This window comes from Diadema antillarum, unplaced genomic scaffold (assembly GCF_040938485.1).
Source record: "Diadema antillarum isolate AM-2024a unplaced genomic scaffold, OU_Dant_1.0 seq00000216_RagTag, whole genome shotgun sequence".
Classification (NCBI taxonomy): Eukaryota; Metazoa; Echinodermata; class Echinoidea; order Diadematoida; family Diadematidae; genus Diadema; species Diadema antillarum.
The window spans coordinates 552,358-624,446 of NW_027271271.1; the positions used below are offsets into that span (position 1 = coordinate 552,358).

Genomic DNA, 72,089 nt, shown 5'->3' on the forward strand with positions numbered 1-72,089 from the left:
AGTGAGATACGCTCGAGTAAACTTGAAATTTGATGACGTCATTTTGAAAATTTACTTTTTTTACTTTATTAAGAAATTTGATATCTTTTAATCATTTTTTCAGCATCGCCAACCCATGAAATGACATATACAACTCATCAGCTTTCAGAATATGTAAAGGAAATGGGGGGTCACCGTCCATCCTGACGAGTAAAATCGGATTTAAGATTTGCGGTTTTTTGGCATAGTTGCACTGTCTATCGCCATTGACGCGCGCGCGGAATTTCAACTTTGACGGGCCCGTATGACGTCATATTGAGTCGGATTGACTTGAAACTTGGTAGAAATATTCCTTCACATTTCAGACATCTGATCACAGTGAAAAAAATGGGAAATTTCTATTGCATATGAGCTGTGCGTGCGTATATGCGCGCGCGCGTACGCGTCCGTCCGATTTTTTCATTTTTTCAAAAAATGCTCTAAATGGTCTGAAACGTGTGCAAAAAAATTTTGGGCTTGATTGGAGCATACAAATATTTCAACGCGCGCGTACGCGCACGTTTTAAGAGAAAATATAAATTTTGACAATATGAATAGAATTCGCTTGACTTGAAATATATGTGACGTAAATTTCATTTAAAAATTCCATCCCATTAATGAGATATGATTGAGAATGTGTTTTCACATAATGACGTCATAGTGACGTCACGGTCAACTGATCACAATGATTTTACTTGATCTGTCGTCTTTGGGACACGATACATACATGGTATAAGTTTGAACTTGATAGGCATAGCACTTTCTGAGCTAACCTCTGCACAACTTTTGAGGAGAAATAAAGAAAGAAACAAAGAAAGAAGAACTAGAGATTGTAATTTGTCATCACTGACAAATTAAGGTGATCCGATTTTTTTTATCAATGATTCGAGTCCTGATCGCAATAGGCATGACCATACAAGTTTCATCTCTGTTTAGAGACATTGGCCGTGTGATGTTTGCATTCTCATTTAGAAAAGGGAGTCATATCTGCCATCTTTGGTACCAAATTCTGTATACACTGAATAACGAAGATACAGCAATGAATACATATGACCTTTGACCCACCTTTGCACTCCCAAGATTGCATCTGATGAAATAGTGGTTATTTTGTGAAATGATTCTCGCGACATCGTCTATACGTGTGAAAAATATGGGAAAGATAGGACAGGTATTCACTAAGATACAAGATGAAACATTTATGACCTTTGACCCTAATTTACATACCCAAGATGTTGTCCGATCTAGTAGTTGTTATTTTATGAAATAATGTACGAGACATGAACTAAACATGTGCAAAATATGGGGGTGATAGGGCGTGTTTTTCTTGAGTTATTGCAAAGAAAGTTGCAGAAAGAAAGAAATATCTCAATACATAGAAGATAAGCTTTAATTTCAAGCAATTTTTTATCGTCATCCCGACATCGTATGAAAAAACAAAGGAAACAAAACGATAGCGCAAAGTCTCAGCTACAACATATTAAAATCTGGGAGAAATTCACCGAAGGGTAAGTGAGCTAGTGCTCGATAAAGACAATCATGTCAATTTTCACATTAAAGAAAATTCCCTCCCAGAGAGATAACACGTCATAACGAAGATACAAAAAGAAGTACATATGACCTTTGACCTCAATTTGCACAGACAAGATGGCATCTGAGTAAAAAGTGGTTATTTTGTGAAATGATCCTTGTAACATGGTCTTTGCGTATGCAAAATATGGGAAAGATAGGACATGTATTCACTAAGATACAGGGTGAAACACTTATGACCTTTGACCCTAATTTACATACCCAAGATGGTGTCCGATCAAGTAGTTGTTATTTTATGAAATAATTCACGTGACATGAACTAAACATGTGCAAAATATAGAAGTGATAGAGGCCGTTTTTCTTGAGTTATTGCAAAGAAAGTTGCAGAAAGAAAGAAATATCTCAATACATCGAAGATAAGCCTGAATTTCAACCCAATTTTTTGACGTGATTCTGACATCGTATGAAAAAACAAAGGGCACACTTACGGTAGCGTAAAGTCTCAGCTACAACATGTTAAAATCTGGGAGAAATTTACCGAAGCTTAAGTGAGCTAGTGCTCGATAAAGATAGTCATGTCAATTTTCATTTCCAGAAAAACTGCACTCCCATAGAGATAACACGTAAACTGGTCAAATTTGACAAGATTACTTTTAATCCATTTTTACGAGGTGATACCGTTATCCAATCAAAATATTGTAATTTTATGTTTGAAAGAACATTAAATAAGCTACATCATACTGAAATCTGGGTGAAAATTGACAAAGGACTAGTGAGATATGCTCGAATGAACTTGAAATTTGATGACGTCATTTTGAAAATTTACTTTTTTTACTTTATTAAGAAATTTGATATCTTTTAATCATTTTGTCAGCATTGCCACCCCATGAAATGACATGTACAACTCATCAGCTTTCAAAATATGTACAGAAAATGGGGGGTCACCGTCCATCCTGACGAGTAAAATCGGATTTAAAATTGGCAGTTTTTTGGCATAGTTGCACTGTATATCGCCATTGACGCGCGCGCGGAATTTCAACTTTGACGGGCCCGTATGACGTCATATTGAGTCGGATTGATTTGAAACTTGGTATAAATATTCCTTAACATTTCAGACATCCGATCAAAGTGAAAAAACTGAAAATTTCAATTGCACATGAGCTGTGCGTGCGTATATGCGCGCGCGCGTACGCGTCCGTCCGATTTTTTCAATTTTTCAAAAAATGCTCCAAATGGTCTGAAACGTGTGCAAAAAAATTTTGAGCTCGATTGGAGCATACAAATATTTCAACGCGCGCGTACGCGCACGTTTTAAGAGAAAATATGAATTTTGAGAACATGAGTAGAATGCGCATAATTTGAAATATATGTGACGTAAATTTCATTGAAAAATTTCATTCCATTAATGAGATATGATTGAGAATGTGTTTTCATATTATGACGTCATAGTGACGTCACGGTCCACTGATCACAATGATACATTAGATTTGTCGTTTTTGGGACATGATGCATACATGGTATAATTTTGAAATTGATAGGCAGCGGACTTTCTGAGCTAACCTCTGCACAACTTTTGCGGAGAAATAAAGAAACAAAGAAGAAGAAAGAATCCGTACAGATACAGAAGGTGATCCGAAGGATACTCGGATCACCTAATAAAGAATCAGTACAGATACAGAAGGTGATCCGAGAGGATACTCGGATCACCTAACTAGAGATTGTAATTTGTCATCACTGACAAATTAAGGTGATCCGATCTTTTTTTTAATCAATGATTCGAGTCCTGATACTAAAAAGTCTCAGCAACAACATATTAAAATCTGAGAGAAATTCACCGAAGCATAAGTAAGATAGTGCTCGATAAAGAGAGTCATGTCAATTTTCACATCTAAAAAATTCCCTCCCATAGAGATGATACGTCATAGCGAAGATAGAAAAAGAAGTACATATGACCTTTGACCCCACTTTGCACAGACAAGATGGCATCTGAGCAAAAAGTGGTTATTTTATGAAATGATCCCTGTAACATGGTCTTTACGTGTGCAAAATATGGGAAAGATAGGACATGTATTCACCAAGATACAGGATGAAACATCTATGACCTTTGACCCTAATTTACATACCCAAGATGGCGTCTGATCAAGTAGTTGTAATTTTATGAAATAATTTTCGTGACATGAACTAAACATGTGCAAAATATTGCGGTGATAGGGGCTGTTTTTCTTGAGTAATTGCAAAGAAAGTTGCAAAAAGAAAGAAATATTTCAATACATCGAAGATAAACTTTAATTTCAACCAAGTTTTTTCACGTGATCCCGACAACGTATGAAAAAACGAAGGCACACTTACGATAGCCCTACATCTCAGCTACAACATATTAAAATCTTAGAGAAATTCACCGAAGCATAAGTGAGCTAGTGCTCGATAAAGATAGTCATGTCAATTTTCATTTCCATAAAAATTGCACTCCCATAGAGATTACACGTAAACTGGTCAAATTTGACAAGGTTACCTTCAATCCATTTTTTCGAGGTGATGTCGTCATCAAATCAAAATTGTGTAATTATATTTATGAAAGAACATTTCATAAGCTACAACATATTGAAATTTGGGTGAAAATTGGCAAAGGATTAGTGAGATACGCTCGAGTAAACTTGAAATTTGATGACGTCATTTTGAAAATTTACTTTTTTTACTTTATTAAGAAATTTGAAATCTTTTAATCATTTTATCAGCATAGCCAGCCCATGAAATGACATGTACAACTCATCACCTTTCAGAATATGTAAAGAAAATGGGGGGTCACCGTCCATCCTGACGAGTAAAATCCGATTTAAAATTGGCGGTTTTTTGGCATAGTTGCACTGTGTATCCCCATTGACGCACGCGCGGAATTTTGAATTTGACGGGCCCGTATGACGTCATATTGAGTCGGATCGACTTGAAACTTGGTAGAAATATTCCTTGAAATTTCGGACATCCGATCCGTGTGAAAAAATTGAAAATTTCTATTTCATATTAGCTGTGCGTGCGTATATGTGCGCGCGCGTACGCGTCCGTCCAATTTTTTCAATTTTTCAAAAAATGCTTCAAATGGTCTGAAACGTGTGCAAAAAAAATTTGAGCTGGATTTGAGCATACAAATTTTTCAACGCGCGCGTACGCGCGCGTTTTGAGATAAAAATGAATTTTGAGAATATGAGTAGAATGCGCTTGACTTGAAATATATGTGACGTAAATTTCATTGAAATATTCCATTCCATTAATGAGATATGCATGAAAATGTGTTTTCATATAATGACGTCATAGTGACGTCACGGTCGACTGATCACTATGATTTTACTTGCGCTGTCGTCTTTGCGACATGATACATATATGGTATAAGTCTGACATTGAGAGGCAATGCACTTTCTGAGCTAACCTCTGCACAACTTTTGAGGAGAAATAAAGAAGAAGAAGAAGAACTAGAGATTGTAATTTGTCATCACTGACAAATTAAGGTGATCCGATTTTTTTTTTTATCAATGATTCGAGTCCTGATCGCAATAGGCATGACCATACAAGTTTCATCTGTGTTTAGAGACATTGGCCGTGTGATGTTTGCATTCTCATTTAGAAAAGGGAGTCATATCTGCCATCTTTGGTACCAAATTCTGTATACACTGAATAACGAAGATACAGCAATGAATACATATGACCTTTGACCCACCTTTGCACTCCCAAGATTGCATCTGATGAAATAGTGGTTATTTTGTGAAATGATTCTCGCGATATCGTCTATACGTGTGGAAAATATGGGAAAGATAGGACAGGTATTCACTAAGATACAAGATGAAACATTTATGACCTTTGACCCTAATTTACATACCCAAGATGTTGTCTGATCTAGTAGTTGTTATTTTATGAAATAATGTACGAGACATGAACTAAACATGTGCAAAATATGGGGGTGATAGGGCGCGTTTTTCTTGAGTTATTGCAAAGAGAGTTGCAGAAAGAAAGAAATATCTCATTACATAGAAGATAAGCTTTAATTTCAACCAATTTTTTATCGTAATCCCGACATCGTATGAAAAAACAAAATCAAATTTAACGATAGCGCAAAGTCTCAGCTACAACATATTAAAATCTGGGAGAAATTCACCGAAGGGTAAGTGAGCTAGTGCTCGATAAAGACAATCATGTCAATTTTCACATTAAAGAAAATTCCCTCCCATAGAGATAACACGTCATAACGAAGATACAAAAAGAAGTACATATGACCTTTGACCTCAATTTGCAACGACAAGATGGCATCTGAGTAAAAAGTGGTTATTTTGTGAAATGATCCTTGTAACATGGTCTTTGCGTGTGCAAAATATGGGAAAGATAGGACATGTATTCACTAAGATACAGGGTGAAACACTTATGACCTTTGACCCTACTTTACATACCCAAGATGGTGTCCGATCAAGTAGTTGTTATTTTATGAAATCATGTACGTGACATGAACTAAACATGTGCAAAATATAGAAGTGATAGAGGCCGTTTTTCTTGAGTTATTGCAAAGAAAGTTGCAGAAAGAAAGAAATATCTCAATACATCGAAGATAAGCCTGAATTTCAACCCAATTTTTTGACGTGATTCCGACATCGTATGAAAAAACAAAGGGCACACTTACGGTAGGGTAAAGTCTCAGCTACAACATATTAAAATCTGGGAGAAATTTACCGAAGCTTAAGTGAGCTAGTCCTCGATAAAGATAGTCATGTCAATTTTCATTTCCAGAAAAACTGCACTCCCATAGAGATAACACGTAAACTGGTCAAATTTGACAAGATTACTTTTAATCCATTTTTACGAGGTGATACCGTTATCCAATCAAAATATTGTAATTTTATGTTTGAAAGAACATTAAATAAGCTACATCATACTGAAATCTGGGTGAAAATTGACAAAGTACTAGTGAGATACGCTCGAATGAACTTGAAATTTGATGACGTCATTTTGAAAATTTACTTTTTTTACTTTATTAAGAAATTTGATATCTTTTAATCATTTTGTCAGCATTGCCACCCCATGAAATGACATGTACAACTCATCAGCTTTCAAAATATGTACAGAAAATGGAGGGTCACCGTCCATCCTGACGAGTAAAATCGGATTTAAAATTGACAGTTTTTTGGCATAGTTGTACTGTATATCGCCATTGACGCGCGCGCGGAATTTCAACTTTGACGGGCCCGTATGACCTCATATTGAGTTGGATTGACTTGAAACTTGGTAGAAATATTCCTTGACATTTCAGGAAGCCGATAAGTGTGAAAAAACGGGAAATTTCTATTGCATATGAGCTGTGCGTGCGTATATGAGCGCGCGCGTACGCGTCCGTCCAATTTTTTCAATTTTTCAAAAAATGCTCCAAATGGTCTGAAACGTGTGCAAAAAAAATTTGAGCTCGATTTGAGCATACAAATATTTCAACGCGCGCGTACGCGCACGTTTTAAAATATAGATGAATTTTGAGAATGTGAGTAAAATGCGCTTGACTTGAACTATATGTGACGTAAATTTGATTGAAAAATTCCTTTCCATTAATGAGATATGAATGAAAATGTGTTTTCATATAATGACGTCATAGTGACGTCACGGTCGACTGATCACAATGATTTTACAAGATTTGTCGTCTTTGGGTCACCATACATATATGCTATAAGTTTGACATTGATAGGCAATGCACTTTCTGAGCTAACCTCTGCACAACTTTTGGGGAGAAATAAAGAAAAAAAAGAAGAAAGAATCCGTACAGATACAGAAGGTGATCCGAGAGGATACTCGGATCACCTAAAAACAAAGAATCCGTACAGATACAGAAGGTGATCCGAGAGGATACTCGGATCACCTAACTAGAGATTGTAATTTGTCATTACTGACAAATTAAGGTGATCCGATTTTTTTTTCATCAATGATTCGAGTCCTGATCGCAATAGGCACGACCATACAGGTTTCGTCTGTTGTTAAAAACGTTGGCCGTGTGATGTTTGAATTCTCGTTTAGAAAAGGGAGTCATATCTGCCATCTTTGGTACCAAATTCCGTATACACTAGATAACGAAGATACAACAACAAATACATATGACCTTTGACCCACCTTTACACTCCCAAGATGGCATCTGAGGAAAAAGTGGTTATTTTGTGAAATGATTCTTGCGACATCGTCTATACGTGTGCAAAATATGGAAAAGATAGGACAGGTATTCGCCAAGATACAAGATGAAACATTTATGACCTTTGACCCTAATTTACATACCCAAGATGTTGTCCGATCAAGTAGTTGTTATTTTATGAAATAATATACGTGACATGAACTAAACATGTGCAGAATATGGGGGTGATAGGGCGTGTTTTTCTTGAGTTATTGCAAAGAAAGTTGCAGAAAGAAAGAAATATCTCAATACATAGAAGATAAGCTTTAATTTCAACCAAGTTTTTTATCGTGATCCCGACATCGTATGAAAAAACAAAATCAAAGTTGACGATAGCGCAAAGTCTCAGCTACAACATATTAAAATCTAGGAGAAATTCACCGAAGGATAAGTGAGTTAGTGCTCGATAAAGACAATCATGTCAATTTTCACATTAAAAAATATTCCCTCCCATAGAGATAACACGTCATTACGAAGATACAAAAAGAAGTACATATGACCTTTGACCTCAATTTGCACAGACAAGATGGCATCTGAGTAAAAAGTGGTTATTTTGTGAAATGATCCTTGTAACATGGTCTTTGCGTTTGCAAAATATGGGAAAGATAGGACATGTATTCACTAAGATACAGGCTGAAACACTTATGACCTTTGACCCTAATTTACATACCCAAGATGGTGTCCGATCAAGTAGTTGTTATTTTATGAAATAATGTACGTGACATGAACTAAACATGTGCAAAATATAGAAGTGATAGGGCGTGTTTTTCTTGAGTTATTGCAAAGAAAGTTGCAGAAAGAAAGAAATATCTCAATACATCGAAGATAAGCCTGAATTTCAACCAAAATTTTTGACGTGATCCCGACATCGTATGAAAAAACGAAGGGCACACTTACGGTAGCGTAAAGTCTCAGCTAGAACATATCAAAATCTGGGAGAAATTTACCGAAGGGTAAGTGAGCTAGTGCTCGATAAAGATAGTCATGTCAATTTTCATTTCCACAAAAACTGCACTCCCATAGAGATAACACGTAAACTGGTCAAATTTGACAAGGTTACTTTCAATCCATTTTTACGAGGTGATACCGTTATCCAATCAAAATTTTGTAATTTTATGTTTGAAAGAACATTAAATAATCTACAATATACTGAAATCTGGGTGAAAATTGACAAAGGACTAGTGAGATACGCTCGAATGAACTTGATATTTGATGACGTCATTTTGAAAATTTACTTTTTTTACTTTATTAAGAAATTTGCTATCTTTTGATCATTTTGTCAGCATTGCCACCCCATGAAATGACATGTACAACTCATCAGGTTTTAAAATATGTAAAGAAAATGGGGGGTCACCGTCCATCCTGACGAGTAAAATCGAATTTAAAATTAGCAGTTTTTTGGCATAGTTGCACTGTATATCGCCATTGACGCGCGCGCGGAATTTCAACTTTGACGGGCCCGTATGACGTCATATTGAGTCGCATTGATTTGAAACTTGGTATAAATATTCCTTGACATTTCAGACAGCCGATAAGTGTGAAAAAACGGGAAATTTCTATTGCATATGAGCTGTGCGTGCGTATATGTGCGCGCGCGTACGCGTCCGTTCAATTTTTTCAATTTTTCAAAAAATGCTCCAAATGACCTGAAACGTGTGCAAAAAAAATTTGAGCTCGATTGGAGCATGTCAACATTTTAACGCGCGCGTACGCGCACGGTTTGAGTGTAAACTGAAATGTGAGAAAATGTGTAGAATACGCTTGATTTGAACTATATGTGACGTAAATTTCATGGAAAAATTCCTTTCCATTAATGAGATATTAATGAAAATGTGTTTTCATATAATGACGTCATAGTGACGTCACGGTCCATTGATCACAATGATTTTACAAAATCTGTCGTCTTTGTGACATGATACATATATGGTATAATTTTCAAATTGATAGGCAGAGGACTTTCTGAGTTAATCTCTGCACAACTTTTGTCCAGAAATAAAGAATCAGTACAGATACAATAGGTGATCCGAAGGATACTCGGATCACCTAACTAGAGATTGTAATTTGTCATTACTGACAAATTAAGGTGATCCGATTTTTTTTTTAATCAATGATTCGAATCCTGATGACCATACAGGTTTCATCTGTGTTTAGAGACATTGGCCGTGTGATGTTTGGATTCTCATTTAGAAAAGGAAGTCATATCTGCCATCTTTGGTACCAAATTCTGTATACACTAGATAACGAAGATACAGCAACAAATACACATGACCTTTGACCCACCTTTACACTCCCAAGATGGCATCTGAGGAAAAAGTGGTTATTTTGTGAAATGATTCTTGCGACATCGTCTATACGTGTGCAAAATATGGGAAAGATAGGACAGGTATTCACCAAGATACTAGATAAAAAATGTATGACCTATGACCCTAATTTGCATACCCAAGATGTTGTCAGATCAAATCGTTATTTTATGAAATAATGTACGTGACATGAACTAAACATGTGCCAAAGATAGGGGTGATAGGGCCTGTTTTTTCTTGAGTTATTGCAAAGACAGTTGCAGAAAGAAAGAAATATGAAAATACATCGAAGATAAGCTTTCATTTCCACCAAGTTTTTTGACGTGATGCCGACGTCATATGAAAAAGTGGAGGGCACATGACGATAGCCCAAAGTCTCAGCTACAACATATCAAAATCTGGGAGAAATTCACCGAAGGTTAAGTGAGCTAGGGCTCGATAAAGACAATCACGTCAATTTTCACATCTAGAAAAATTCTCTCCCATAGAGATAGCACGTCATAGCGAAGATACAGAAAGATGTACATATGACCTTTGCCCCCACTTTGCACAGACAAGATGGCATCTGAGCAAAAAGTGGTTATTTTGTGAAATGATCCTTGTAATATGGTCTTTGCGTGTGCAAAATATGGGAAAGATAGGACAGGTATTCACCAAGATACAGGATGAAACATTTATGACCCTTGACCCTAATTTACATACCCAAGATGGTGTCCGATCAAGTAGTTGTAATTTTATGAAATAATGTACGTGACATGAATTAAACGTGTGCCAAAGATGGGGGTGATAGGGCCTGTTTTTCTTGAGTTATTGCAAAGAAAGTTGCAGAAAGAAAGAAATATGAAAATACATCGAAGATAAGCTTTCATTTCCACCAAGTTTTTTACATGATGCCGACATTGTATGAAAAACTGCAGGGCACATAACGATAACCTAAAGTCTCAGCTACAACATATTAAAATCTGGGAGAAATTCACCGAAGGTTAAGTGAGCTAGAGCTCGATAAAGACAATCACGTCAATTTTCACATCTAGAAAAATTCTCTCCCATAGAGATAACACGTCATAGCGAAGATACAGAAAGATGTACATATGACCTTTGCCCCCACTTTGCACAGACAAGATGGCATCTGAGCAAAAAGTGGTTATTTTGTGAAATGATCCTTGTAACATGGTTTTTGCGTGTGCAAAATATGGGAAAGATAGGACATGTATTCACCAAGATACAGGATGAAACATTTATGACCTTTGACCCTAATTTACATACCAAAGATGGTGTCTGCTGAAGTAGTTGTTATTTTATGAAATAATTAACGTGACATGAACTAAACGTGTGCCAAAGATGGGGGTGATAGGGCCTGTTTTTCTTGAGTTATTGCAAAGAAAGTTGCAGAAAGAAAGAAATATCTCAATACATCGAAAGTAAGCTTGAATTTCAACCAAACGTTTTGACGTGATCCCGACATCGTATGAAGAAAGGAAGGGCACACTTACGATAGCGTAAACTCTCAGCTACAAGATATTAAAATCTGGGAGAAATTCACTGAAGGGTAAGTGAGCTAGTGCTCGAGAAAGATAGTCGTGTCAAATTTCATTTCCAGAAAAACTGCACTCCCATAGAGATAACACGTAAACTGGTCAAATTTGACAAGATTACATTCAATCCATTTTTACGAGGTGATGCTGTCATCCAATTAAATTTTTGTAAGTTTATGTTTGAAAGAACATTAAATAAGCTACAACATACTGAAATTTGGGTGAAAATTGACAAAGTATTAATGAGATACGCTTGAATAAAGTTGATATTTGATGACATCATTTTGAAAATTTACTTTTTTTACTTTATTAAGAAATTTGATATCTTTTAATCATTTTGCCAGCATTGCCACCCCATAAAATGACATGTACAACTCATCAGCTTTCAAAATATGTAAAGAAAATGGGGGGTCACCGTCCATCCTGACGAGTAAAATCGGATTTAAAAATGGCGATTTTTGGGCATAGTTGCACTGTATATCACCATTAACGCGCGCGCGGAATTTCAACTTTGACGAGCCCGTATGATGTCATATTGAGACGGATTGACTTGAAACTTGGTAGAAATATTCCTTGACACTTCAGACATCCGATCCGTGTGAAAAAACGGGATATTTTCGTCGCATATGAGCTTTGCACGCGTATATGCGCGCGCGCGTACGCGTCCGTCGATTTTTTCTGAAATACTCCAAATGACCTGAAACGTATGCAAAACAATTTTGAGCTCGATTGGAGCACGTTAAAATTTCAACGCGCGCGTACGCGCTCGTTTACCAGGGTCGCGATGAAATTTTATTAAATATATCGATAGAACTTGACTTGAACTATATGATATGTAAATTTCATTGAGAAATTCCATTTCATCAATGAGATACGAATGTGAACGTGATTTCAGATAATGACGTCATAGTGACGTCATGGTTGACTGATCACAATGATACATTAGATCTGTCGTTCTTATTATTATTATTATTATTACTATTATTTATAGTGCGCTTTTCCCACAAGGCCCAAAGCGCTTACAATCAATTCAAAACATGTACGACAGTATGCACAACCGGACAAATGTCACATATACAGCCACGAACCAGCCGCCACTGAAAAGACGCGTCCTCAAGGCCCCCTTGAACACACCGACCGATGGAGACTGTCCAACGGCAAGTGGCAAACTGCTCCAGCGCCCCGAAGCAGACACAGCAAATGTCCCACCACCGGCCAAGGTGCGAGCAACAGAGCATGTGAGACGAAGCGGATCACCAGATGACCTCAAACCTCTAGTAGGTGTATATAAAGTCAAACAGGCGTCCAAATATTTCGGAGCCCGATCGCTAAGGACCTTATAAACAAACAAAACCAACTTGAAAATTATCCGTTGCTTCAAAGGAAGCCAGTGCAACGACTTCAGAAGTGGCTGAGATGGGTAGTCCCTAGAAACCTGAAACACTAATCGGGCTGCCCAATTTTGAAGTCGCTGCACACGATCCAGTTGAGTTGAAGGAATGGAAGAGAGAAGCCCGCCACAATAATCCACACGGGATAGAACCAAAGAACGCACCGCGTCACGACATGCAGATCGATCAACAAATCTCCCAATCCCAGCAACATCTCTCAAACAAAACGCAACAGTACCACAAATTTGAGAAACACGTTGAGACACCGACACCCGACAATCAAAAACAACACCAAGATTTCTCACTGCCTCTGAGGGGCCAATTAGTGCGCAACCAACATTGAGCTGAATGTTTGAAAGACCGCGCAGATTGTGGGCTGAAGCTGCTACAAAAAACTCAGTCTTCGAATCATTCAGTTTCAACTTATTTGCTACCATCCATTTCTCAATATCCAAAATACACATTTCAAGTTTAGTGATGGCATCAAAAGAAGCCCCCGGAGCCCCCGGGCCACAAGAAATATACAACCGTACATCATCAGCATAAAAATGATAACCAACATCACAATGCTGGGCCATCTCGCCAACCGGAAGAGCACAAATTGAGCACCCCATGGGTCCCACCACTGATCCCCGGGGAAGCCCAAACTCCAACACAGTGGGGCTTGACAAACCACCGGCAATGTCAACTTGAGAAGACCATCCCAAAAGGTATGACTGAAACCAGGACAAAACTGTCGACCTAACACCTGTTCGTTTATATAAACGGGAAAGAAAAATTTGATGACCAATCGTGTCAAACGCGGCCGACAGATCCAAAAGAACAGCAAAAACAACCCCGCCTGAATCAATGGCAAACACAATATCATTCTTCACTTTCACCAAAGCTGACCCAGCACCGCGCAGAGACCTGCAAGCAGACCGAAAAGAATCAAAAAGATTGTTAGACTCAATGTGATAAACTAACTGTTTACAAACTGCTTTCTCAATAAGTTTACCTAGAAATGTTAAATTTGACACTGGTCTATAATTCTTAAATTCGTTTTGGTCCAGGCTGGGTTTCTTCAAAAGTGGTTTTACTATTGCCGAGTGTGCTCCTTTGGGAAAAACACCTGTGGAAAGAGATTGATTGACTATGTTTGTAAGCAATGGTAATACATGATTGAGGTTCTCTTTTAGGAGCCATGTTGGAATGGGATCAAGTTGACAAGATTTAGTAGCAGATGACATAATGATTCTGGATAAATCTGATTGTGTAAGCAACTGAAAATTCTCAAAAAGAGGAATATTTACGTTTACAGTATCACAAAATTGGTTTACAGTGATTCTGTTGCACGCATCTACTTCATCTCTAATTTTTCTTATCTTTCCGACAAAAAACAAAGAAAATTGATTCACTAATATGGATGCAGAATCATACAAGGGGAGATAACTTGCTTTCTTATTCAAAAGTGAGTGGATAATGCGATATACCTCCTTGACAGTGCATGAACTCAACTTGTCTTTCAAAAATTTCTCTTTAGAGACATTAATAAGCCGACATACATCTTTATTTGCTGCAATGAACAGTTTACGATCTGAATCAAGTCTTGTTTTCCGCCATTTTCGTTCTGCTTTACGACGAAGTTGGCGAGCTACAAGTGTGGACTCATTAAACCAAGGCATACGTGATTTCAAAGGGCGAGATTTTGTCTCAGATGGAGCATAGGTATCGAGTACCTTAGTAACTCCAGAAACATACCAATCAAACAAGGACTCGCTATCTAATCCTGCGGGTTGAGACGACACTAATTCCTGCAAAGCATTAGCAAATTGAACTTTATCAATTTTGCGATAATTGCGTAATGAAGAAGTAATAGAAATTAACTCTGATTTCTGTTTAGCCAGTGAGAAACGGATCATATGATGATCAGAGATACATGTTTCAAATATATTACAATCTGATATTACTAAATCATCTCGGGTAAAAACTAAATCTAAGGTGTGACCCAGATTATGAGTTGGACCTTGGACGTGTTGGATAAGCCCAGCAGATGCTGTACTATTATTCATATGAAGCACATCGCTTTTAGACATGTCTTCCCAATGGATATTAAAGTCTCCTAATAACACCAATTTCCCCGGATACAAGGATATCTCACTTACAAATTCATCAAATTCGTTCAGAAACTTAGAAGATGTGAGTCTATTTACTGAAGAGGGTGGTGGTCTATACACAATGAAAAAATTGACCGAACATGACAAATCAGTAATGTGTGCCCACTCAAAAGTGGAAAAAGACAGAACAGAATTTTTCATCATCAACTTAAGAGTAGACTTGTACAATACACCAATTCCACCCCCACGTGTACTTGTATTTCGTGGTGAATTTATAAAAGAATACCCTCTAGGAGTCAACTCCCCAATTATCACATCATCCTGGGGGTTAAGCCACGTTTCTGTGATAAACATGATATCGAAGTCATGTTCGTGAACATATTCAGCAATGCATATTGTTTTGTTTCTAACAGAATGTACATTCCATAAACAGACATTACAATTGAACTCTACAAAAGAATTACTTAAATTTGGCACGACTTTAAGATTGTCGACGTTCATCCCTCTCAGTTTCTTGTAGGTCAGTTTCCTACATGATGAGGTGATCACTGGTATATGTGACAATGAAGGGGCACTTAGTATTGTGCTCACTCGTGTCCGTGTCTTAACATTCTTCCGACGTCCCCATCTCTTCCCTCGAAGATGTGTCTGAACACCTAGCTCTTTGATTCTTCTCCATACATTCTCATTGAGCATGCCCCTGTTCTTGCCTGTTCTATGAAGAAAATTGGGCAAATCATTAGTCACTGTCTCCAGACTCAAATGTCTCCATGCAGGGTTGCACAGCAGTAGAATCTCCCTGTTGTATACAATGCGTTCCCCAGTACCAAGTCTATTGTAGGATGTAGAATGTATCGGAGTGCGACAGCTCAAGTGAGAATACTCAGCTGTTGGTCCTGGGTTAGGGGCGACATCTCCGGCTTTCAGTAAATTGAGCTGAAATGTTGCAGAGGAATTCCTGTAGTATGGCAGCCGGTATTTAAAGTATTTACAATGAAGAAAGGGCTCTCTATTCCCTGAATACCCTTGTACACGTACATGATAGTTTGTGGTTGAGACTTGACAAACAGATACAATGTGAATGATGAGCCAAAGTCTCAATAGATCCATTATACTACCAGAGTAACAATGACTTAGAGTATGGCGGGCACTCTGTTAGAGTTGAGCGAACATGAATAAGGCGCAGATGAAAGTGAAGTGCATAGTCACTGTGTACACAAAATGGTTTACAAATTCAGTGTAGCTCAAATCAGAACTTGTAAGAAAATAATGCATAAAATATCTCACCAAATACAGCAAAATACAGTTCCAGATTTGGCCACCTGTATCCATGTACGTTACAAAATAGGATGATACAATCGAAAATCCAATATTTCACAGAAATACAGTGAAAATAACACAAAATGTCAGAGCACAAAATAAGAGCATGTCAACCACGCAGGGCGACTTACAGTCACATCTTATGACGTGATACATATATGGTATAAGTTTAAAAGTGATAGGTGAATGACTTTTTGAGTTAATCGCTGCACAACATTTGAGGAGAAAGAAATAAAGAAGAAAGATTCAGTACAGATACAATAGGTGATCCGAGAGGATACTCGGATCACCTAACTAGAGATTGTAATTTGTCATCACTGACAAATTAAGGTGATCCGATTTTTTTTTATCAATGATTCGAGTCCTGATCGCAATAGACATGACCATACAAGTTTCATCTGTGTTTAGAGACATTGGCCGTGTGATGTTTGCATTCTCATTTAGCAAAGGGAGTCATATCTGCCATGTTAGGTACCAAATTCTGTATACACTATAACGAAGAAACAGCAACAAGTACATATGACCTTTGACCCACCTTTGCACTCCCAAGATTGCATCTGATGAAAAAGTGGTTATTTTGTGAAATGATTCTCGCGACATCGTCTATACGTGTGAAAAATATGGGAAAGATAGGACAGGTATTCACTAAGATACAAGATGAAACATTTATGACCTTTGACCCTGATTTACATACCCAAGATGTTGTCCGATCTAGTAGTTGTTATTTTATGAAATAATGTACGAGCCATGAACTAAACATGTGCAAAATATGGGGGTGATAGGGCGTGTTTTTCTTGAGTTATTGCAAAGAAAGTTGCAGAAAGAAAGAAATATCTCAATACATAGAAGACAAGCTTTAATTTCAACCAAGTTTTTTTATCGTAATTCCGACATCGTATGAAAAAAACGAAGGGCACATAACGATAGCGCAAAGTCTCAGCTACAACATATTAAAATCTGGGAGAACTTCACCGAAGGGTAAGTGAGCTAGTGCTCGATAAAGACAATCATGTTAATTTTCACATTTAAAAAAATTCCCTCCCATAGAGATAACACGTCATAACGAAGATACAAAAAGAAGTACATATGACCTTTGACCTCAATTTGCACAGACAAGATGGCATCTGAGTAAAAAGTGGTTATTTTGTGAAATGATCCTTGTAACATGGTCTTTGCGTGTGCAAAATATGGGAAAGATAGGACATGTATTCACTAAGATACAGGGTGAAACACTTATGACCTTTGACCCTAATTTACATACCCAAGATGGTGTCCGATCAAGTAGTTGTTATTTTATGAAATAATTCACGTGACATGAACTAAACATGTGCAAAATATGGATGTGATAGAGGCCGTTTTTCTTGAGTTATTGCAAAGAAAGTTGCAGAAAGAAAGAAATATCTCAATACATCGAAGATAAGCCTGAATTTCAACCCAATTTTTTGACGTGATTCTGACATCTTATGAAAAAACGAAGGGCACACTTACGGTAGCGTAAAGTCTCAGCTACAACATATTAAAATCTGGGAGAAATTTACCGAAGCTTAAGTGAGCTAGTGCTCGATAAAGATAGTCATGTCAATTTTCATTTCCAGAAAAACTGCACTCCCATAGAGATAACACGTAAACTGGTCAAATTTGACAAGATTACTTTCAATCCATTTTTACGAGGTGATACCGTTATCCAATCAAAATTTTATAATTTTATGTTTGAAAGAACATTAGATAAGCTACATCATACTGAAATCTGGGTGAAAATTGACAAAGGACTAGTGAGATACGCTCGAATGAACTTGAAATTTGATGACGTCATTTTGAAAATTTACTTTTTTTACTTCATTAAGAAATTTGATATCTTTTAATCATTTTGTCAGCATTGCCACCCCATGAAATGACATGTACAACTCATCAGCTTTCAAAATATGTACAGAAAATGGGGGGTCACCGTCCATCCTGACGAGTAAAATCGGATTTAAAATTGGCAGTTTTTTGGCATAGTTGTACTGTATATCGCCATTGACGCGCGCGCGGAATTTCAACTTTGACGGGCCCGTATGACGTCATATTGAGTCGGATTGACTTGAAACTTGGTAGAAATATTCCTTGACATTTCAGGCAGCCGATAAGTGTGAAAAAACTGGAAATTTCTATTGCATATGAGCTGTGCGTGCGTATATGCGCGCGCGCGTACGCGTCCGTCGATTTTTTCTGAAATACTCCAAATGACCTGAAACGTGTACAAAACAATTTTGAGCTCGATTGGAACATATTAAAATTTCAACGCGCGCGTACGCGCTCGTTTACCAGGGTCGTGATGAAATTTTATTAAATATATCAATAGAACTTGACTTAAACTATATTATATGTAAATGTCATTGAGAAATTCCATTTCATTAATGAGATACGAATGTGAACGTGATTTCAGATAATGACGTCATAGTGACGTCATGGTTGACTGATCACAAAGATACATTAGATCTGTCGTTCTTATGACGTGATACATATATGGTATAAGTTTAAAAGTCATAGGTGAATGACTTTTTGAGTTAATCGCTGCACAACATTTGAGGAGAAAGAAATAAAGAAGAAAGATTCAGTACAGATACAATAGGTGATCCGAGAGGATACTCGGATCACCTAACTAGAGATTGTAATTTGTCATCACTGACAAATTAAGGTGATCCGATTTTTTTTTATCAATGATTCGAGTCCTGATCGCAATAGGCATGACCATACAAGTTTCATCTGTGTTTAGAGACATTGGCCGTGTGATGTTTGCATTCTCATTTAGAAAAGGGAGTCATATCTGCCATCTTTGGTACCAAATTCTGTATACACTGAATAACGAAGATACAGCAATGAATACATATGACCTTTGACCCACCTTTGCACTCCCAAGATTGCATCTGATGAAATAGTGGTTATTTTGTGAAATGATTCTCGCGACATCGTCTATACGTGTGAAAAATATGGGAAAGATAGAACAGGTATTCACTAAGATACAAGATGAAACCTTTATGACCTTTGACCCTAATTTACATACCCAAGATGTTGTCCGATCTAGTAGTTGTTATTTTATGAAATAATGTACGTGACATGAACTAAACATGTGCAAAATATGGGGGTGATAAGGCGTGTTTTTCTTGAGTTATTGCAAAGAAAGTTGCAGAAAGAAAGAAATATCTCAATACATAGAAGATAAGCTTTAATTTTAACCAATTTTTCATCGTAATCCCGACATTGTATGAAAAAACGAAGGAAACAAAACGATAGCGCAAAGTCTCAGCTACAACATATTAAAATCTGGGAGAAATTCACCGAAGGGTAAGTAAGCTAGTGTTCGATAAAGACAATCATGCCAATTTTCACATTAAAGAAAATTCCCTCCCATAGAGATAACACGTCATAACGAAGATACAAAAAGAAGTACATATGACCTTTGACCTCAATTTGCACAGACAAGATGGCATCTGAGTAAAAAGTGGTTATTTTGTGAAATGATCCTTGTAACATGGCCTTTGCGTGTGCAAAATATGGGAAAGATACAACATATATTCACTAAGATACAAGGTGAAGCACTTATGACCTTTGACCCTAATTTACATACCCAAGATGGTGTTCGATCAAGTAGTTGTTATTTTATGAAATAATGTTCGTGATATGAACTAAACATGTGCAAAATAATGTGGTGATAGGGTATGTTTTTCTTGGGTTATTGCACATAAAGTTGCAAAAAGAAAGAAATATTTCAATACATGGAAGATAAACATTAATTTCAAGTAAGATTTTTGACATGATCCCGACATCGTTAGAAAAAACGGAGGGCACACTTACGATAGCCCAAAATCTCAGCTACAATATATTAAAATCTGGGAGAAATTCACCGAAGCATAAGTGAGCTAGTGCTCGATAAAGATAGGAATGTCAATTTTCATTTCCATAAAAACTGCACTCCCATAGAGATTACACGTAAACTGGTCAAATTTGACAAGGTTACTTTCAATCCATTTTTACGAGGTGATGCCGTCATCCAATCAAAATTATGTTTCCACAATTATGAAAGAACAATTCATAAGCTACAACATACTGAAATTTGGGTGAAAATTGGCAAAGGATAAGTGAGATACGCTTGAGTAAACTTGAAATTTGATGACGTCATTTTGAAAATTAACTTTTTTTACTTTATTAAGAAATTTGATATCTTTTAATCATTTTGTCAGCATAGCCAACCCATGAAATGATATGTAAAACTCATCAGCTTTCAGAATATGTCAAGAAATTGGGGGGTCACCGTCCATCCTGACGAGTAAAATCCGATTTAAAATTGGCGGTTTTTTGGCATAGTTGCACTGTGTATCCCCATTGACGCACGCGCGGAATTTTGATTTTGACGGGCCCGTATGACGTCATATTGAGTCGGATCGACTTGAAACTTGGTAGAAATATTCCTTGACATTTTGGACATTCGATCCGTGTGAAAAAACTGAAAATTTCTATTGCATATGAGCTGTGCATGCGAATATGTGCGCGCGCGTACGCGTCCGTCCAATTTTTTCAATTTTTCAAAAAATGCTCCAAATGGTCTGAAACGTGTGCAAAAAAATTTTGAGCTCGATTTGAGCATACAAATATTTCAACGCGCGCGTACGCGCGCGTTTTTGAGATAAAAATGAATTTTGAGAATATGAGTACAATTCACTTGACTTGAAATATATGTGACGTAAATTTCATTGAAATATTCCATTCCATTAATGAGATATGCATGAAAATGTGTTTTCATATAATGACGTCATAGTGACGTCACGGTCGACTGATCACTTTGATTTTACTTGCGCTGTCGTCTTTGTGACATGATACATATATGGTATAAGTTTGACATTGAGAGGCAATGCACTTTCTGAGCTAATCGATGCACAAATTTTGAGGAGATAGAAATAAAGAAAGAATCCGTACAGAAACAATAGGTGATCCGAGAGGATACTCGGATCACCTAACTAGAGATTGTAATTTGTCATCACTGACAAATTAAGGTGATCCGATTTTTTTGATCAATGATTCGAGTCCTGATCGCAATAGGCATGACCATACAAGTTTCATCTCTGTTTAGAGACATTGTCCGTGTGATGTTTGCATTCTCATTTAGAAAAGGGAGTCATATCTGCCATCTTTGGTACCAAATTCTGTATACACTGAATAACGAAGATACAGCAATGAATACATATGACCTTTGACCCACCTTTGCACTCCCAAGATTGCATCTGATGAAATAGTGGTTATTTTGTGAAATGATTCTCGCGACATCGTCTATACGTGTGAAACATATGGGAAAGATAGGACAGGTATTCACTAAGATACAAGATGAAACATTTATGACCTTTGACCCTAATTTACATACCCAAGATGTTGTCCGATCTAGTAGTTGTTATTTTATGAAATAATGTACGAGACATGAACTAAACATGTGCAAAATATGGGGGTGATAGGGCGTGTTTTTCTTGAGTTATTGCAAAGAAAGTTGCAGAAAGAAAGAAATATCTCAATACATAGAAGATAAGCTTTAATTTCAACCAATTTTTTATCGTCATCCCGACATCGCATGAAAAAACAAAGGAAACAAAACGATAGCGCAAAGTCTCAGCTACAACATATTAAAATCTGGGAGAAATTCACCGAAGGGTAAGTGAGCTAGTGCTCGATAAAGACAATCATGTCAATTTTCACATTAAAGAAAATTCCCTCCCATAGAGATAACACGTCATAACGAAGATACAAAAAGAAGTACATATGACCTTTGACCTCAATTTGTACAGACAAGATGGCATCTGAGTAAAAAGTGGTTATTTTGTGAAATGATCCTTGTAACATGGTCTTTGCGTATGCAAAATATGGGAAAGATAGGACATGTATTCACTAAGATACAGGGTGAAACACTTATGACCTTTGACCCTAATTTACATACCCAAGATGGTGTCCGATCAAGTAGTTGTTATTTTATGAAATAATTCACGTGACATGAACTAAACATGTGCAAAATATAGAAGTGATAGAGGCCGTTTTTCTTGAGTTATTGCAAAGAAAGTTGCAGAAAGAAAGAAATATCTCAATACATCGAAGATAAGCCTGAATTTCAACCCAATTTTTTGACGTGATTCTGACATCGTATGAAAAAACAAAGGGCACACTTACGGTAGCGTAAAGTCTCAGCTACAACATATTAAAATCTGGGAGAAATTTACCGAAGCTTAAGTGAGCTAGTGCTCGATAAAGATAGTCATGTCAATTTTCATTTCCAGAAAAACTGCACTCCCATAGAGATAACACGTAAACTGGTCAAATTTGACAAGATTACTTTTAATCCATTTTTACGAGGTGATACCGTTATCCAATCAAAATATTGTAATTTTATGTTTGAAAGAACATTAAATAAGCTACATCATACTGAAATCTGGGTGAAAATTGACTAAGGACTAGTGAGATATGCTCGAATGAACTTGAAATTTGATGACGTCATTTTGAAAATTTACTTTTTTTACTTTATTAAGAAATTTGATATCTTTTAATCATTTTGTCAGCATTGCCACCCCATGAAATGACATGTACAACTCATCAGCTTTCAAAATATGTACAGAAAATGGGGGGTCACCGTCCATCCTGACGAGTAAAATCGGATTTAAAATTGGCAGTTTTTTGGCATAGTTGCACTGTATATCGCCATTGACGCGCGCGCGGAATTTCAACTTTGACGGGCCCGTATGACGTCATATTGAGTCGGATTGATTTGAAACTTGGTATAAATATTCCTTAACATTTCAGACATCCGATCAAAGTGAAAAAACTGGAAATTTCAATTGCACATGAGCTGTGCGTGCGTATATGCGCGCGCGCGTACGCGTCCGTCCGATTTTTTCAATTTTTCAAAAAATGCTCCAAATGGTCTGAAACGTGTGCAAAAAAATTTTGAGCTCGATTGGAGCATACAAATATTTCAACGCGCGCGTACGCGCACGTTTTAAGAGAAAATATGAATTTTGAGAACATGAGTAGAATGCGCATAATTTGAAATATATGTGACGTAAATTTCATTGAAAAATTTCATTCCATTAATGAGATATGATTGAGAATGTGTTTTCATATAATGACGTCATAGTGACGTCACGGTCCACTGATCACAATGATACATTAGATTTGTCGTCTTTGGGACATGATGCATACATGGTATAATTTTGAAATTGATAGGCAGCGGACTTTCTGAGCTAACCTCTGCACAACTTTTGCGGAGAAATAAAGAAACAAAGAAGAACGTAATTTGTCATCACTGACAAATTAAGGTGATCCGATTTTTTTTTATCAATGATTCGAGTCCTGATCGCAATAGGCATGACCATACAAGTTTCATCTGTGTTTAGAGACATTGGTCGTGTGATGTTTGCATTCTCATTTAGAAAAGGGAGTCATATCTGCCATCTTTGGTACCAAATTCTGTATACACTGAATAACGAAGATACAGCAATGAATACATATGACCTTTGACCCACCTTTGCACTCCCAGATTGCATCTGATGAAATAGTGGTTATTTTGTGAAATGATTCTCGCGACATCGTCTATACGTGTGAAAAATAAGGGAAAGATAGGACAGGTATTCACTCAGATACAAGATGAAACATTTATGACCTTTGACCCTAATTTACATACCCAAGATGTTGTCCGATCTAGTAGTTGTTATTTTATGAAATAATGTACGAGACATGAACTAAACATGTGCAAAATATGGGGGTGATAGGGCGTGTTTTTCTTGAGTTATTGCAAAGAAAGTTGCAGAAAGAAAGAAATATCTCAATACATAGAAGATAAGCTTTAAATTCAACCAATTTTTTATCGTAATCCCGACATCGTATGAAAAAACGAAGGCAACAAAACGATAGCGCAAAGTCTCAGCTACAACATATTAAAATCTGGGAGAAATTCACGGAAGGGTAAGCGAGCTAGTGCTCGATAAAGACAATCATGTCAATTTTCATATTAAAGAAAATTCCCTCCCATAGAGATAACACGTCATCACGAAGATACAAAAAGAAGTACATATAACCTTTGACCTCAATTTGCACAGACAAGATGGCATCTGAGTAAAAAGTAGTTATTTTGTGAAATGATCCTTGTAACATGGTCTTTGCATGTGCAAAATATGGGACAGATAGGACATGTATTTACTAAGATACAGGATGAAACACTTATGACCTTTGACCCTAATTTACATACCCAAGATGGTGTCTGATCAAGTAGTTGTTATTTTATGAAATAATTCACGTGACATGAACTAAACATGTGCAAAATATAGAAGTGATAGAGGCTGTTTTTCTTGAGTTATTGCAAAGAAAGTTGCAGAAAGAAAGAAATATCTCAATACATCGAAGATAAGCCTGAATTTCAACCCAATTTTTTGACGTGATTCTGACATCGTATGAAAAAACAAAGGGCACACTTACGGTAGCGTAAAGTCTCAGCTACAACATATTAAAATCTGGGAGAAATTTACCGAAGCTTAAGTGAGCTAGTGCTCGATAAAGATAGTCATGTCAATTTTCATTTCCAGAAAAACTGCACTCCCATAGAGATAACACGTAAACTGGTCAAATTTGACAAGATTACTTTCAATCCATTTTTACGAGGTGATACCGTTATCCAATCAAATTATTGTAATTTCATGTTTCAAAGAACATTAAATAAGCTACCTCATACTGAAATCTGGGTGAAAATTGACAAAGGACTAGTGAGATACGCTCGAATGAACTTGAAATTTGATGACGTCATTTTGAAAATTTACTTTTTTTACTTTATTAAGAAATTTGATATCTTTTAATCATTTTGTCAGCATTGCCACCCCATGAAATGACATGTACAACTCATCAGCTTTCAAAATATGTACAGAAAATGGGGGGTCACCGTCCATCCTGACGAGTAAAATCGGATTTAAGATTGTCATTTTTTTGGCATAGTTGCACTGTATATCGCCATTGACGCGCGCGCGGAATTTCAACTTTGACAGCCCCGTATGACGTCATATTGAGTCGGATTTACTTGAAACCTGGTAGACATATTCCTTGACATTTCAGGCAGCCGATAAGTGTGAAAAAACGGGAAATTTCTATTGCATATGAGCTGTGCGTGCGTATATGAGCGCGCGCGTACGCGTCCGTCCAAATTTTTCAATTTTTCAAAAAATGCTCCAAATGGTCTGAAACGTGTGCAAAAAAAATTTGAGCTCGATTTGAGCATACAAATATTTCAACGCGCGCGTACGCGCACGTTTTAAGGTATAGATGAATTTTGAGAATATGAGTAGAATGCACCTGACCTGAAATATATGTGACGTAAATTTCATTGAAAAAATCCATTCCATTAATGAGATATGATTGAGAATGTGTTTTCATATAATGACGTCATAGTGACGTCACGGTCGACTGATCACCATGATTTTAGTTCGATTGCCGTCTTTGGGAGACGATACATATATGGTATAAGTTTGACATTGAAAGGCAATGCACTTTCTGAGCTAACCTCTGCACAAATTTTGTCCAGAAACAAAGAAAGAAAGATTCCGTACAGATACAGAAGGTGATCCGAGAGGATACTCGGATCACCTAAAAAGAAAGAAAGAAAGAATCCGTACAGATACAATAGGTGATCCGAGAGGATTCTCGGATCACCTAACTAGAGATTGTAATTTGTCATTACTGACAAATTAAGGTGATCCGATTTTTTTTTTCAATGATTCGAGTCCTGATCGCAATAGGCATGACCATACAGGTTTCGTCTGTTGTTAAAAACGTTGGCCGTGTGATGTTTGAATTCTCGTTTAGAAAAGGGAGTCATATCTGCCATCTTTGGTACCAAATTTCGTATACACTAGATAACGAAGATACAACAACAAATACATATGACCTTTGACCCACCTTTACACTCCCAAGATGACATCTGAGGAAAAAGTGGCTATTTTGTGAAATGATTCTTGCGACATCGTCTATACGTGTGCAAAATATGGGAAAGATAGGACAGGTATTCGCCAAGATACAAGATGAAACATTTATGACCTTTGACCCTAATTTACATACCCAAGATGTTGTCCGATCTAGTAGTTGTTATGTTATGAAATAATGTACGAGACATGAACTAAACATGTGCAACATATGGGGGTGATAGGGCGTGTTTTTCTTGAGTTATTGCAAAGAAAGTTGCAGAAAGAAAGAAATATCTCAATACATAGAAGATAAGCTTTAATTTCAAACAAGTTTTTTATCGTGATCCCGACATCGTATGAAAAAACGAAATCAAACTTAACGATAGCGCGAAGTCTCAGCTACATCATATTAAAATCTAGGAGAAATTCACCGAAGGATAAGTGAGCTAGTGCTCGATAAAGACAATCATGTCAATTTTCACATTAAAAAAAATTCCCTCCCATAGAGATAACACGTCATAACGAAGATACAAAAAGAAGTACATATGACCTTTGACCTCAATTTGCACAGACAAGATGGCATCTGAGTAAAAAGTGGTTATCTTGTGAAATGATTCTTGTAACATGGTCTTTGCGTTTGCAAAATATGGGAAAGATAGGACATGTATTCACTAAGATACAGGATGAAACACTTATGACCTTTGACCCTACTTTACATACCCAAGATGGTGTCCGATCAAGTAGTTGTTATTTTATGAAATAATTCACGTGACATGAACTAAACATGTGCAAAATATGGAAGTGATAGGGCGTGTTTTTCTTGAGTTATTGCAAAGAAAGTTGCAGAAAGAAAGAAATATCTCAATACATCGAAGATAAGCCTGAATTTCAACCAAAATTTTTGACGTGATTCTGACATCGTATGAAAAAACGAAGGGCACACTTACGGTAGCGTAAAGTCTCAGCTACAACATATCAAAATCTGGGAGAAATTTACCGAAGGGTAAGTGAGCTAGTGCTCGATAAAGATAGTCATGTCAATTTTCATTTCCAGAAAAACTGCACTCCCATAGAGATAACACGTAAACTGGTCAAATTTGACAAGGTTACTTTCAATCCATTTTTACGAGGTGATACCGTTATCCAATCAAAATTTAACAATCTTATGTTTGAAAGAACATTAAATAAGCTACAACATACTGAAATCTGGGTGAAAATTGACAAAGGACTAGTGAGATACGCTCGAATGAACTTGATATTTGATGACGTCATTTTGAAAATTTACTTTTTTTACTTTATTAAGAAATTTGATATCTTTTAATCATTTTGTCAGCATTGCCACCCCATGAAATGACATGTACAACTCATAAGCTATCAAAATATGTACAGAAAATGGGGGGTCACCGTCCATCCTGACGAGTAAAATCGGATTTAAATTTGGCGGTTTTTTGGCATAGTTGCACTGTATATCGCCATTGACGCGCGCGCGGAATTTCAACTTTGACGGGCCCGTATGACGTCATATTGAGTCGGATTGACTTGAAACTTCGTAGAAATATTCCTTGACATTTCAGGCAGCCGATAAGTGTGAAAAAACGGGAAATTTCTATTGCATATGAGCTGTGCGTGCGTATATGTGCGCGCGCGTACGCGTCCGTCCAATTTTTTCAATTTTTCAAAAAATGCTCCAAATGGTCTGAAACGTGTGCAAAAAAAATTTGAGCTCGATTAGAGCATGTCAACATTTTAACGTGCGCGTACGCGCACGGTTTGAGAGTAAACTGAAATGTGAGAGAATGTGTAGAATACGCTTGATTTGAACTATATGTGACGTAAATTTCATTGAAAAATTCCTTTCCATTAATGAGATATTAATGAAAATGTGTTTTCATATAATGACGTCATAGTGACGTCACGGTCCATTGATCACAATGATTTTACAAAATCTGTCGTCTTTGTGACATGATACATATATGGTATAATTTTGAAATTGATAGGCAGAGGACTTTCTGAGTTAATCTCTGCACAACTTTTGTCCAGAAACTAGAGATTGTAATTTGTCATCACTGACAAATTAAGGTGATCCGATTTTTTTTATATCAATGATTCTAGTCCTGATCGCAATAGGCATGACCATACAAGTTTCATCTGTGTTTAGAGACATTGGCCGTGTGATGTTTGCATTCTCATTTAGAAAAGGGAGTCATATCTGCCATCTTTGGTACCAAATTCTGTATACACTGAATAACGAAGATACAGCAATGAATACATATGACCTTTGACCCACCTTTGCACTCCCAAGATTGCATCTGATGAAATAGTGGTTATTTTGTGAAATGATTCTCGCGACATCGTCTATACGTGTGGAAAATATGGGAAAGATAGGACAGGTATTCACTAAGATACAAGATGAAACATTTATGACCTTTGACCCTAATTTACATACCCAAGATGTTGTCTGATCTAGAAGTTGTTATTTTATGAAATAATGTACGAGACATGAACTAAACATGTGCAAAATATGGGGGTGATAGGGCGTGTTTTTCTTGAGTTATTGCAAAGAGAGTTGCAGAAAGAAAGAAATATCTCAATACATAGAAGATAAGCTTTAATTTCAACCAATTTTTTATCGTAATCCCGACATCGTATGAACAAACAAATGAAATAAAACGATAGCGCAAAGTCTCAGCTACAACATATTAAAATCTGGGAGAAATTCACCGAAGGGTAAGTGAGCTAGTGCTCGATAAAGACAATCATGTCAATTTTCACATTAAAGAAAATTCCCTCCCATAGAGATAACACGTCATAACGAAGATACAAAAAGAAGTACATATGACCTTTGACCTCAATTTGCAACGACAAGATGGCATCTGAGTAAAAAGTGGTTATTTTGTGAAATAATTCTTGTAACATGGTCTTTGCGTGTGCAAAATATGGGAAAGAAAGGACATGTATTCACTAAGATACAGGGTGAAACACTTATGACCTTTGACCCTACTTTACATACCCAAGATGGTGTCCGATCAAGTAGTTGTTATTTTATGAAATAATGTACGTGACATGAACTAAACATGTGCAAAATATGGAAGTGATAGAGGCCGTTTTTCTTGAGTTATTGCAAAGAAATTTGCAGAAAGAAAGAAATATCTCAATACATCGAAGATAAGCCTGAATTTCAACCCAATTTTTTGACGTGATTCCGACATCGTATGAAAAAACAAAGGGCACACTTACGGTAGCGTAAAGTCTCAGCTACAACATATTAAAATCTGGGAGAAATTTACCGAAGCTTAAGTGAGCTAGTGCTCGATAAAGATAGTCATGTCAATTTTCATTTCCAGAAAAACTGCACTCCCATAGAGATAACACGTAAACTGGTCAAATTTGACAAGATTACTTTTAATCCATTTTTACGAGGTGATACCGTTATCCAATCAAAATATTGTAATTTTATGTTTGAAAGAACATTAAATAAGCTACATCATACTGAAATCTGGGTGAAAATTGACAAAGGACTAGTGAGATACGCTCGAATGAACTTGAAATTTGATGACGTCATTTTGAAAATTTACTTTTTTTACTTTATTAAGAAATTTGATATCTTTTCATCATTTTGTCAGCATTGCCACCCCATGAAATGACATGTACAACTCATCAGCTTTCAAAATATGTACAGAAAATGGAGGGTCACCGTCCATCCTGACGAGTAAAATCGGATTTAAAATTGACAGTTTTTTGGCATAGTTGTACTGTATATCGCCATTGACGCGCGCGCGGAATTTCAACTTTGACGGGCCCGTATGACGTCATATTGAGTCGGATTGACTTGAAACTTGGTAGAAATATTCGTTGACATTTCAGGCATCCGATAAGTGTAAAAAAACGGGAAATTTCTATTGCATATGAGCTGTGCGTGCGTATATGTGCGCGCGCGTACGCGTCCGTCCAATTTTTTTAATTTTTCAAAAAATGCTCCAAATGGTCTGAAACGTATGCAAAATAATTTGGAGTTCGATTGGAGCATACAAATATTTCTACGCGCGCGTACGCGCACGTTTTAACAATGCGATGAATTTTGAAAACATGAGTAGAATTCCCTTGAATTGAAATTTACGTGACGTAAATTTCATTGAAAAATTCCTTTCCATTAATGAGATATGATTGAAAATGTGTTTTCATATAATGACGTCATAGTGACGTCACGGTCGACTGATCACTACGATTTTACTTGACCCGTCGTCTTTGGGACATGATACATATATGGTATAATTTTGACATTGATAGGCAATGCACTTTCTGAGCTAACCTCTGCACAACTTTTGAGGAGAAATAAAGAAAGAATCAGTACAGATACAGAAGGTGATCCGAAGGATACTCGGATCACCTAATAAAGAATCAGTACAGATACAATAGGTGATCCGAAGGATACTCGGATCACCTAACAAAGAATCCGTACAGATACAGAAGGTGATCCGAGAGGATACTCGGATCACCTAATAAAGAATCAGTACAGATACAGAAGGTGATCCGAGAGGATACTCGGATCACCTAATAAATAGTCCGTATTCGAGTGCGAATGTCTCAACACCAAGAGTGATCTATAAATCACTAATAATGGCCGACTATTTCATTTGAATCAGACAGAACGCCAACATCACCAACTGCCGTCTGTGTTTGCTTAACAATAAGAGGTCAACAAATAGTTCACTAGGGACCACGCACTCGTTCACATGTCCTATCAATAGATCATAATTCGAGTTGAATAGCAGTTGCAATTGTTCTGATTGTATGAAAGAGAGAGATCGTTGACGACCTTTGTACCCTTCGCCTTTTTATCGAATAACGGTCCCCCGCGCGTGTGAGAAACATTGGCCCCTTTTCCACTATCTGCATCAACTCGGCACCTTTGCCGGGTGTTCAGTGTTATTGAATTCCACATTATTTTCATTCATTTGCCTCTCAGAATTCTTCTGTAAGCCTATACGTCTCATTTGATCATGAAGCTAGAACACATTTTTTTTTTGCACCTAATGCAGAGAGACGATCAAATCAATGTGAAGGGCAGGTATATAAATATATGCTCAGATCAACAGGAAAATCAGCGATGGCGAAGAATCAGAAATCTCATGGTAATGTGATTTGTTGCTTTACTAGAGGTAAACGTATGTCACTGCAGGGCGACAGGGCAATGTATGTCGACCCAGATAACACATTGTAGCTCACGTGGCTTTCATGTATCAGCTGCAGACTTCTTACCTTTCATACATCATTAAAAAGTGCATTTATTTCAGTCGTCTGCAAGTGTAGGATTATTTTTTTTTATACTATACAAGTTTTTCTTTCAACGGTGTGCATCTTCCTACTGCTCGTCACCCTCTATTTAATTTGACGGACTTATACGCTGTTTATAACATAAAATATGTCAAATACATCATCATTACTTCATTCACCTTTCTCATCATGTTTCCCCACTACATGTACAGCTCATAATATCCAACGGAAAAAACTGTATCATTCAAAACATGAACTGGTCGCTCCATTGTAATGGGGATTTCCCGGAGCACGTGAACTGATGTATTGATATGATTGGCTGGTAGCTCACTCAGGGCTGAGCGACGCATGATTGATTGACATCCTGTACCTCACCGCGGAGATTTGAAATATACGAGAGCAGTTCGGCCATACGCTGTGAACAGGCTCGTATCCTGGCGAGATTCACTGAGTAATTTGTTTGAAATTCATCGAGGTTTTCCTCTTCAAAATCAACGATGGGGAGAAATGTCGTGGCAGTTTTCTTGGTTGTTTTATTCATTCTGGCAGTGTTAGATGATCACAGCGGGCAATGCATGCCAACGCAAAGGACACAGACCGAAGCTTCGTGCGAGGCCACATGTACGTATTTAGAGGCGTACCGACAAGCAGACTGTGAGGACAGAAAGCTAAGTGAGGTACCCACGGAGTGTAATGCTGCTTCTTACTTGTCGTTACGTCACAATCAGATCGAGAGGATCGAACCGGGAACCTTCGAAAGCTTTTCTGAACTTCAAGTTCTCATCTTGTCAAATAATAGAATCAGACGGGTAAGACAACGTCTACAACTGCATCTGTAACATAAACAGTACTTACCTGCACTGTATAGTTCATTAGAGATGACGGTATAATTCATCATACAACTTCTCACCCTGTGGTTTGCTAATCCAAATTCATTATTCTCTCTCTTTTTTTTTTTTGGCGTTTTTTCTTTTTTAAGGTGGAGACACATTAGATGGTCACTTTGACTTTTAACTAAAAAGCTTACCAGCATACTGAATTATAAATTAATGAATTTCTTTTAGAGGAAAGCGTTTGGATCAACTATAGAAGAGGAAAAGAGTTACCAATTATCTTGAATGGCCTTCAAACTCTGAAGATCTACTGCTGTATGTCAAGGATCATCCTCTTTTTCAGTTGCATGAGAAAAGGAAATGAAAGAGGGTCGATATTTTTTAGGCTCAATTTCAATTTAAGGACATAGTTTGAACAGAAATAACACAGCACCTATATCCACTGATCATAATAATTCTTGTTGTTTTCTTTTTGTTGTGTGTATGTATTATACAGGTGGGAGAAAACGCCTTTCACCACTTGAAGCGTCTGAAACGGCTCGACCTGAGTTTTAACAAACTAAAGGCACTACCAGGCGGCCTGCTTAAAGACTTGATATCTCTAACCTACTTAGACCTATCCGCAAACGCTCTTACTGTTTTAGCGCCCGAAGTTTTCACGCACCTGAGTCAACTTCAAGTACTCATCCTTTATCACAATCAGTTGATTTCTACTGGAAGAGTGCTCCTCCTTCCGCGAATCACAACTCTCGACATATGCAATAATAACTTAACAACACTGGAGAATGCAACGGAGGAGAAACTGAAGAGCCTTCATACATTATATCTCGAGGGCAACCCTTTGGATTGTGATTGTCCACTAGAAAACCTGCGTCGATGGCTCTCTGAGCAACACTCACAGGCTGAACAGGGAACATTCGTCGATAGGCCCACCTGTACTACGCCACCTTCTCTCGCGAAGCAGCCGATACACGCAATACGTGAGGGATTTTGCAAAAATGTAGACTTGAACTTTACCACTGACTCACCAAGGAGCCCAGCAGGATCACTGGATGAAAATAGTAGCATATCATCTAACACAACTGAGCAGAAATTCCGAAGTAATATTAAAGTGAAAGTAATCATTCCAGTGATAATGATAAGTTTGTTTCTATGCGCAGTTGCCGTAGTGTATGAATTATACGCAAAGGAACGAAGATGTTCCTCGAACTCTGAACATGGTTCGACAACATACTATCAAGAAGTTACGGAACCTGAAGACTGTACTCCATCGCCTCCAGAAAGCGTCATTGAGCAAGGAACCAGTGAGACTAATGCTGAGAAAAACTCGGTTGAAAGTAGATCTACTACTGGAACTGCAGAGAAAGTAAAAGAGCTACTACAAATTGAGACTACTCCGCGTAGAAATAAGCTTGACACATCAACTCCAGAAAATGTACCCTCAAGGCCCGAGAAAAATCAACCTGGTTCACACCACAAAATATCAAGCAAAACTTGCAGAAATTTATTTCGACAAAAGAGCCGTATGGCTCGTGAATGACATCGAAGAAACCCTTCGGAAATGGCAATCTGAACCTTTCTCTAACACCATTGCCGTTCTTTTTTTTTTTTACTGATCCACAATACATGTACAATTGTATGCACTGTGTTTTTTGTATATGTATGCTCTGTGGCATGTGTCAAATTTGTACTGCTGATACTAGATGATGTGTTATTTGTTTGTAACATTCTTTTTTTCACAAATTTAGGACGCTGAAACTTCTATGCAATCTGTAAAAAAGAGATGGTTGAAAAGAAAAATAAGTTGTAACTTACGTTTTCTACTCTTCTCATACTTTTGATCTAAAGACTGATAGAAAATCATGAATTAAGTATTTATGTTTGCAGTAGAATAAACATAGACTTTTTTTCGTGGAAGAGGTTCATCTGACTGGTAATTCTCTAATTAAGGCGGAATTTCGTTTGTACACAACCAGATAAAACTATTTACCTTGCGTTAGGTTTCGCCTACTGTCTGTAGGCTTCATCAGACTGGCGTTGACTCGCCGTAGATGGGGTGTCGGCAGTCTCTAGAAAGCTCTGCTCTTGGACTGTAAGACTGCTGACACCCCATCCGGGTTCAGGGTTCCATGAGATAACAAGCAAAAGAAATAATCAAAGTGGGGGGGGGGCGGGGTGAGTGGTGATACCCTATATATTCCTATATATGGGTAAAAAAAAAAAAATGTGTGTGTGTGTGGGGGGGGGGGGGGGGGGAGGGCCCCGAGCCTCCCCCCCCCCCCTTGACTCATGTGACTCATGTAAGATACACATCCAAAAAAAAAAAATAATAATAATGATAATCTTCTTTCAACGTGGAAAACTGTCAGTGCTCTTACTGGAAAGACAGTTAAAGAAATTACCAACTTGTCATCATTGACAATAAGGAAATTACTGATTTTACCACAATTGCCAACTCATTTGATGAACATTTTACAGATATTGGTCCTAGTCTAGCATCTAATATAAATTTATGTAATTCGCATTTTACTGATTATTTACCCAATCCTTGTGAAAGTTCATTATTTCTCACGTCTACCAATGATCATGAAATAATCGATGTAGTGAAAAATCTTAAAACAACTAAATCAAGTGGGCATGATGGTCTTAGTGTTCATTTATTGAAACAAATAATTTTTTACATTGCAAACCCCCTAACTCATGTACTTAATATGTTTCTTTCAACAGGCATTTTTCCGAACTTTTTCAAACTTTCTATTTATTCCTTTTTATAAAAAAAAAAGATGATTCTAAATCATTGAGTAATTATAGGCCAATATCATTATTACCAAGTGTATCTAAAGTTCTTGAAAAAAAAATGTGTATGAAAGGTTACATCGGTTTTTACAAACCAATGATATATATTTTTTAATGATATCCAATCAATTTAGATTTAGAAGCGGATATTCAACTGATTATGCGTACTCTGGAAGTTAAAAGATATTTTATCAGAACGATCCCTGACTATCTTATATAATTCTTTAATTTTAATCTCAAGTTGATTTTCACCGTCAAAGATCTTGCTTCGTCGCTCTTTGTCACTTTTCCTTCTGAAAAATCGAGTTTCTTGCCATCGATAAGTGTGTGGCAATGTCTGTAGCACCTGTATGCGGATTATCAGTATCTGAAAATAAGTATTGCTTGTAAATATCATATATATTTTGTCTCTTCAAACAAAGGACTCACAACACTTCTAAAAACCAAAACTAATACTCTATCGACCTGCTGGAAAATATAATAAATTCTTTTTTATGCTTGAATTTATACATAGTGTATCAAGCAATGTATCTGTTGAGTGTCTTTTTTTTTTGCATGCATGTGTGCTTTTACCATATAACATGAAGGGTACATGTTGGCCTACATGTGCTACAGTAATTGTGTGGTTGCTAACCAAGAACGTTATTATAGTATGACGCTAGACATGTTAATGACAATGATAACAATGACATTCTGCTTTCCATAAATTAACTGTTTTAGAATAAGTTGTACAACTTTAAACAGTTGAATGCATTTTTTTCCAACTCGTAGACTGACAGAAAATCTTGGATTACATATTTATGCTTATAGAGGAAAGATTATGGATATAGGGATGAAAGTGTGATCACTTACCAATGGGTATTTGTGTAATCCCCACTGTACTCCACACTTTTTTGAACTTCTTTCTTACATAATAATTATTTGTGTTTTATACCTCTTGCACAGACACTTCTTTGATCCTCATGAAAGATATATCCAGCTCCTCATGCAACTCAACGTGTAAACATCACAGTGCATCATCCATCCGTTTCTCTTGTCGTCATCCAATAGCTTCCCAGAATAATCCACACATCTTCTTGATCCCTGCTATTCATAATATGTCAGCTTCATCGTGTGTGTTCAGTTTTATCTGAAGCACATTCTTCCTCGCCAACCACTTAGTCTGTTCATCTGTTCATCTGACGTGAATCCTTCTTTTAGTCATTATCATCCATATCCATACCTAGCTGTCATGTAGATCATCTTTTGACTCTTCCTGAGTTTTTTTACGATATCCTTTTTGTCCAAACGCGTATTCCGTTACCACCTTCAGCTTTCCATCATCTCCTGACTATCCCCAAAAAAGGGAGAAGTGTTTAAAGTAGAATAATTACTATGATTAAATATAATAATGAAATATATTACAATTTCATTCCCGATTTCCACTCAAATTTAGAATAAAGTGTATACTATGTTCATACCTTTGTTTAATTACATTTTCCAAGCTTTACTTTGCATGATGTATAATGAAATGTCAAAAGACATGGTTGTACGCAATCAAATAAACGATTAATTGATGGAAACAAATCAAACACTGAGCTCCTAATTTTCAAAGATCTTATGTCGAAAAGGGGAGCGTGTGTTGAAAAGAAAGAGAAAAGCACGGAGATTTACAAAGCGAGAGAGTGAAATTATGTATGGAAATGAATAATTGGATTGAATTCAATTGAACTACAAACTGATATATTGATATTGAATATTCTTACGACAAAATGAACATTCCTCATGCATCTGGTATATAACGCATGATTATTTCATCATCATAATTTGAGATGGAGCGGTGGGAGTAGTGTAATGAGAGAGAGAGAGAGAGTGGGAATGAGACGAGAAATCAAGATGCACAGAACTAAGATATCTATGTTCAAAAAATATATATGTATATATATCTATACATGTATATACATATATATATATATATATTTATATATATATATATATATATATATATATATATATGTGTGTGTGTGTGTGTGTGTGTGTGTGTGTGTATTTGTACATGCCCTTGTTGGCTACACAAGTAAAAATAACCCATCTGGGCCTTTTTATGATTGATGTCATGCTATTACCTGTACTAAAATTCTCGTTTGTTTTGATTGAGTTCAGTCATGTGACTCAAGTTGAATGTGAACTGAATGCAGAGGTACGCATCTTTTCAACCTGAAAAGGGAAACATTAAAATTCACTCTCATTTATAAGAATAGAATATGTGTAGTGGGTTGTATATGTGTACATACGTGTGTATGTCGTATGTTGGCATGCATATAGTTTTTGTGAGAATTGGAGACGAAACAGATACTAAGTAGTCAAGCGTCGAAAAACACACCATGAACCAAAACAGTAAATTTCCAGTAATTCTTAAAAGTCCTGTTTACCTTTGGGAGCAATGATTTAGAAAATGTTCAAGGTATCACATTGGATCCATATGTGTGGGTCTGTCGCATTACAAAACATCCTATTTTGACCACATAAAATGTTGGCAATAAAGCCCAAAATATAAGGAGATATCAGTATTTGTCTCAATAAACCATACAGGAACTGTATACAGTTTTGTTTGGAAACATTTCTATTAAAACTACTGTTCACATTTTGTGTATTTAAAAATACTTAACATCGATTATTCGGATTCAAATTCTTACAGTGATTGCTTCTTTCCCTAATTCACATTTAAGAACTATTTTAAAGCACTAATGCTGGGTTTTTGTTTTATCTGCAAATGGTAAAGTATGCCCTAAAGTGGCCATCTTTTCCTGGTGATTTTTTTTTTCAAAGTCCGGAATGATCCCTTTTGTTCACAAGTTTCAGGCAAAAATAATCATGCATGGCTCCATCTCATTGGTTGATTGTTCCACCAGAAAGAGAGAGAGAGAGAGACTGCTGCAACATGGGTCAGCAGAGGTGACTTTTACAGAAATGTGACCTAAATTCTCTGAAAGCAGAGAGTAGATCGAAGAGTTTAGAATAATACGATATCAGTTAGTAGTGAGTTTACAGCACATACTTATCACCAGTGCTTATGGCAATGATTTCCGCACTTTAACTCGGGTGTGATGTGGCCTTCTTAAAAGTGTTTAATAAGAAATGTAGTAACCAATTCAAGTCTGGATAGATATGTTGTAGGCCCACAATAGTAACTAGAACCGGAATTTGTCAAAACTGACAAATTAGGTGATCCGATCTCTTCGAAAATCAATGATTTGAGTCCTGATCCAAATATTCATGACCATACAGGTTTCATCTGTGTTGACGGGACATTGGCCGTGTGATGTTTGGATTCTCATTTAGAAAAGGGAGTGAGACCTGGCATCTTTGGTACCGAATTCCGTATACACTAACGGAAATACAGAATGAAGTATATTTGACCTTTGACCTCACTTTGCACACCCAAGATGGCGTCTAAGCAAAAAGTGATTATTTTATGAAATGATTCTTGTAACATGGTCTTTGCGTGTGCAAAATATGGGAAAGATGGGACATGTATTCACCAAGATACAGGATGAAACATTTATGACCTTTGACCCTAATTTACATACCCAAGATGGTGTCCGATCAAGTAGTTGTTATTTTATGAAATAATGTACCTGACATGTACTAAACATGTGTAAATTATGGGATTGATAGCCATTGTTGTTGTTCATCTATTGCACAGAAAGTAGTAGAAAGAAAGAAAAATAAAGAAAAATTATGCTATTTTATAGAAATTTGAATGAGAAGCATAAAAAAATCAGAAAAAGATAAAGTAAGGAAAGGGAGATTAAGATTAGCTAAAGAAAAAGAAGAAAAAAGTGTTTAAAAAATTTAAAAAAATATTGGCAGGAGTGAGCCTCGAACCAGGGACCTTAGGATTACGAGTCGGATGCGCTACGCAATGACCTATTTCATTCTCCATAGGCCCTATGTATTAAGCAAAATGACGCTGCATCGAAGCCTCGTGCCATTTTCAACCAAGTTTTTCGACGTGATGCCGACATCGTATGAAAAAATGAAGGGCACACTTACGATAGCCCAAGTCTCAGCTACAACATACTAAAATCTGGGAGAAATTCACCGAAGCATAAGTGAGCTAGAGCTCGAAAAAGACAGTCATGTCAATTTTCACTGCCAGAAAAACTGCTCTCCCATAGAGATAACACGTAAACCGGTCAAATTTGACAATATTACTTTCAATCCATTTTTACGAGGTGATGCCGTCCTCCAATGAAAATGTTGTAAATATATTAATGAAAGATAATTTAATAAGCTACAATATACTGAAATTTGAGTGTAAATTGGCAAAGGATAGGTGAGATACGCTCGAGTGAACTTGAAATTTGATGACGTCATTTTGAAAATTTACTTTTTTTACTTTATTAAGAAATTTGATATCTTTTAATCATTTTGCCAGCATTGCCAACCCATGAAATAACATATCCAACTCATCAGCTTTCAGAATATGTAAAGAAAATGGGAGGTTACCGTCCATCCTGACGAGTAAAATAGAAAATTTAAATGAGAACTTACCTGTTTGAAATTTAAATTGTATTTTATGAGGAAGGCGAAGGAAGAGACTACGATGCATAAAGAGTAATAATAGGAGAGCCCGCACGCGCGTCCAGCAATATTAGTAGCTCCGAAAAATGTGAATACCAATACCAGCAGTCATCCTACTGCTATTGAGAACTACCCGAGATTATGAAGAAGGGTGGGAGAGGAGGGACTGTAGTCTCTTCCTTCGCCTTCCTCATAAAATACAATTTAAATTTCAAACAGGTAAGTTCTCATTTAAATTTTCTATTTTATTTCGGAAGTCTCGAAAGAGACTACGATGCATAAAGAGTAATAATAGGAGACTTTGAAGCTGGTAGTCACATTTTTTGGCCACACAGAACTGTGCCAATGACCATAATTACCACAAGGGGTACAATGTATGGCTTTACCTTTTACGATAATACTGCATGGCTGAAAACCCTATTCTCATTCCTGAGGGGTTTCGCGTAATATGTTTGAAATGTCTTCTCGTTACTCCAGCCTGCCTGTGCCAAAATCTCATGTACAGGCAGATCTTTCCTCTGGGCAGCAGACGCTGAGGCTGCTCTCGTGGAGTGTGCCGAGAACATGCTGGTGTCAATCCCAGCTTCTGTCATAACTGTCTTAATCCATCGTGACAAAGTTTGGGTAGAAACCCTGTGATACGGTTTACAAAAACTTATTAACAGATACTTTTGGTCCTTCCTAATGATCTGAGTCCTTCTCAGATACTCTCGAAGGTATCGTACAATGCAAACTCGTCTGTCTGGAGGGTACGCTCTTAGGTTAACGACTTGGCCTGTATTACCAGGTCTGTGGTGCTTTAACAAGTCATCAATGACGAAATTGACAGAGTTGTCTTTGAATGTCATCTTGTCTATTCTCAAAGCATTCAATGTCTGCACCCGCTGTGCTGAGAGAAGCGCTAATAACATTGTCACTTTCAACGTTAGCTCTTTCAAACCCAATTCGCCTGCAGGTGATTTCCTCCTCAGATAGTTGAGGACAGTTCTAACGTCCCACACCTCCGTGTAGCGTGGTCTGGGGGGTCGTAAGTGAAAGACTCCCTTCACAAATCTAGTTATTAGAGGATGAGTGCTTATGGAAAACGAACTGTCTGTGAGTGTCAGAAAAGAAGCCAGTGCACTTCTAGCAGAGTTTATAGTACCGTAGCTGGCTCCCTTAGGGAACAAGTCGGAAAGAAATTCTAGAGCCCATTCCGATGAGGTCTGGAGATAGTTAATGTTGTTGGCAGTGCAGAAAACTTTCCATTTGCTGATGAAGCTATGATATTGCTGTCGTGTAGATTTCCTCCAAGAAGCTACGATGACCTTGACGGTCCCTGCACTCAATCCCTGCGACCTGAAGGGTTGGCTGAAAGCCTGCAACAGAGCAAATCCAAATGTTTGAGTAAGGGGTGGGGCATAAAAGACACAGGTTGAACAAGAAGTTGTGCATGTCTACATAGGACAAGTGGTTTTTCAGTCAGCATGTCCTGAAGTGCTGGGAACCATAATTGTGTAGGCCAGTTTGGTACTATTAACAACCCTGTGGCTTTATCTGCCCTTATCTTTTGCAGACATTTAGGGATAAGGCAGAAGGGAGGGAAAGCATAGAACCATAATGGACCCCAATCCACTGTAAATGCATCTACATTCTCTGCCGAAGGATCAGGCTGCCAAGTGATATACCTGGGTAGCTGTGCATTAAGTCTGGAAGCGAAAAGATCGATTTCAGGGAGGCCGAAATGTTCTACCACTTCAGTAAATTGGGCTTTGTTAAGCATCCACTCTGTTCGATTATTAAACTTCCTTGACATGAAGTCTGCTGTGGTATTGAGCCGTCCTGGCAAGTAGGCGGCTGTGATCCAAATCTGTCTTTCAATACACCATTCCCAAATATCATGTGCCAAATTGTTGCATTCCTGGGATCTGAAGCCCCCCATATTGTTGATATATGAGACTGCAGTTGTATTATCCATTCTAATGAGAACATGAACATTTCTCAGGTTAGAGCAAAAGGACTTCAATGCCAATCCTGCTGCAAGGGTTTCTAGATAATTTATCTCATTGTTAACAGCCTTTTCTCTTTCCACTTCATTCCATCGTCCCCCTATGTTTGTGCACATGTCTGTTGCTCCCCAACCAGACCCACTCGCATCAGTGCGCAATTCTATTGTATGCCTGGGTCTGTCGATAGGATTACAGGTGTACTGTATGTGATCAATCCACCACTTAAGTTCCTGTTTGGCTCTACTAGACAAGCTCATTTTCCTATCAAAATGACCTTTATTGGCCTTCAATGCCAAAATCTTCTCTTTTTCCAAGATTTTGTAGTAGAGGGGCCCATATTGGGCTGCAGGAAAGGTAGCAATCAGTTTCCCTATTACTCTAGCCACTTCTCGGATAGAGGATTCTGTGGCATGCAACAGACTTGTGCACTCAGCAGTGATATCTTCCTTCTTAGATTCAGGAAGAGTAACTGTCATGTTCACAGAGTTAAGGACAAATCCCAAAAAGGTGATTTCTTTAGTGGGTTTTAACACTGATTTAGTCTGATGGACAAGAAACACCAAGTCTTCGAGGAGATCAGTCGTAGCATCGACTGCTCTTTGAGTGCTAGCCTCACTCTTCCCAATAATGATAGTATCATCAAGGTATCCCACTACCATGTGACCTGCTCTTCTCAGATGAGCAAAAACTGGTTTGAGAAGCTTTGTGAACAAACGCGGTGCTGTACTAAGCCCGTTTGGCAGTGCGCAATATTGCCAAAGTTTGCCCTGCCACACAAATCGCAGGTATTTCCTATCCTGCGGATCAACTGGTACTGAATAGTAAGCATCCTGAAGGTCGACTGAGGCTAGCAAGCAATCTGGTGTAATAAATTGCGTTGCTGTATGGATGGAATCCATTTTGAAATGCTGATAGACTAGGCTTTTGTTCAACTCTGAGAGGTCAAGAATGACCCGAAGGCTGCCATTCTTCTTAGGGCGGGTAAAAATGTTCGAGATGAACTCCCCCACTTCATGTGAACAAGGTTCAATAACATTCTTGGCTGCCAGTGAATCAATTTCAGCTTGGATATTGGCCAAATCTTCATTCTTTACTTTGAACTGAACCAAAGGATTAACCCTTTCAGGTGGAAAACATTCAGGCTTGAATTCAAGTTTATAGCCATTCACAGCTTGTAGTACTGTGGGATCTGAAGTTAACTTCTCCCAATTACATGCATGAAGCCTCAGTCGACCTCCAACTGGATGGTCATTTACACATGAAGTGGTAGGTCTAGATTCTATAGATCTAGTAAATTGAGGAGTAGATCTAGAATACCGTTCTTCTAGATAAGGTAGAAATGCATCATGGTCAGTTACTGACATGTCAAATGAGCAATATGTTGAATCTATATCTCCTACCTCTTCAGAGGCGGGCTGTTGGGTTACTTGTTGTGGGGAGTCTTGCTTCTGGCCTGTGGATGAGCTCTGCTCTGTGGCCGTTGCTGTGGGGGAGGTCGCGACTTCCCCTGGTAGCGCTGGTCTAAAAAAGGACGATTTGCCGTTCCATGCACGAAGCGTGAGGCTGCAGCGCTACGCGAGCCCGTCCAGCCCGCATCGCGAGCCTGCCGGCGAGCTCCGCTGTTGAAGGGCCGTCTGTACGGATGGAAAGAGCCGCTCGGACGAGAAGTATGTTTCTGCTGGGTCCTCATGACCCCAGCAGAGGCCTTCTGTTGTTCTTTTAGATCTTTCATCTGTCTTGTGAGATCATCACCAAACAACAGCTGCGTGACTGGTGTAGAAGGCTTACAGAGATGCACGTATTCCGAGTTGATGTCCGGCTTAATCAGCTCCTTTCGCACGCAATTCAGTTCAAAGTGCGCATTACTCAATAGAGCAAGTGCGTCTTGCTGAGACTCGGAGATATCTCGCGCGTCGAGAGAGCGAAGAAGAGCCCCAATACCGCGAGTCAGACATTTCTGCACTCTCTGTAGTTTCAAATCACGATTACGCGTGACGGACTGCAAGTGTTCCCAAATGGGAGCGTTCACTTTAGGTGTATCGAGGTGGGGGCAGTTGCTCGGTGGGGGTATTTTTCAACCGTTTCCTCAATGGCTTTATCTTCTAGTTTGTTGCCAATAAAGTAGTTCACCGATTTTGCGATTTCCTCGTCAACTGCCTCCCCAATCCCGAGGGGGATAGCATACTTGGCTGCCAACTGTGGTAGCTGTGCAGCAGGGGGAACCTCTTCCACCCCTTCGTCAAAATCGAACGGTCCATCACGCTCTGCGTCTTCAGACGTAGACGTATCAAAATCGTCCCCAACAAAATGGCGGACGTTAGTAGGCAAGCGGGAAAATTCCTCCGCTGTAGATTTCGATGTAGACGCGCCTGTATGTACCACAGCAGCACGGCTAGTGGTTTTATCATGCGATTGGGGAAGGTGTTTCACCACTTCGGCGAGGAGATTTTCAAGTTTGTCTAGACGAGAACTAACGTCCCCGGAGGTAGACGCCCGATCCTCGGAAGGGGCTTTTGATACCGTATGAGGAGCTTTTTTGGGAATTTTCTTCATCGTCTTCTTCCCTGAATCTTGAGCCTTTCCGATGCTCACATTCTTCTGTACGTGCGCCGTACCGGCATCGCCGGAGGGAGGCGCTGGTGGTGGTAACTCTGACTTCGTGGCACAGACCTCCTGTCCACGTGTAGCACGTAAAGCGAAGGATGGATCGTGCTGCTCTTTCGAGCTCATATTTATCGAACCACCGTAACGTTTAGGCTCGAAAGATGCGTCAAAACACTTCTCAGTAGGTTCCGGATGACCGGCGAAGCAAAATTTCTCGCGAGAAGGAAAATTCCGGCGATGAATTTATGGAAAAATTTCAAACCGCGGAGCTATGCAGGAGAACCTCCTGTCGGCTGGAACGAACGCGAACGTATTGCTGGACGCGCGTGCGGGCTCTCCTATTATTACTCTTTATGCATCGTAGTCTCTTTCGAGACTTCCGAAATAAAATCGGATTTAAAATTGGCGTTTTTTTGGCATCGTTGCACTGTATATCGCCATTGACGCGCGCGCGGAATTTCAACTTTGACGGGCCCGTATGACGTCATATTGAGTCGGATTGACTTGAAACTTGGTAGAAATATTCCTTGACATTTTAGGCATCCGATAAGTGTAAAAAAGCGGGAAATTTTCTTTGCATATGAGCTGTGTGTGCGTATATGTGCGCGCGCGTACGCGTCCGTCCAATTTTTTCAATTTTTCAAAAAATGCTCTAAATGGTCTGAAACGTGTGCAAAAAAAAATTGAGCTCGATTTGAGCATACAAATATTTCAACGCGCGCGTACGCGCACGTTTCAAGAGAAAATATGAATTTCGAGAATATGAGTAAAATGCGCATAACTTGAAATGTATGTGACGTAAATTTCATTGCAAAATTCCATTCCATTAATGAGATATGAATGAAAATGTGTTTTCATATAATGACGTCATAGTGACGTCACGGTCGACTGATCACTATGATTTTACTTGATCTGTCGTCTTTGGGACATGATACATATATGGTATAAGTTTGACATTGAAAGGCAATGCACTTTCTGAGCTAACCGCTGCACAAATTTTGCCCAGAAATAAAGAAGAACTAGACCCGGAATTTGTCAAGACTGACAAATTAGGTGATCCGATTTTTTTTAAATCAATGATTCGAGTTTTCACCTGAGATTAGGGACATTGATCGTGTGATGTTTGGATTCTCATTTTGAAAAGGGAGTTAGACCTGCCATCTTGGGTACCGAATTCCGCATACACTATCAAAGATGCAGAATGAAGTATATTTGACCTTTGACCCCACTTTGCACCCCGAAGATGGCATCTGAGCAAAAAGTGGTTATTTTGTGAAATGATTCTTGTAACATGGTCTTTGCGTGTGCAAAATATGGGAAAGATAAGACATGTATTCACCAAGATACAGGATGAAACATTTATGACCTTTGACCCTAATTTACATACCCAAGATGGTGTCTGATCAAGTAGTTGTTATTTTATGAAATAATGTACGTAACATTAAATAAACATGTGCAAAATATGGGGTTGATAGGGGCTATTTTTCTTGAGTTATTGCAAAGAAAATTGGAAAAAGAAAGAAATATGAAAATACATCGAAGATAACCTTTAATTTCAACCACGTTTTTGGACGTGATTCCGACACCATATGAAAAACAAAGGGAACACGTACGATAGCGCAAAGTCTCAGCTACAACATAATATTAAAATCTGGGAGAAATTCACCGAAGGGTAAGTGAGCTAGTGCTCGATAAAGACAATCATGTCAATTTTCACATCTAGAAAATTCCCTCCCATAGAGGTAGCACGTCATAACGAAGATAAAGGAAGAAGTACATATGACCTTTGACCCCGATCTGCACAGACAAGATGTCATCTGAGCAAAAAGTGATTATTTTGTGAAATGATCCTTGTTATACGGTCTTTACGTGTGCAAAATATGGGGAAGATAGAACATGTATTCACCAAGATACAGGATGAAACATTTATGACCTTTGACCCTAATTTACATACCCAAGATGGCGTCTGATGAAGTAGTTGTTATTTTATGAAATAATGTACGTGACATGAACTAAACATGTGCAAAATATGGTGGTGATAAAGTATGTTTTTCTTGAGTTATTGCAAAGAAAGTTGGAAAAATAAAGAAATATGGATATACATCGAAGATAGGCTTTGATTTCAACCAAGTTTTTGGACGTGATCCCGATACCGTATGAAAACATGAAGGTGCACGATAGCCCAAAGTCTCAGCTACAACATATTAAAATCTTAGAGAAATTCACCGAAGCATAGGTGAGCTAGTGCTCGAAAAAGATAGTCATGTCAATTTTCATGTCCAGAAAAACCGCACTCCCATTAAGATAACACGTAAACTGGTCAAATTTGACAAGATTACTTTCAATCCAATATTACGAGGTGATGCCGTCACCTAATCAAAATGTTGTTATCATATTAATGAAAGAACATTTAGTAAGCTACAACATACTGAAATCTGGGTGAAAATGGGCAGAGGATAAGTGAGATACGCTCGAGTGAACTTGTAATTTGATGACGTCATTTTGAAAATTTACTTTTTTTACTTTATTAAGAAATTTGATATCTTATAATCATTTTTCCAGCATCGTCAACCCATGAAATGACATGTACAACTCATCAGCTTTCAGAATATGTAAAGAAAATGAAGGGCCACCGTCCATCCTGACGAGTAAAATCGGATTTAAAATTGGCGGTTTTTCGGCATTGTTGCACTGTATATCGCCATTGACGCGCGCGCGGAATTTCAACTTTGACGGGCCCGTATGACGTCATATTGAGTCGGATTGACTTGAAACTTGGTAGACGTATTCCCTGACATTTCAGGCAGGCGATAAGTGTGAAAAAACGGGAAATTTCTATTGCATATGAGCTGTGCGTGCGTATATGCGCTCGCGCGTACGCGTCCGTAAAATTTTTTCAATTTTTCAAAAAATGCTCTAAATGGTCTGAAACGTGTGCAAAAAAAAATTTGAGCTCGATTTGAGCATACAAATATTTCAACGCGCGCGTACGCGCACGTTTTAAGATATAGATGAATTTTGAGAATATGAGTAGAATGCGCTTGACTTGAAATATATGTGACGTAAATTTCATTGAAAAATTCCATTCCATTAATGAGATATGATTGAGAATGTGTTTTCATATAATAACGTCATAGTGACTTCACGGTCGACTGATCACTTTGATTTTAGTTTGATTGCCGTCTTTGGGAGACGATACATATATGGTATAAGTTTGAAAGTGATAGAAAGAGGACTTTCGGAACTAATCGATGCACAACTTTTGGGGAGAAATAAGAAGAAAAAGAAGAAGAAGAAGAAGAAGAAGAAAGAATCCGTACAAAAACAGAAGGTGATCCGAGAGGATACTCGGATCACCTAATAAAAGCAGTAAACTTCGAAGCGCTCCCAAGCCCTTCTACATTTAATTATTCATGTGTAAAGGTAGTGCCAGGGCACTCCGGTGGTCTAGTGGTTATGACGCTGGTCTAGTAATCCAGAGGTCGTTGGTTCGAATCCCGCTTGGGCTGCCTGTGATTTTTTTTTTCCCAGCAGCCTACAAACTGCACACTGCAGTTGCGTGCGTTACTACGGATGGAGACAAATTAATAATCTATTATTTTAATATACAATGTTTGACATCCTTTTTGCAATCACTTTCTTTAATTGTAAATTTAGAGACATAATGAATTATTATTAAAAGAAATCATATTTCTGTATTCTGTTGTGAGTTTGCATGGGAACATACACGTATCATAATTTACAGTTTTAGTTGAATAAAGAACATCTTATAACAGAACTGTCTAGTGATGGTTGAATAATTATGTCAATTTGTTATAAGTCCTATCAGTTACATGGATTGCATGTTCCCATGTTTATAAGAATCATACGTGACACATTCAGAGTGGGTTGAAGACAACAAAATAATAAATAAAAGAATAAAGGAGAATAGAACTTAATCGGATTACAGCATCATCTAATATTGCCAATGTGCACTTAGAAATCTATCAAGATTTATCACAAGGTTATGATTACCACACAAAACCTTCAAGATTTATTATCATGAAATACATACCAATGAACACTTAAAAAAATCTAACATTCCATATCCACGTGAAGCTTTCCTTGATATAAATGTCTCTCTGTAGTGTTATCAAAGTGTAGCAAAATTGTAATTACGACATCACAGAATGGAAGGCATTGTTTTCACCTTCAATCATAGAATCTCCTTTCATGTTTCCACTTTACAATCACATTTCACTGTAGATATACCGTCCTTATGTTGTCGCCCTTCATCCCAATTTCTCCCTTCTATCCTATCTGTAGATTGTCCTCTTTCCTAAGCCATTGTATTCACATTTCTTGATGATCAGCACGATGCTGTACTTTTTTTTTCTTCTCTGAAACAGTCCAGCTCTTCGCTACTGCATGGCATCAGTCATCTGAAAGAAAAGACAGAAATTAAAAACTTTCGATTAAAATCAAACATCATGATACAAGATACAACTTTCATTTTGAGAAAAAGAAATCAGCCAACTAAACTGTAGTTGTAATTATTTTGCTCTATTTATATCAAACATAAAACAAAATGGTATACAGGATCAAAGAATGTCAAAAAAATATTGCTGTTCGTCTTTGATGCATATTCAAATTGTCTCGCCTTTTACATATTTCAATGATGCAAGATCTTATGTCCAGCACTTAGTAAGTCTCATGTAGAAATTAAATTATTATTCACATGAATAAATCTACATGTCCTTGTAAACAAGGCATTGCTTTGAAAAAGCTGAATATTACTAACTGCATTTGGGAAACAGTCTACGACAATCAAACTTGGTTATTATCAAACTTTAACGTCTTAATTAGACCTAGACTCTACATTACCATTGTATTCACATCTGTTGATGATGTACACAACCTTGTACTTTTCCTTTTCTTTTCTGAGACAGTCCAGTTCTTCGCTACTACATGGCACCAGTCATCTGAAAGAAAAGAAAGAAATTAAGAACTTTTGATTAAAATCAAACATCATGGTACAAGATACAACTTTAATTTTGAGAAGGAAAAAAAAATCAGCCAACAAAACTGAAGTTGAAATTATTTTGCTCTATTTATATCAAACATAAAACAAAATGGTAGGCCTATGCAGGATCAAAGAATGTCAAAAAATGCTGCTGTTCTTCTTTGATGCATATAAATTCAAATTGTCTCGTCATTTACACATTTTACTGATGCAAGATATTATGTTTAGCACTTAGTAAGTCTCATGTAGAAATTGAATTATCATTCACATGAATATAAATCTACATGTACTTGTAAACAAGGCATTGCATTGAAATAGCTGAATATTACTACATGTACCTGCGTTTGGGAAACAGTCTATGACAATCAAACCTGTTTTCCTATCAGAGACTGTAACATCTTAATTAGACCTAGACTCTACATTATCATTCAGCTTTTAAGGTATTAACCATTCACCTATAAAACACTGGCATTGTCATGTGCATCATATTTCTTTGATACTGCACATATTTTCATGAAGTCTGTGCAAGAATGCACATGAAACACGTCTGCTGTTTGGTATTTATGAAAAAAAAAAATCACCAACCCGGAATTCCTTGGCCTTAGGAATAACACGTGGCGAGTTAGTAGGAATTGACGTTAAAATAGAATAAGAATAGATCTACTAAATAGGCCTTTGCCTCATGAATGTCTGGTCTAATTATAGACTAAGTGAAGTCTAGACCTTTCACTTTTAAGTTACACAGAATTCATATTACTTAGATCTAGACTACATCTAGATCTAGACATCTAATACTATTAGATCTTGGCAACTTTAGTCTTTGTGACACGAAATTAACACGTCACGGATGATATTGCGGCGATATCCAACAGGATGACAGTACCACTATTACCGAATCAGTAAGTTCAGTTCAGTTCAGTTCAGTTCAGTTTTTATTTCTGCATTTCAAAATCAATACAAATCAACAAATCAACAAGATACTTACATAGTCATTTACACAGCTAATATTCGTAACGTTTGGATCTTACATACATTTTCTTTTTTTTTTTCAAGAACGAATATCATATATGAAAGGAAGCAATAGGAAATGATAAAAATGAAATGCAGGGGACCATCATCATAAGCTAAGCTTGACGAGGATGATGGCCCCAGGTAAAGAGATACATAAAGAAAATCTTGCCACTCACTGAGTGGGGGGTAATTGTGCAATGGGCTCAACGAAGAGATACATAAAGAAAATCTTGCCACTCACTGAGTGGGAAGTAATTGTGCGAAGGGCGTGCGGTGCAGTGCGGTGTGCATTGTGTTGGGATGAATCTTGGTTTGTACGTTGAGTGTTATTTTGTGTATCAGTGTGATGAGGTGAATGTTACTTCAGTTATGGCCGTGAACTCATTGTTTAGGGTGTTTGTTGACCAGGTGGTATGAATATTTATGTGTCAGAAGTATACTGGATTATGAGGGTGTTTTTTAGTTCTCGTTTGAAAATGTTCAACGACGTACGTTGTTTTAAATTAGGGGGTAAAGAATTCCAAATATCTGGTCCATTGTGCTTTAATGATTTTTGAGCTAAAATGATTCTGGGGTTTTCGAGATGGTAATCGGACGACTGACGTGTTGGATATGAATGAACGGTGAAATTTGGAGTGAAGAAGCCATCAAAAATTTTTGGAAGACAATTAAATGTATATTTATACATAAAAACAGCAGTTTGAAAGGTGTGAAGATCCTCAATTTTCAATGTTTTTAGTTGACGAAATAGGGGATTGGATGGGGATAAGTAACGGGAATTGGTAATCAAACGTACAGCACGTTTTTGGAGAGTAAAAATTGGATTAATTTTAGTTGAGCCACAGTTTCCCCAAGCGATATTGCAGTATGTGATATGTGGTAAGATCAATGCATTGTATAGAATAGTCAGGGAATTTTGAGAAATGAAGTTTTTCAGTCGATATAAAATTCCTACAGTTCTTGAGACAGACGTGTGGATATTATGAATGTGATCGTTCCAAGTTAAACTCGAGTCAATTGTGATTCCTAAGAATTTAGTAAATCTTACTTCAGTTAAAGATAATCCATCAATATTGATATTATAACTGCTGTTAATGTTCTGTGAAGCAGTAGGTTTGAAACGTATAAAATTTGTTTTAGAGACATTAAGGGATAATTTATTACATATAAACCATCGGGAGACTTTGTCTATTTCCGTGTTCAGAGTATTAAACAGTGTTTCAAGGTTCTCATGGGAGTAAAAAATATTAGTATCATCCGCAAAAAGTATAAATTTAAGAGTTTTTGATGTATTTATTATATCATTAATATATACAAGGAACAGTAGGGGGCCAAGAATTGATCCCTGGGGAACACCACATACAATATTAGAATTCGGAGATTTAGATGACTTAAATAGTACATATTGCTTTCTGTTGGATAAATAATCAATAATCCAAGAAAGTGCTAAACCACGAATACCATATCTTTTTAATTTGTAAATTAATATATCATGATCTATGGTATCAAAAGCCTTTGATAAATCCATGAAAATTCCTATAAAATGTTTTTTATTTGCAAAAGATTCAGTAATCTTATCTAACAATTGAATTATAGCTAAATCGGTGGAATGGCCCTTTCTAAATCCAAACTGATTAGGTATAAGTAGGTCATTTACATGAAGAAAAATGTACAGGCGTTTATGAATAATTTTTTCCAGAATTTTAGAAATACTAGGTAATAACGATATTGGTCTATAATTTGTTAAAAGAGAAGGGTCGTCTTTTCTTTTGAAAATTGGAACTACTTTCGCAATTTTTAATGAGTTTGGGCATATTCCAGAAGACAGTGAAAGATTGAAAATGTAAGATAAAGGTGTGGTTATTTGTTTGATGATTTTCTTCAGTATATAAACACTTATTTCATCATGGCCACTAGATCTACTTGGCTTTAATCTGTTAACAATCTCCAGTATTTCTTCCTCATCTGTTGGGGTAAAGAAAAGGGATTTGTCGCAGTTTGGTGGAAGAAATTCAGTAAAGTTTGAATGAACATGTTTGTTTTTTATTTTTGAAGCTAATTGGGGACCAATATTTACGAAGTATGAGTTAAAAGCATCAGATATTTCATCAGGGTTTATGAGTTCTTTGTTGTCATTATAAAAAACGGACGATGTTTCCTTATTATTTTTACCTGTTATTTCATATATAGTTTCCCATAAACCATTTACGTTATCCTTTTGATTATCAAACTTATCAGAATAATACATTTTACGAGAAATACGAATCAAATTACTGAGTATATTTCTATACTTTTTGTAATCTGTAAAATGTTTTGTATTGTGGGTAGTAATCGCCAGTTTATACAATTTATTACGGGTTTTTATTGAATTGATGATTCCCTTTGTAATCCAGGGATGTTTGTTCTTTCTGCGTGTTTTTTTCTTAACTAAAGGAATGTTTTTTCGATAATAATATAAAAGTTTATCTAGGAAAATATCATAAGCTTTATCGGCGTTATTTTGAAGATACACTTCTTGCCATTCTTCCTTCACTAAATCAAGATTAAGTAATTCAATATTCTCGTCTGATTCTTTTCTGTACATTATCGGCCTGGGTTTTGAAATACTTTTGACATTTTCAGAATAACGAAGAATAATGAATATCGGTAAATGATCAGATATATCATAATATAAAATACCATTAATGAATTTATTTACAGAAAAGTTATTAGAAAAAATATTATCCAACAAGGTTTTAGATGTTTGGGATATTCTTGTTGGGTTATCAATATGGGAATGGAAAGCATATGAAAAAAGAATAGTTTTTAATTTTACCGCTAAAGTATCTATTTTCGTCATATCAATATTATAGTCGCCCATAATATAAATTTCCTTATTTTCTTGTGTAATCGTGTTGAGGCATTCATCAAAATTTTCTAAAAACATTTCGGTTTTATGATTTGGTGGCCTGTATATAACACCAATTATCTTATTTTTCATTTTATCATTAATGATTTCCACAAACAGGCTTTCACAACCTTCAATATCAATATCAGTTCTTATTTTTACTCGCAATTCGTTATATATATATATAGGGCTACCCCTCCCCCTCTACCTCTCTTACGATCAGAGCGAAATATTTTATATCTATCAAGGCTAAACAAATTTGGAGACGTGTGCCCTAGCCAAGTTTCAGTTATACCGATTGCGGAAAAGGGAAAATTTTGTAAAGAAAGAAGAAGTAGTTCAAATGAATCAAAATTTTTGTTTAAGCTTCTAGCATTCCAGTGGAATAAGCTAAAATCTTTAATGGGGTTATAATTAGTGTCATCATTCCTATTTGTGGAATTACTACGGGAATTATTAACATGACTTGCAGTGGAATCAAGTGAAGATTTGAACATATTATTGAAATCCGAAATAGTGTAGTATTTACTGTGATTACTTATGATACCCTGGTCAGGATGATCGTTGTTATGAGTCATGAGGATTTGAGTGCAAAGTTGAGAATGGTTGTTCTGGGGCCATGTATTTTGTGTAGTACGTTGCAATGTCTGTGCGTGAATGTAAATGTGAGTGTGTGCATGTGTGGGGGTGTGCAGTGCATGTGCGTTGATAATAACAATAATGATACCGATACATTTTTACGTTATACAATAGAACAAATGTTACATCATATAGTCTCGCTAAATTTATGTCTACAAAAGTAAATGGAATCCTCCTACACTTAACGTTGGTGAGGTAAATTCGTATGCGTAATATGAAATAACAATGATTATAAAAGAAGACAAGGCGCTTCTATGGTAATAACAGAAATATAATAACTCCAATAATAGCATACGAACGAGGTGTTCTAACAGTTAAGGTAAAAAAATTAGATTGGTTGTTTTACAGAGTCATACTGACAAGCCCCTTCGAACGTCTATGCATTTACGTAGAGATAGTTTGTGAAGGTGAGACATGAAAGAGGAATGTACATCTGGAGAAAAATTCTTGTGTCAAACTACAATGAAAGGGTTCACAAGTTTACAAGAGTGCAAACGGAACATTCTTGAGTGATTTATAACTGTGCACGGACACAGTCTTGACAAAAATAAAAAAATTTTATGTTATACAATAGAATAAATTTTACATCATATAATCTCGCTAAATTTATGTCTACAAAAGTAAATGGAATCCTCCTACACTTAACGTTGGTGAGGTAAATTCGTATGCGTAATATGAAATAACAATGATTATAAAAGAAGACAAGGCGCTTATATGGTAATAACAGAAATATAATTACTCCAATAATAGCATACGAACGAGGTGTTCTAACAGTTAAGGTAAAAAAATTGATTGGTTGTTTAACAGAGTCATGCTGACAAGCCCCTTCGAACGTCTATGCATTTACGTATTAGAGATAGTTTGTGAAGGTGAGACATGAAGGAGGAATGTACATCTGGAGGAAAATTCTTGTGTCAAACTACAATGAAAGGGTTCACAAGTTTACAAGAGTGCAAACGGGACATTCTTGAGTGATTTATAACTGTGCACGGACACTGTCTTGACAAAAATAAAAAAATTCATTCTGTATACATTATCTACTGGTAGCTTAGGAAAATCCAGACCAATTGAATTTGTCCCGATCGTCAAAAACATCAGCCGTTTGTTTATCTTATACAAAATTTTTAGAATCTGATTTAAATGTACAGCTGTTAGCTGGTATGTTGTTTGATTCGTCAGAAGCGGAAATAAATGATACTCTGCTGATCAATAGTGCTCTATGGGGAAGAAGTTCAGTTTAAACAAAAAAACAAACAAACAAACAAACAAACAAACCAAGATGCGGCCAACTGATGTCATTGTCAATATCAAGGTTGAAAGGTAAGTGCAGTTTAGGTATAATCAGATATGCACGTAAATAGAAAGTCTTTCCGGTAATGCAGCGGCGCCGGCAGGGCCCGGCATTCGGACGAAAGGGTCATAAGAAGATAAAAAAAAAGAATATCTCAGTTGCTATTACTGAGTCATGCTGCTTAACCCCTGCTAACGACTGTGCACTAGCGGAGAGAAACTTTGTGCAAAGTCCATGCATTCTAAGTAGTAATATGACAATAATAAAATTATATTTCATTAAATCCAAATGGAATGATGTGGTGGGTGTAAATCCACGAAGACCTCTTTAAGAAAGAGAAAAGAAATGTGTTAATTTTGGTTTAGCCACTTTGACTTTGATTTGTTTTACGGGGGGGGGGAACAAAGCAACGATAGAAGAAAGCTCTTCCACATAATAAAGACATTCGTCGTGGATTTGTGCTCAAACATGCGACAAATGATATAAAACGTTGTTCGTTGTACATGATTTTCTGCGTATTTCGTTGGTATACTGTACTCCCTTTGGCTATGTCATTTTAATGGCATTCCAAGATATAAGTGCATAATGTATCTATATAAATATACACAATAAGATTTGTATTTTATTGGTACATTGCTGGAGAACACAGTAAGATTTGTTTGTGTTTATATATTGCAGATGTATCAACATGATTACAACGTCATACTGTGTTGGGGAGGTCAATAAATTAATGTATACGGCAATTTTGAGTGTATACCTCGCTTTTTAACAGTATTGAGTACAGGCATAATCATACAGTAATCTACAAGAGTTACAGGGAGTTCTGCCACAATAACAAAAAAAAAGCAGTATGCACGTTTAGACAAAATGGGTCCTATGTATTGGGCAGGACAATAGCATCCTTTAGAATAATATCATTGTCTATTAAGGTAAAGTTTATCACATCAATTGACCAGATCATGCAGTACGATCTAATTTAAAGTCATTACAGCATTTTGGTAACTATACACAATGATCTATACATATGTTGAGCTTTTTTTATCGTAGTGAAATTGTAGGGTGTGTTAGTTGTCTTATATAAATGCACATTTAAATAATAATTACGATTGTTTTCAGTCTTCGGTCTTATATCACGAAAATACATCGTAGTATAGGCATATATGAATGTCACAAGTGAATGTATCAATTGCAGTTTGAAACTAATGCATTATTGGGTTTCAATAAAGAGTTTACTACAAGTACTATCAATCTGTATACATCAAACAAATCAATCTGTATATGTATTATGTCAAACAGTAAATAATGTCATAAATTTCCACTGACCATGTTCACTCGATGATCAGGGAGTGAATGAGGGAACATGTGTAACTACTCACTTGAAGTTGAAGGGAATGCCTCCATGTTGGCGCCATTTCCCGGCATAAAAACTCAGTTTGGTCCCTTTTTTGTACATTTCTTGGACTTGATCCCTCCATTTTCGCTTTTCCTCCAGGTCACTCTGGGTGAGGTCGTCGACGACGAAGCATCGCTCATCCTTTAAGGCCTCCCGGGCACGACGCATCACATCTACCTTTTCTCGGTATGAGAGAAATCTAACTAGGATGTGCCTTGGACGGCCTTCAACCTTACGACCATCACGATGGGCTCGTTCCAGTTTCGTTTCCATCTCGAACTTGGATCGAAGTAAGCCTTCAACAGCTTCAACGCAATCTTCCCTCTGGTCCTGTGGTGGTTCCGGGACTCCAACGATGCGAACGTTGTTCCGCCTGGAGATTCTTTCGCTTTTGTTCGCCGCAATTTTATTTTTCATTACCTCAGAACGGAGCTCGGCGACTTCCTTTTCCATCATTTTCATTTTGCTTTCCATCAACTTTTGATTTTCCTCAATAGCGTCGACACGCTTCCTTTCGAATTGTATGGAGGCATCAACACTGGATTCCAATGTGGTCAGCTTCTCAAGACATTGGTCCACTGCTTTCTGGATCATAGAGTGGAAACGATCTGTTGCCTGCTTGAAGTATATATCCAAGTATCCTGGTGTAAGGATATGGGTAGGTGTTGAGGCCATGGCATTGCCTTCCTTCTCGTGGGGAACGGCGTGTTGCGTGTTCTCTTCATCTACCGATGTGGATCCGGCGGCCATATTTGTGACGTCATCAGGTACTAGTTCCACTGATTCCGCATCGCTGGTTGTTGCCTGACCGTCTAATGACTCTCGCTGCACGGCGGCCGGAGTCAGTGGCGTGGGGCTGGCAACCTTCGCGTTGGGATTTGGCGGGCTTTTTGAATGTACCTGGGTAGTGATTTTTCTCGATGCAGGACCATAGTTTTTCGGCTTTGTAGCGGCCACCCGCTGTGGACGAGCAGACTTCAGTGGTTCCATCTTGCACAGTAGTTATTAATCCGTCGTTTGGTGAAGTTGTGTGATTCACATAAAACAGGAGGATATCCAAAATAAGTGAAATTTAGTCAGTTTTGCGAGACTTACGAGAGGTAGTGTGCAACTCAGTCCATAGCGCCCTCTATAATCATAGACATAGATAACTAACATCAACTTGTTAACATCAACTTGTTAACGTACATTAGAGATGGCACCATATACAATAACCGGTGACACTGACACTGACAGATCTAACGACTACGTTTAGACTAACGTTAAAGAGTTAGACTCGCCATCTCAGTAAGTCGGCCAAAGACAAAGTCAATACCGGTACAGGGCTAAGTCAGTGTTACTGTTATGTTAGGCCTAACAAACGTTAACGGTTACTCGGTTGGGTTAGGTTTACCAGGACTCAAGAGTCCTGGTTAAATCAGTCGAGGGACATTTCTTAGAAGTCCTTCGATTCCAAGAATAAAAAGGGTGAAAGAACAGAGGGAAAAAAGGAAAGAAGAAAGGACAAAAGATTATGTATGGCTGCTGTGGAAATCGACAGCGCTACTGTATCACTATCAATCACGCGTAAATATGTAAACGCCATTTGGTTGGGCCGCATTCACAAGTTTTAGGGGAAAAAAGCCCCACCGCTGTGCTTCAAAGGTACTCCACTCGAACTAACGTTAGACATAATGTCACATATCTACACACAGTACGGTAACTACTAGGGCTGAATTCACAAGTATACTATAACACTGCACTGTACAGGAAAGCCACCTAACCTGTAGAGTACTCGTAGTGTTTAGGTAGTATCACTAGACCACATACTGTCATAGATGACATCTACACCAACGCTGCACACTGGCACTGGTCCGACGGTCCCTGACCAGAAAAAATCACTGTTGGACACTGACCAGTAACTTTTTCAGGAATGGACCAGTAAAAATTGGGGGAAAAATGGGAGGACTCTACCTACTATTACCACTAGTCTAGATGTAGATCTAGTAGAGCTAGACTATAGACTCTGTGTTAATTTGACTTGGTCTTGGACTTCAGCTGATCTTAGTTTTAGTAACTGGTATTACAAGTAAAGTCTTAACTTAGACTTAATAGTTAGACTTGAAAGTTAAAGTCTAACATGTCTACCTTTATTCTTTACTCTTCCTTTGAGTTTTACTTTAAGACTTTTTACTTTTTTATAGTTTAGTAGGCCTACTTTGTCAATCTCATGATTTCATTTTCAACTCAAGTCAAGGCTTAGCCATGAGTGTCTTCGAGACTTATCTGTATCTGTATCTGTATGGTTTAGTCAGCAAAATGTCCAGGAAGACACATCCACGCTAACTTGTAGAGAAGCACTACGTGTGGATAGAGCGCGACTATTGAAATTGCATCAAATTTTGCTTGAACAGGGACAATGATGGGCATTGAACCACTGCGTTGGGGAGTTGGTTCCAGTCTTTAACAGTCGTTATGAAGAAGGAATCCCGGAAAACTGTAGTTCTGTGTCGTTGTTGAATAAATTTTTGATTATTGCCTCTGGTGTCACGTGCGTTGGGTTGAACGTAATTATACAGGGGGACGTTGACTAAACCGTTTTTCATTTTGTACAACATGCAAAGCCTCTGATGCTTTCTCCTTGTCTGGAGCGATTCCCAGCCCAACTCGGATAATGCCCTTGTAACAGATCCCTCTTCCCTGGTATAGGTGTTCGTGCAGAATCTGGCTGCCTGCCGTTGGATTCGCTCGAGAGAATTAATGGAGTGTTTAGTGGTAGGGTCCCAGACGGATGATGCGTATTCGAGTATGGGTCTCACTAGGGCCAGATATGTAGCAGATTTCACTTTCGTATCACAGTTCCATAGGTTTCTGCGGATGACATTCTGCACATTTTGGGCTTTCTTAAGAACTTGCTGAACATGGGGGTTCCAGTTTAAGGTGTTGGATAAGGTGATGCCCAGATAGGGGTGGGACGAAACACTCTTCAATTCGGAATTACAAAATTGGTATGTGTTGACATCTTGCATGTCTTGCACACAGACTTCTTCTTCTTCTTCTTCTTCTTCTTCTTCTTCGTGTATACTGTCCAACACCCCTTAGTAGGGGCCAACCGGACAGGGGGTGCGCTGGTGTTAAAGTTGCGCGGAGAGAGAAGTGTGGGGTTTAGTTGCTTTGCTCCTGGATGTATTGTAGGGTACGGGTTGCTGCTTTAAAAGAGTCCTTGCTTGCGATGTTGGAAACTGTTGATGGGAGTGAGTTCCAGTCTATGATTGTTCTTGGAATGAACGAGTATTTATAACAGTTTTTGTTCGTGGCGATTGGGATGAAGCTTGTAGTGGATGATTTCCGGAGAACCCTTCGGACCGGACGCAGGGCTTTTCGAACTGGGATGGATAGGCGACCCGCAAGCGCTTCGCGGAATGTGGTGATGCGGCCTACTCTGCGTCGATGTTTCAGCAGCTCCCAGCCCAGCTCACGCTTCATTTTAGTAACACTACTGTGTCTACAGTAATCACCTCTAACAAAACGCGCTGCTCTGCTCTGCACTGCTTCCAGTCTGTCTACCAGAGTCTGAGTGTGGGAGTCCCAGACTGTAGAACAATAATCTAGTAGTGGTCTTACAAGAGTCTTATATGTCGTATCTTTAATTCTCTTGTTACAGTCATGAAGGTTTCGCCTTAGAAATCCTACAACTCTGTTGGCTTTAGCACATGTTCTGTCGACGTGCGCATTCCATGATAAATCTGATGATATATCAACCCCCAGGTATCTGTGACACTTTGTCTCTATCAATGTGCTGTTGTTTAATGAGTACTGGTATTTAACCGGGTTTTTTGCATGTGTGATGTGTAAGACATGACTTTTTTGGGCATTGAAGTCCATCTGCCACTTATCCTGCCACTCAGTTAGAGTGTCTAGGTCTCTCTGTAGGTTTTGTGCATCTTCTACGCTCGAGACCTGTTTGCAGATGATGCAGTCATCAGCGAATAATCGACAAGTGGAGTTTAAGTCATTAGGCAAGTCATTGATACATAATAGAAAGTAGAGTGGACCTGTGACCGTACCTTGTGGGACTCCTGAGTCTACGGTGACCCATTCTGATCTTTCTCCTTCCACCACCACCCTCTGTTTCCTGTGGGTTAAAAATTCCTTAATCCATCTGTGAGTCTTTCTTGTTATACCATACGATTGCAGTTTTGTTAGCAGTCTGTGACTACAGTACTCAGTAGTCTCAGAAGTAACGACATAAGTTGAAAAGAAACTATAAATAATATGATTTGGGATCTAATTTGAAATTGGATGGCGTTTACAGACAAGGCTTCATAATCATCACGCGATTGAATACATGGGACTACGCTCTACCGCAATTAATGGTTATGGTAGTCCAACTACAACTGTTTTTTTTAGCATGATTTTAATAGGATTATAGCTTACCATTCACTTCACTCGTGGACAGTGGGCTGGCTTAGGCCGTCATTCATCTTTCAGAAGGTTTGGTTCTCACTCTGAGATCTGGATTAGGGCCAAAACCTAATTCTGGGCCAGTAAGTTGAACAAAGCTCAAAATAATGCAACCGCGACGGTTCATTTCACGAACCGGCGTATCTTTACTGCGTCGGTTCGTGAAACCCCTTTTTCTCAATTTCTCGATATTTCGGGTATCCATACCGTCGTTTTTTTCTTTCTTTGATAAAATTAAGAATAATTAATTTTGTGATCTAAAATTTGGGGATTTGGTAGAGTTTTGAAAGCACTTTCATTTGGTACCAATATCTCGATTTTGAAAATTTTGACCAAAATCGAAATAGCGTCGGTTCGTGAAAACACCGACGATATTATAATAATGATAATGATAATTATAATAATAAGAAAAAAAGGGTCTTATTTGCCCAGGGTAGCCTCTTCAGTGTTGTCACTGCTCTACCAGAGGGCCCTGCCATTATTATTACCCCAGCGTTGCCAGGTACCGTACCCATTTATACACCTGGGTCGAGAAGGACATCGTGGGTAAAAAAAATCTTGTCCAAGGATGTAAGCACTAGGCGGGATTCGAACCCGGGTCCTCGGTTCGGGAGTCGGAGCCACTATGCCACAGCCCCCCACATGACATTTCATTATACGTATTCTGACATTAAGTAATAAGAGAACATTATTCTAAACCACTGCTATAAAAGTCAACCTGTAGTAAATGGGAATCTCTGAATGGAAATTGGGAGTTGTGAAAGTTCGACTCCAGTTGGAGGCACCAGACGCAATGGAGGATGTTGGACTACCAACATCATCGTCACGTGATCATCAGAAGGAAGTACACTTTTTAGGGGAATCTTGAATGAGTGACATCAGGAGTACTTGGTGGTTACTTCGGCTTCCTTCTTTTTGGGGCCATTTTCACAGTCACAACTAACTAAAAAAAGAAGATCACTCCAAAATCTTCGAGTGATCCCTGAGGTCGCTCCAAAATTAGTGAAAATGAACATTTTCACTCCAAAGTCACTCCAGTTTCACTCGAAACTCACTCTTTTTTGTTATTTACTCCTTCATGAGTGAACAATTTCACTCTTCTTTTTTTTTAGAGAGACAACATTACTTGACACTGTCACTGCTCAAAATGATTTGGTAAAGTGTGCGTCATCCGAGATCCGTCACGTAATTGCCGCAGTATCGCTCTGCATTATGTTGGGCATTCGCTGCTCATTCGCTTTGTCCACTCAGCATCCGTTGGATGGACTGTACGCATTCGCTTTCATTCGTTACTTTATCCGCTCGTTACACGGTCAGCATATGCTCATCATTCGTCAGGCGAACGTTCGAAAACCACATTTTGCTCGCGAATTCGAGCGGATACGAGCGTATCTGGACTTTGCCAAATTTTGCCCATCCGCTAGGCATTCGCTGATTTATACGCTGTAGTGTGACGGGGCCTTTAGTTCTCTACTCTCGTATAAAATCAAGGCCTGTTCCTACGACGCTTCATTCCTGCTTCGATAACGCTGTTGGCCGCTTTAGCTAAGCTGTTCCTACGCTTTCCCAGACTCAATTATGCATGCAATTATGCGATACGCTGGAAAATGTTTGCCAGAACAGCAAAACTGATGATGATCAGGAGGACGCGTTGTCGTTGTCGCGAAAATGAAGACGAAGGAGCGCATATAAGAAGAGATGCAAACAATAAAGAGAACAAAACAAAACACTTTGGAGCTACTGTCTGGGGCCCCGTGCAGGATAAAATATCTGACTTTGGTATTTTGATATCCGATGGATACTACTTCCATTGCAAAAGAAATTAGCCGTGACCCTTTTCGGCTGAATGAAACCAATATATGTGTGTGTGTGAGTGTGTGTGTGTGTGTGTGTGTGTGTGTGTGTGTGTGTGTGTAGGGGGCACTTTGGGGCTACTGTCTGGGGCCCCGTACAGGATAAAATAACTGGCTTTAGTGCTTTGGATATCTCTGATGAGTACTACTTCCGATTGCAAAAGAAAGTAGCTGTGACCCTTTTCAGCTGAATAAAATCAATGTGTGTGTGGGGGGGGGGGGGGAGGGGAGGGGGTAAGGGGGCAATTTGGGGCAACTGTCTGGGGCTACTGTCTGGGGCCCCATGCAGGATAAAATAACTGGCTTTGGTATTTTGGATTTCTCTGATGGGTACTAATTCCATCGCAAAAGAAATTAGCCGTGACCCTTTTCAGCTGAATGAAACTATTGTGTGAGTATGTGTATTTGGGGGGGGGGGGGGGGGCACTTTGGGGCCACTGTCTGGGGCCCCGTACAGGACAAAATAACTGGCTTTGGTGTTTTGTATGTCTCTGATGGGTACTACTTCCATTGCAAATGAAATTAGCCGTTACTCTTATCAGCTGAATAAAGTCAATGTGTGTGTGTGTGTGTTTGTACGTAGGGCTTATAGGGGGTGGGGCACTTTGGGGCAACTATCTGGGGCCCCGTGCAGGATAAAATAGCTGGCTTTGGTGTTTTGGATATCTCTGATTGGTACTCCTTACATTGCAAAAGAAAATTAGCCGTGGCTCTTTTCAACTGAATAAAATCAATGTTTGTGTGTGTTTGTACGTAGGCCTATGGGGGGGGGGGGGCTTTGGGGCTACTGTCTGGGGCCCCGTACAGGATAAAATAGCTGGCTTTGGTGTTTTGGATATCTCTGATGGGAACTACTTCCATTGCAAAAGAAATTAGCCGTGACCCTTTTCAGCTGAATAACCCCATATTTGTGGGGCCCTTTGGGGCTAGGCTGCTGTCTGGGGCCCCGTACAGGATAAAATAGCTGGCATTGCTGTTTTCATGATAAGTACACCCAAAGGAACAATATCCACCAACTTTTGTCCGTGACCCCCTTCGGCTGAATAAATCCATTTTCGGTGTCCGTTTTTGAGGCCCCTAGGCTTACGGTACAGGATGTGACTTGCCAGCAATTCATTTTATTGACCCTTGGCCACATCCTTACATGATGAGACCATCAAAAAGTGTGACCCTTTTCAGCTGAATAAATGCTCTGGGCCCCCGGTCTATTAGTTCACTTCTCACTTCACTCACCTTTCCAAAGCGGCACTCCTGCATTTAAACTTGCCCGACCTGTTTATGAAATTCATGTTCAATCAAAGAATGAACGTTATTTTTTGTGCATAGACATGCAAGTGACGAAAATGGTCCGTCAATAATATTGACGCTTCGGCAGGAATCCATTACATTCATTGTTGTATAAAAACTGTTTCTTTTTTTCTCATCCTAAATACCAGGCTTGCTGCTGTCAGGTGGATGAGCTGGCAAGCACTACTTATAAGGATACAAGGGGAATAATCCTTACAATGAATTTAAAAGCCTATGCCTGATTGTTACAAATCAACAATGATCTTTTTTTTTCTGTTCATGCGCAAAGTGGAACTGTGAACTGGCTTAAATTCGTGCATAATGCATGCAAGTGCTGCGCTCGTAACGGGTAACCTACTATCATTAACACCTAGCAGTATTCAAATTTCTTCTTGGATATCACTAACTCCCATTCGTGATATCAATTTAATTCAATTATTATTAAGTTTGTGATGATAACAAATGAGCACTAGTTTGTGCAGAAATTCAATTAGAGCCTGCGTTAGCTTTGCGCAGAAAAATAGGCCTACTCATGGAATTCAAACGATATTGTTTTGTGCAGAAATTCAACGAATTTCACGATTTTCTTCTCCGAGAAGACAACTCGTTGAAATTCGCTTATCAAGGTGGATATGCTGCATTCGAAAGGAAGAGAAAAAGCTCGTCAAGGCGCTGTGTCCAAGAAAAAAAAAATAGAGGCGATTTAGAAGTTTCAACAGGCCTCCGTCCAGTCACCATTCCTCTAGTATACATGCACTGGTAATCAACGAAGAGGGCGCCTTACAATGTTTCCATTGTTTCCTTTCACAGTGCCATCAGAAGCACATAGTGTTTAGATGTTTGTTTTTCCCTTATCTTTACTCTCAATAAAAAGCAGAGATATTGATTTTATGTTCAAGCATGGGAAATTCCTGTTCTCACTGTCGAGATTCACATTCAATGTAACATCCCTACCTTGTTCTAGGGGTAGTGTTTGTTGAGGTAGGCTACCTCAACAAACACTATCCCTAGAACAAGTTGATTTCGTTTGGATAAAAACAGTGGATCAATACTCTCCATACATCCATCAGGTGTCACTGCTGTCAAATCCCTGAAGCTGTTACCTACATATAGGAAGAAAAAAACTAATGTAACATTAAAATTCAGCTCGATGACTTTAAGTCAAAACGTTGATTACAGATTAATAAGTAAATTCAGCTCGATGACTTTAAGTCAAAACGTTGATTCTTCAATTTACTTGTAGATTAATAAGTAAATTGAAGAATCAACGTTTTGACTTAAAGTCATCGAGCTGAATTTTAATGTTGCATTTGTTTTTTCTTCAAATCTCACGATATTGGCAGACTTCGTTGGGTATGGTCATTTTATACCAATGATACTTTATTGACGGTAATTTCACGGTATATTTTTGATAGAAAATGTATAATTGCAGTATTCTTACCGCAGAGAATGTGAAAGCTTAGTGTGATAATAGTATAAGTTTTTACACAAACGTTCAGCGACAAAAAGTAATTAGATTTGCTGATGATGTCATTATCTTACAACTATCCTATTGGTTTGTAGTATAAAACAGACATAGTTTTCCTATAGTTTTTTTTAATTTTTTTTTATTTCAGGAACCATAACCTTTTCTTCGCAAAGGCCATTATCGCTTTTGGGTTATCTAAAAAACAAAACAAAACAAATAATCAACAAACAAACAAATCTACAATGACTGATGATAAGTCATGCAGAGGTTTAATCTTTTATTCTGTTTCGTTCCAAATAAGAAATTATGTGGAGATTAAAATGGAAATCATCTGGAGACAATTTAAGACGATGACATCATCACCTATGTTTAGTCTAAACTTGTTTCTAAATGGTTAGGACATCACGTTTTCCACAATACATGCGACATTTTTAAATCCACAACTTTCTCATTTTATGTAAGTTTTTAATGAAACTCCATGCATCACTTATTCCTTCAACCATTCTAAATACTGGTACGATGTGGAATATTTCTGTCTATAATCTCTTCATGTAACTTGCGGTATAAGTTCTTCTTTGATATCATAATATTAAAAACAACTGTAATATTCTCACTCCCTTAAACTTGCACATAAAGTCTTCCGATACAAGTGTAATAATGTTGATACAAAAAAAATCAAACGAACAAATCAAAAACCACTGATTCATTGATTCTGTTGATGTAGTTGTTGTTATTGTTCCTTTGAATGGTCATTGTCATACATTCTGAATAGTTGCGTCAATGACTGTTGTCTTGTGCTTTCCAACTATTTTGTAAAAATTCATTTATTATTTTCTCTTTTCATTTTGATTACTTGTGGTTGTTGTTCTTGGTAGCCATCTGAGGACCAGTTTGAGGGCCGAAGCAATATCGATTCATCTTACGAGAACTCATGTCTGGAAGAATGGTAAGTTTATTATGATCAAAGAGTCTTTTTTTCCCTGCAAAACATTCGGTGAAGTTGTACCATTGTTACGCTTTAGCTATAGTTTCAAGTTTATAGGTTCGCATGCAGTCAGATATTGATTGTTCTTACTCGATGCTTTGCTAAGCTGGCTTGTTATGATAATGGTCATGACATCCAACAAGTTACGGGCTGCAACAGCTCCCTACCCCCCCTCCCACACCATGGGCGTCACGGGGGGGGGTCGATGCGTTGGTACGAACACACCCTAGGCCCCTTCAGGCCCTTAAAAAAGAGTTTAAGAGGCCTGTTTTGTTTGTTTGTTTGTTTGTTTTTTTGCTTGTCAGTTAAAGAAACCCGGAAGTGGAATCAGAAAGTTGCGCTGAAGGTCTTTTTTCTTCTTCTTCTTTTTTAGCTCACCTGAGCCAAAGGCTCAAGTGAGCTATTGCGATCGCCCTTCGTCCGGCGTCCGTCGTGCGTCGTGCGTCGTGCGTCGTGCGTCGTCCGTCGTCCGTCGTCCGTCGTGCGTCGTGCGTAAACTTTTTACATTTTCATCTTCTTCTTGAAAACCCCAAGACCGATTTTCATCAAACTTGGCAGGTAGCATCCCTAGGGGGTTAGGAACTCAATTTGTTAAAATGGGCACCATGCCCCACCCAGGGGGCCCCCAGGGGGGCCCAAACCCCCCAAAATTAAGGAATCTGTAAAAATCTTCTTCTCTAGAACCAGAAGTGATAGAGCTAAGTTAATACTATGAGTTAGTACATTGATGACTGTAGTTTCAAGTTTGTTCATGGCAGAATCAGGGGTGCCCCCCTTGGGACCCAGGGGAGGGGGGGGGGGTGGGGAAGGGTTCTAATGGGGCCTAAATTGTACATTTTCATCTTCTTCTTGAGAACTCCATGACCCATTTTCACCAAACTTGGCAGGTAGCATCCCTAGGGGGTTAGGAACTCAATTTGTTAAAATGGGCACCATGACCCACCCAGGGGGCCCCCAGGGGGCCCAAACCCCCCCCCCCCCCAAAATTAAGGAATCCGCAAAAATCTTCTTCTCTAGAACCAGAAGTGATAGAGCTAGGTTAATACTATGAGTTAGCACATTGATGACTGTAGTTTCAAGTTTGTTCATGGCAGAATCAGGGGTGCCCCCCTTGGGACCCGGGGGGGGGGGTGAGGAGGGGTCCTAATGGGGCCTAAATTGTACATTTTTATCTTCTTCTTGAGAACCCCATGACCCATTTTCACCAAACTTGGCAGGTAGCATCCCTAGGGGGTTAGGAACTCAATTTGTTAAAATGGGCACCATGCCCCACCCAGGGGGCCCCCAGGGGGCCCAAACCCCCCAAAATTAAGGAATATGTAAAAATCTTCTTCTCTAGAACCAGAAGTGATAGAGCTAAGTTAATACTATGAGTTAGTACATTGATGACTGTAGTTTCAAGTTTGTTCATGGCAGAATCAGGGGTGCCCCCCTTGGGACCCAGGGGAGGGGGGGTGGGGAAGGGTTCTAATGGGGCCTAAATTGTACATTTTCATCTTCTTCTTGAGAACTCCATGACCCATTTTCACCAAACTTGGCAGGTAGCATCCCTAGGGGGTTAGGAACTCAATTTGTTAAAATGGGCACCATGACCCACCCAGGGGGCCCCCAGGGGGCCCAAACCCCCCAAAATTAAGGAATCCGCAAAAATCTTCTTCTCTAGAACCAGAAGTGATAGAGCTAGGTTAATACTATGAGTTAGCACATTGATGACTGTAGTTTCAAGTTTGTTCATGGCAGAATCAGGGGTGCCCCCCTTGGGACCCGGGGGGGGGGGGGGGGGGGTGGGGAAGGGTTCTAATGGGGCCTAAATTGTACATTTTCATCTTCTTCTTGAGAACTCCATGACCCATTTTCACCAAACTTGGCAGGTAGCATCCCTAGGGGGTTAGGAACTCAATTTGTTAAAATGGGCACCATGACCCACCCAGGGGGCCCCCAGGGGGCCCAAACCCCCCCCCCCCAAAAAAAAAAAAAATTAAGGAATCCGCAAAAATCTTCTTCTCTAGAACCAGAAGTGATAGAGCTAGGTTAATACTATGAGTTAGCACATTGATGACTGTAGTTTCAAGTTTGTTCATGGCAGAATCAGGGGTGCCCCCTTGGGACCCGGGGGGGGGGTGAGGAGGGGTCCTAATGGGGCCTAAATTGTACATTTTTATCTTCTTCTTGAGAACCCCATGACCCATTTTCACCAAACTTGGCAGGTAGCATCCCTAGGGGGTTAGGAACTCAATTTGTTAAAATGGGCACCATGCCCCACCCAGGGGGCCCCCAGGGGGGCCCAAACCCCCCAAAATTAAGGAATCTGTAAAAATCTTCTTCTCTAGAACCAGAAGTGATAGAGCTAAGTTAATACTATGAGTTAGTACATTGATGACTGTAGTTTCAAGTTTGTTCATGGCAGAATCAGGGGTGCCCCCCTTGGGACCCAGGGGAGGGGGGGGGGTGGGGAAGGGTTCTAATGGGGCCTAAATTGTACATTTTCATCTTCTTCTTGAGAACTCCATGACCCATTTTCACCAAACTTGGCAGGTAGCATCCCTAGGGGGTTAGGAACTCAATTTGTTAAAATGGGCACCATGACCCACCCAGGGGGCCCCCAGGGGGCCCAAACCCCCCAAAAATTAAGGAATCCGCAAAAATCTTCTTCTCTAGAACCAGAAGTGATAGAGCTAGGTTAATACTATGAGTTAGCACATTGATGACTGTAGTTTCAAGTTTGTTCATGGCAGAATCAGGGGTGCCCCCCTTGGGACCCAGGGGGGGGGGGGTGAGGAGGGGTCCTAATGGGGCCTAAATTGTACATTTTTATCTTCTTCTTGAGAACCCCATGACCCATTTTCACCAAACTTGGCAGGTAGCATCCCTAGGGGGTTAGGATCTCAATTTGTTAAAATGGGCACCATGCCCCATCCAGGGGGCCCCCAGGGGGCCCAAACCCCCCAAATGAAGGAATCTTTAAAAATCTTCTCTAGAATCAGAAGTTATAGAGCTGAGATAATACTATGAGTGAGTACATTAATGACTGTAGTTTCAAGTTTGTTCATAGGAGATCCAGGGGTGCCCCTCTTGGGGGTAGGGGGGGGGGGGGTGGTTGGAAGGGTCCAAATGGGGGCCTGAATTGTACATTTTCATCTTCTTCCTGAAAACCTCATGATGGATTTTTGTCAAACTTGGCAGGTAGCATCCCTAGGTGATCAGGATCTCAATTTATCAAACTGGGCACCATGCCCCACCCAGAGGGCCCCAGGGGGCCCCAATTCCCCCAAATTAAGGAATCTTGAAAAAAATTGGGCCCTTATTGTACATTTTCATCTTCCACTTGAGAATGCCTCGTCAAAGTTTGGTGGAGCTGTGAATAATTTAGATTAGTGACTGCGTGAAAGGTGAACTTGCGATACTCAGGTGAGCGCTAGACCCGCGGGTCTCTTGTTTAGCTTGTTAGCTGATGAAACCCGGAAGTGGAGCCCGAAATATAAAGGCACCCCCTTGAAAAAGCTGGTGGCGCCCCTGCCCACCCCCCCCCCTCCCTAGAAAAAAACAAAAACGGGTGGGGGTTCAGGTTGAGCGTGAATTCCTAGGACGTATCAAACTCCCTCATTATCGCGGGCCATCTAAATTCTAAACCCATTATGCGGAACACTTACAATCTTGCAAGTTTCCGATTTTAAATGTCTTTTGTTTATCATTGTGATACTAATCCCATGCAGATTAATATGCTCAGCTTGGGGGGGGGGGTATATTCCAGTGTCTCAAATCAATAAGAGCAATGGCAGTGATTCACTGGTGGTTTTAGTCTTCGACAAAATCACGTGTTGTTGTTTTTTTTGTGGGCGGATATGAAAGTATATTCTGAAGGCAAGAGCAGAAAAACATTATTCACATAAAATGGCACATTATTTTTCCAGATGCAGTGGCGGATCCAGAGGGGGGCGCAACCGGCGCACGCCCCCCCCCCTTTATTTTTCGTTAAAAACAAAAGAAATAAAAATAAAAAAATAAAAAAATGAAATGAAATCCGGAAGTGGCACCAGAAATATTAGTCACGCCCCCCCCCCCCCTTTACAGAATTCCTGGATCCGCCCCTGAGATGTAAATTCTTTTCACCACAATAATAAGTAATTGTCTGTATTATATTAACACAAGCCAATATGCCTTCAGTACATTGCATTATAGATACCAATTTTGCTGTGTATTATATAGGCCTATACAACCGATTATGATCTTTAATAGTTCCTGTTCCTGCTGAAAGTACAGCTTGGCTTGATTTCATTATAATTGTGTTTTGTTGAATCGTGGATTCTGTAATACATGTGATTCGATTTATCATGAAATTGTATTGAATATGGAATCAATAAAAGATTATGGAAAAAAATAGTCTAACGTCATATTTTATGAATGTTCGAAAGAATCAGATTGATTTTTTTTTTCTTTCGGAACAACCAGATGGTTCCTGCCAAAAAGAAGTCATATATCTTCTGGCGCCTCCCATCGACTGAGTTACAAGTGGTAAGACTAAGACCTTCTGTACATCATTAAATGCTTTTGCTGAAAGACATCGACATATTCAAGCAAGTCGCACAACATTACTGCTACATTATTAGTTTATTAACTCAATCACCCCTTTAAGCGAGTTTGAAATCTTCAAACAAAATACAAAATAATATGTAAACAACGTACATGGATTGTATACAGAATGGCAACAAATCAGCTTGGTAAAATCTTAAAGAAGAAATTTATAGGAAATATTATCATATAAATTGACTGTTTTCCATCATTTAATGTTATTTTGATTAATTTCTGACATAAATCATGCAATAAAGTTGTCTCTGCTTTGAATATGAGAATCTTTATGTTTACCAAGTTTGAGCACTGGAAAAAGTTCGATGCAGCTACGAAAAGTGCCAAATCTGTGACGTCACCACGTGTGTATGCAACCCAGTGGGATTTACCTATAGGCAAACTGTGTGCATTTTTCAGGAAATTGGTGTGTAATTTGTTGTCAATCTAGAATAAATCGCCCGCCAAAACTATATATTCACGTCGTGAAATTGTTTGTTTGTTTGTGTTCATCGGAATCATATTTTACACCCATAAATTTACGGAAAAACAAAGTTTCAAAAGCACAAAACCTATCGTCAGCTCAAGATTCACGATTGCCGTGATCAGCTGTTCCTTCGTACAGCCACAATTTGCTGTTATTATTGACACAACAAATCGAACATTGTGAGGGAAGTGCGAATAGCTGAGGTAATCTTACATACTCATGAAGGATGATGATTAAGTCAAAGAGCTGTAATTGATTGGATATCATTTTTACACCCATAAATTTACGGAAATACGACGTTTGAAAATCACAAAACCTACCGTAATCAGCTCAAGATTCGCGATTGCCGTGATCAGGTGTACGCACAACAGTACCAGCAGAATCGGCAGTGA

General features: G+C 38.3%; 2 protein-coding genes and 1 pseudogene across 2 annotated transcripts; 1 reads left to right on the forward strand and 2 right to left on the reverse strand.

Annotated features, from left to right (window-relative positions):
* The first annotated feature begins 32,094 nt into the window (after positions 1-32,094).
* LOC139729031 (uncharacterized) lies at positions 32,095-40,435 on the forward strand. The gene is made up of 3 exons (XM_071639955.1): positions 32,095-32,410; positions 32,931-33,113; positions 40,274-40,435. Exons 1-3 carry the CDS (start codon positions 32,099-32,101, stop codon positions 40,433-40,435), a joined length of 657 nt encoding a protein of 218 aa, XP_071496056.1. The 5' UTR covers positions 32,095-32,098.
* A 556-nt stretch (positions 40,436-40,991) lies between these two features.
* LOC139729032 (uncharacterized) lies at positions 40,992-44,752 on the reverse strand (annotated as a pseudogene).
* An 11,513-nt stretch (positions 44,753-56,265) lies between these two features.
* On the reverse strand, positions 56,266-57,724 carry LOC139729027 (uncharacterized). Its single transcript, XM_071639952.1, has one exon. It carries the CDS (start codon positions 57,599-57,601, stop codon positions 56,591-56,593), a length of 1,011 nt encoding a protein of 336 aa, XP_071496053.1. The 5' UTR covers positions 57,602-57,724; the 3' UTR covers positions 56,266-56,590.
* Positions 57,725-72,089: the final 14,365 nt, after the last annotated feature.

Excerpts from the sequence above, each read along its gene's own strand:
- LOC139729027 (XM_071639952.1), bottom strand. The coding sequence starts at position 57,601 with ATGGAACCACTGAAGTCTGCTCGTCCACAGCGGGTGGCCGCTACAAAG.
- LOC139729031 (XM_071639955.1), top strand. The coding sequence starts at position 32,099 with ATGGGGAGAAATGTCGTGGCAGTTTTCTTGGTTGTTTTATTCATTCTG. Across the intron at positions 32,411-32,930 it reads CAAATAATAGAATCAGACGG|GTGGGAGAAAACGCCTTTCA; the intron begins GTAAGACAACGT and ends TGTATTATACAG. Across the intron at positions 33,114-40,273 it reads CGCACCTGAGTCAACTTCAA|CCTGCCTGTGCCAAAATCTC; the intron begins GTACTCATCCTT and ends TCGTTACTCCAG.